Below are 72089 nucleotides of genomic sequence, written 5' to 3' on the forward strand. Positions count from 1 at the left end.
TGGAGAATGAAAATGTCTGGCATGAAATGGACTTGGAGACACACTCAGCGGCGGAAAGATACAGGGTCTTGGAGGAGTTGATATTTCATTTTAGTCTTGGCAGCTGTGGAAGGGCTTTGATTCAGTTTGCATTTGAAATCATTGGCCTGACGCTGGATGGAGGACTTATTACGGGGATAAGCAGGTCATCAGGGTAGTCCCGGCAAGGGGTGACAGCGGCCCAAGGAGGGTAGTAGCCGTGGGGTTTGAGGAAGAAGGCGGACTCATAGTACAGTTTGCAGGTGAAAGTGGCAGGGTGTGCCGATGCTGTGTTTGGGGGAGAGGTGCTGTGGAGCATGGAGAAGGCATCAACAGTTCCTTTCTGATTGATTTAGTCACTTCCTCTCTCCACTGAAAGAGGGCAAGACATCACCTGTGAGTTGTCTTCCGTGATTTGCTTTGAGCAGACACCAGCTGTCCGGCCCCAGTGTGTGTGCCGGTGTGTGCGTCCCGCAGTCACCCGTTCTACATTCTCTCTTCTGCTGCCACTGTCCTTCCCAACTGGACTCTTAGTTGGCGGGGGTGGGGAGGAGAAGACTGTGTGGCTTTCATCTCCTGTGCTCCATAGCACTTAGCCCCGTCCTTTGCTCATAGCAGATCCTGAAAATCCTTTTTTTGAAATGCATTTCTTCTGAGCACTTTTTTCTTCAGTTGGACAAGAAAGATTTTGTTTTCCTTTAGGCTTTACCAAACGCTTCCTTCAGTTTTTAGCCCCTTGGTAACCTATAGTGCATGTGTCATATTGATTAGAGATTCAAGTCAGTTTTTCCTTTGCTCTTTGATTTTTGTCTACAGTAGAGTCGGGTTACAGGACGAGCAGAGAGCCAAGCGCTTCACGCGAGCCTGGGATTCGTGTCTGGGAGGCGAGGAGTACTTCCGAGCACCGTGAAGCATTTGCACATATGTTTTTCTCTTCTGCCTCTGTGGTAAGACATTTTCCTAGCTGAGCTTTGGATTTTTCCCATTCGAGTTCTGAAATTTCCACGTGGGGTTTAGCCATTGAGTGAAGTACTCTTGGATTCCCCACTTAGCATCGGGGGCGGCTTCCGCTGTCAGATTTTGCTATCTGTGTTTTTCTGGCCTGGGTTTTACTTCCCTATTTGCTGCTGGCCGTTTTGGCCTCTATTTCCCCCCCAGTATTTCATGGCTGTAATGTAAGGACTTTTCCTTTCAACAGTTCTGTGTCCTCAGGGAAGCCCTCCATCTTGTCAGTCCGTGGGTTTTGGTTTTGACCCCTTTACCGTCCAGGTGTGACCCCTGCTGCTTGGATCACTGCACCCCACGAGGCATGGGCCATCTCTCTGTAGTTTTGCCTGATGCTGATCGCCCTCTGTCCTGACGTTGTTGCAGACATAGTTTTTAATTCAGCAGAATTTTTCTCATTCTGTTTCTTCATTGCTGATTCCAGTCTGTCTCTAAAATGAAGCCAATTTTGTCAATTTCTTTTCTTTTCTTTTTTTTTTTTTTCCCCCTATCTGGCAAGGTTGAGATTGCCACTGCTCTTGACAGCTGCTATGCAGTATGTCATTACTCAGCTTTGGAAGTAATTTTAGAATGTTGTGTGCTTCTGCCTATGGAACAGTGTGTTACGGATGTCCTGAGGGGTGGTGCATCTGAAGGTGGGGGTGACCTGAAGAAGCATCTGTGACATTTGTACAATGCCTTACAGCTTACAAGGGGACCTTTAGATATGGTGCTCACAATAAGCCGGGAAGGGCATTAGAATTTCCTATGTGGATTTTTGTTGTTGTTGTTGTTGTTTTGACTTATATATATAACTCTCCACTCAGCAAGGAGCCCAGTGTCAGACTCAATCCCAGGACTCTGGGATCATGACCTGAGCTGAAGGCAGATGCTTAACCCACTGAGCCACCCAGGTGTCCTTACAATTTTCTGTTTTAAAGTCAAGGGACTTGAGGATCATAAAATTAAGTCTTTTTCCTACGCTGTCCAGCTAGAAGGTGATGTCCCACCATTGTTCTTTACACTGCAGGGTTTTGTGCCAGTTCAGACTGGCATGAATAGGCTAGACTTCAGGCACCTTTGGATCCAGTAACTTGAACAAGTTCCCAGGGTCTAGTTATTCCTTGGCTCTGCTCTTCACTGAATTGACCTTCCTTTTATTCAGGCTCTTCCCTGGGGGGTGGGGGCAGTATGGCTTCTGGAAGCTCCAGGCTAATGTCCTGGAATCCTAGAAAAGAAGAACATGCCTTTTCTGCAGTACAGAGCTTGCCTCTTACTGTCTCTGACTGGGTTACATGTTTATCTCTGAGCCAATCACTGTGATCAGAAGGTTGTGACTCTGGGGCAGACCTGAGTCCTGAGTCACCGGAGGGCTCCTGGAGTCAGAGGTGCAATCAACCCGCCTTAAATCACATGGTGGGGGTGGGAAGGGGAGTGGTTGCTCAGAAAAAAACTAGAGGTACTCTTACCGGAATAAAAGTGAATGCATGCTAGGCAGGCTAGACATGACATGTCCTCTGTGCTGAATATTTTCCATTTGCCCCTCAGATCACCCACCACCCTGTTCTGTGCCCCAGGAGGTCTGATTTGTATAAACTGCATCGATGAGCAACCTTTCCCTCAAGCTTCCCATTGCATTTGGTCAATGGAAAGCTCTGGCAGGAGATTAGAATTAAGAGGAAGTGTGAGAAAGGGTTATTTATTCCATCAGCTCCTTTCCCTGAGAGTACCATCTATAACTGAATGTCACAGCTCCTGCCAGCCAACCCTCTTTACATAGCTTGCCCTGTCTCCAGACTCTGCTGACTGCTTTCCTTATTCCTTCAACCTAACGTGGGAACGCCCCTGGGGAAGTACAGAGTCCCTGGTAGCCTCCCCACGCTCTGTTCATACTTTTGTACATGCACCCTTTATGAAAGTAACTACTTTCATACTTTCGAATTACTAACTTTGAGTGTGTCATCTCTTTCCTGCTAGGACCCGATTGATTCCTAGGGTCAGGGAAGTGAAAATCAAATCCATGCCATGTGAAAAATGATGTGGAGCATCTGGGATGTTAGGTTAGGAAGTGAAAAAATTTAAGGGGGATATGTCAACAGTGAATGAGAGAGCTGGGAAGGATAACCAAAGGGAAGAGGGGGCAGCATGGTTTTGTGTGGCTTCATTTAAATTCGGGTTGTAGGTTTCTGACAGTGCTGTCTGAAAATGAAAGATAATGAGTTCGCCATCATTGATGGTATTCAACTAGACGTCTCTAATGACATCACATCCATTTTTCAGGGTATTTCCTATTTTTAAAGAATACTTATTTATTTTAGAGAAAGAGAGAGAGAGAGAGAGAGAGAGAGAGAGAGAAAATGCTTGGGAGGGGGTGGGGCAGAGAGGGAGGAAGAGGGACAAACAGATTCTCTCTGCTAAGCAGGGAGCCTGCTGTGGGTCTTGATCCCACCACCCTGAGAATTACCTGAACTGAAATCAAGAGTCTGAGGCTCAACCTACTGAGTAACCCAGGCACCCCCATTGTCGTTATAGTTCTTTTCATGCAGGAATAGTTTCCATTTCCTTTGTCCTTTGGAGACCCATTGCTTTCTCACGGCCTGGCAGACATTTTGGTGTTGAGACCAGAGGCTGTGGGTGCACCTGCTGAAGCCTGGAGTCTTTGCGCTCATTTGCATTGATCTCTTGGGTCTTCCTGGTTCCCGGGCTTCTCCCCACTGGTGTGAGTGTCAGGGATCCAAAGTGGTAAGCTGTGCTTTGCTATCTTTTCAATTGGAGGCGTTAAAAGACCTTACCTGTGTCTTTGCTGTCACAAACTGACAAATGCCTTCAAGAAGGAAACCATGGGGGTGTAATCTAATGATGTCCAATACAGAGGTACCATGTTGTTACATGTTATATGTTGTTACGAGTCAGCCACTTGTCCTAGAGAAGTAAAGTTACATTATTAGAGAATAGGAATTCACTGTACCTTAACCACTGGGCCACTGAAGTGTGTAAACAAGCCGTAGACAAGATGAAAAACAACGGGAGTGGCCATGTCCCAATAAAGCTTAATTCACAAAAACAGTCAGTGGGGAGATTTGGCCCATAGACTATACTTTGCTGAGCCCTAATTCTCAGGGGGTACTTTATTACTATGGTAGCTTGGTGGATTGCAGGCTCAGTATGAGCAAGTAGCTGTGCACTAGCTGAGTCCCTGAGCACATGACCCTGGAAGACATGTCCCACACAGAGAAAAGCGCAAGGGGGGGGCCTGAGCTCATATCTGGGCTCAGCCACTCTGTGATTGAGGGAAAGCTGCTAGACCTTTCTGAGTCTCAGTTTCCTAATCTCTAAAATGGGACTATAATTAGAATGTCAATTATCCTTGCTGTTTATTTAAATGGAAAATAGCACTGAGCTTGACACAACCCTCGCTGAACACCATTTCCTCTCTCTCCTCCTTTCCTAAAATGATGTGGAGAGCATGAATTACTTCATTAGGGCACCATTGAAAGGTCACTGACAATTTCATCCAACTCAGGAAATGTTTGAAAAAAGCCAGTGTCCTGTCTCTGAAGATTCTCAAAAGTGCAGAGGAACAGGGTTGGGGATCAGCAGGCGGGAGAATGAAGGGAAGGCCTGGTCCCCTTGTCCCTCTTTTCTGCCTGGCCTTCTGGAGCTGGATGGATGCCCTTGCAGGTACTGGGTGGTTCTGAGGTTTTAACAAGCACAGTTTCTTGTCCAGGGGACCTTAAATCAGGTCACAGTTCAGGAACATAGGGATAGTCAGCTTGGAAATACGATAGTGTTTTTATATGTCTGAAAGGCTAAGCATGCAGAAGGAAGAGGGGCCTTCTGCTGGTCACCCAGGGGAGAGAGGTAGAACCAGTGTGTCTGGAAGCCATGGGTCATCCAGAAATGACATGGTAAGCCTGGGGAAGAGGTGAGTGTCCTGTTGGTAGCGATATTCAAGCAGAGGATTTTTGGGAGGTGGGAGAGGGAATAAGGTCTGGAGAGGGCTGTAGATCAGACCTTTCCAACTCATGAATCCATCTTGACCCTCCGAAAGTTCAGAGCAGACAGGTCAGGACAGGAGCTGGGGCAGGTTCTTCTCCATGATTTAAGTGTGATTAATAGGCCCCTTTTGGGGAAGGATAACAATAGGTAACATTTACTGAGCTCTTGGAATGTGCCAGGAACTCATACGTACTTCAAATGTTTTATTTCATTTTTTTTCTCATAATGGCTTTAAGTGGGAGGTTCTTATTGTTATGTTCATTTTATAGTTGGGCAAACTGAGGACAAGGGAGGTTAAACATAGAGCCAAAGACCACACAGGGGATAATCGAAGCCAAAATCTGAACATGAGTGTTCTAACTCCAGAGCCTACAATATTTTAATTTTTATTATTTTTTAAAGATTTTATTTATTTATTTGACAGAGATCACAAGTAGGTGGAGAGGCAGGCAGAGAGAGGAAGGGAAGTAGGCTCCCTGCCGAGCAGAGAGCCTGATGCAGAGCTGGATCCTAGGACCCTGAGATCATGACCCAAGCTGAAGGCAGAGGCTTTAACCCACTGAGCCACCCAGGTGCCCTACATTATTATTTTTTTTTAACGATTTTATTTTTTAATTTGAGAGACAGAGAGAGCAAGAGGGAGAGCACAAGCAGGGGGAGGGGCAGAGGGAGAAGCAGACTCAATACCAGGACCTGAGATCATGACCTGAGCAGAAGGCAGACACTTAACCAGCTGAGCCACCCAGGCCCCCCGTGCTACATTCTTAATCCCAATTTTATTTGAAATTAAATAATTATGGGAGAGAAGCCTTTCTGACATGATGCTATGCTGTATTAGGTGCTCCGAAAACACCAACAAAAATCTACACTTAATAAGTAAATTGTGTTACAGAGACTAAAAGTTTGAAAACATAATGAAGACAAAGATCCCTTTTTAGCAAAATTAAATAGCAATGTATTAGGTGCTGCCTTCAGTTGGTGGTAGGCCTGTTGGAGTATGAAGCTTCTGGGTTTCCTGCCGGCGGCTCCTGCTACTTACCTGCATTTAACTTGATGCTGAACTATCCATCCGGGGTCTACTACACACTCTTCCTCTTGGAGGAGGCCCCACAAGGAAGTAACCCATATTGGTAACTGGCATGGGGAGGAAGGAAGGAAGGGAGGGAATACACCAGTCCCAAAACATACATGCAGTTGGGTAAAAAAAAAAAAAGTTATTTAGACAGCTGGCTTTTGGAGAGAATGGTCTTTGTTTGGGAAAATTGCTTCATCAGCCTTTTAAAGATTTTTTTAAAAAAATTTATTTATTTGATAGAGATCACAAGTAGTCAGAGACTCAGGCAGAGAGAGAGGTGGAAGCAGGCTCCCCACCGAGTAGAGAACCCGATATGGGGCTCTATCCCAGGACCCTGGGATCACGACGCAAGCCGAAAGCAGAGGCTTTAACCCACTGAGCCAACCAGGCACCCCTCATCAGCCTTTTAGAATGGAAGGTGAGGGCTGGAAGGAATGATCTAGAAGACAGCTCCTGGATAGGAGTTCAGGCTCTTTGGTCTGACCCTCAGAGGACGAGGTGACCCTAATTGACATGTACGTTGCAGATGCCTACAGTGTCTTCATTTCCCATCCCTATCTCTGGGAACCAGGCAGAGTGTGCCCGCTTCCTGGGCTGATTTCTTACACAAGCTAGGTTGCATCTTTGGGGCTTTTCCACTGAAGGCTGCTCTAGAGATGTTAATTTTAACCTGATTTTCGTGGGATGGGAATGCTGAAAAGCTGAGGAGGGGGTGGCTGACACTGCTTTGCTGCAGGCCTGGAAACATTTTAGATCTGTGATTCAAGAGAAAAAAATAAGACCACAGAGAACTCAGTGGGAGCTTCTGTCATGGAAAGCAGAGTCCCCAGGCCACCCCAGTTGTTGCTGGCCCCAGCTCTGCGATGAGCCTTGGGAAAGGGAGTCGGTCTCTCTGAGTCTTGACTTCCCATCTGCAAAGTTAGGGTGTTTGGACTGAATGATCTATCAGGTCAACTCTTTGTGCTGCAAATTTCGTGCATCTTCAATATTTTTTTCTTGGTTTTGAAGGATTTCTATGTTTTTTATTCTCTTTTATTCTCTTCTATATTTAGAGGAGATCATCAGTCAAGTAGAATAGCAGCGACACGATGAGGGACGTCATCAGTGTAGTTCCTGAATCTTTTCTCATCACGTAAATTCTATATGTTTGTGTGTTTCTTGCTCCCTCTTCTGCCCAAACTCTAGTTTACTCTGCATATTTTCACATTCTGAAGGCCATTGGATTAACTTGGATTTTACTGTTTGCCACTTAATACTATTATTGTCATTGTTGTTATTTTCTTTCTTTCTTTTTTTTTTTAAAAGATTTTATTTATTTATTTATTTATTTATTTGACAGAGAGAGAGAGAGAGAGAGAACACAAGCACGGGGAGTGGGAGAGAGAGAAGCAGGTGCCCCGCTGAATAGACAGCCCGATGCAGGGCTCAATCCCAGACTCGATCCCAGGACTCTGGGATCATGACCTCAGCTGAAGATAGATGCTTAACGACTGAGCCACCCAGGCGCCCCTGTTCTTATTTTCTGTTCCTTTTCATTTACTGAGATGAAACTCAAAATACTGTAAGATTAGCTCTTTTCAAGTGTATAATTCAGTATTTAGTACACTTATCATGTTGTGAAAACACCACCTTTATCTCATTCCAAAACATTTTCATCGCCTCCAAATAAGTCCCCCGCCCCGCCACACCTAACTAGTTATTCCCCAGCCTCTCTCCCCAGCCCCGTATGACTACCAGTCTGCTTTCTATTGCTATGCACTTACCTTTCCCCGATAGTTCATGTAAATGAAATTATGGCAATATGTGACCTTCCGTGTGTGGCCTTTTCTGCTTAGCATAACGTTTCCAAGGTTTGTCCACATTGTGGCCGGCATCGACATTCCATTCCTTTCTACGGTTGAACAAAACTCTTGCATGCGCGTGCAGCCGTTTGTCACTCTGTTCCCCCGTTTGTGGGTGTTCGGTTTGTTTCCACCTTTTGGCTACTGTGAATAGTGCTGCTGTGGTCACATCTGCACAAGTACTTCTTTTAGTACCTGTTTTCATCTCTTTTGGGGTCTATGCCTAGGGGGGGAATGGCTATGGCAATTCTATGTTTAACTTTTCTAGAAACAGCCAGTGGCTGCACCATTTTATATTCCCACCAGCAATAGGGAAGGGTTCAGTAGGGTTCAGTTTCTCCACACCCTCCTTCACACTTGTTATGATTCCCTGCTCCCGTTATTATTATTATTGTTTTAAATTATAGTCGTCCTAGTGGATGTGAAATGGTATCTCATTGTAGTTTCAGCTCTTACTTTTAGGAGGCCACAGAGTATCTTTCCTACCCCCACTCATCCAACCTAGCACAAGAGCTGATAGAAGCCAGGCAAATACGTCCGTAAAAGTCATTCAAAACACCAATCTGGTTTTATTCTCTGGTTTTCTAGACTTGGCCACTTACTTTCACACCTGTGTCTACCCTGTTCCTAGGGTACAGCTCTGCCTTCATGTGAAAATGCTTTTCGTGATCTTTTGCTCATCCTTGGTGGAAAGTAATTGAAAAAAAAAAAAAAATCTTATGCAAAAAGAGGGCATGGAAGGGAAGGATAAAGGAGGGCCGGGTTTTTGGTTTTGGGGTGTCAGGTCCTGGGTTCTTCTCTCTGGGGTGGGTTCTGGGTGAGGTAACTACTCCTGGTTCCACGTGGAGCTGGTTGCACCAACCACATCTTCTTGGAAAGGCGTGTCCTGGAGGGCAACACCAAATGTTTCAACCACCTGCTCTCTCCAAGAGAACCTTGAAGCTGGCTTTTGTATGCCACTCGAAGACTAGTCTTTCTGCAGAATATGCATTCGATTTCTCACTGGAGGTTCCATCTTGAGACAACTGTGCTTAGGTGGTCCGTCTGGCTCAGACAGGAGAGCGTGATTTCCGCTTCTCACCTCCAGACTTCAGTGTGGCATGGTCAGTGAGGTCCAGCAGGCCAGAAGATGGCCAAGGTTAGCAGGGCTTAGCTGTTTCTCTTTGCCATCTCAATGTCTTTTCTTTCTTCACACACCATTCTTTCTGCTAATCAGTCAAGGCCAAGGTCGACCTTTTGTTTGGACAGTCTAGTTTTAAAAACCGTGAGGTGGGGGAGGTTCTCCAGCTTCTGTGATTAATGAGATTTGCTCATGCTCTATTACAAAATTAAGCATCAAGGAGTTAAGAAAAATCATTTAAAACTTGGAAGTAAGAGGTTGGGTAATATGTCCTTTTAATACCCAAGGAGTATTTAGGCAGGAGAATATACTTTGTTCAAACCACTTATTACTATTAAATACACTTTCTAAATTTAGTGAGGTAACATTTTAACATGTAGATTTGGCAAACGATTTCTGTTCAATAGCAATGATAACCTCAAAGGTCTGGCTTGTTGCTCCGTTGGTCGTTAGCCTGTTTTGTATGTAGCACAGTGACCTAGTTCTGACGGAGTCCCCAGTACTTAGGAGAACCTAGATTCTGAAAATGCTCTTTGGAGGAGCTCTACCATCTCACAGTTTCCCTCGTTAATTAACAAACTGAATGACTTCTTTGATATGTGTTCATTTGACACTTGTATGAGAGTCCCTTTTTAACTTTTTAAAATATATACTTTGCAAGGGTTTCAGATGGTTTTACTGGAAACCGAGGGAAGGACGGAATTGAGTCAAAGCTAGCATCCATGAGAGAATTCCGTTCTGTGAGGACCGTGGTTGTAAGCTTCCTTAGACGACATGATTATAGATCCGTCTGCTGGCTCTAGCAGAGCACTGCAGATTTTGGGGGGCATCCAGCTCCTCTAACATTAAGTCTATGACTTTGGGGTATTTTGAAGGCTTGCCTTTCATTGCCAGTGTTAATTCTACCCAACTTCTGCTTCTGGTTTCTCTGCACTCTTCTAACTCTTCAGCATCTTTCTGTTTGCAACCCAAACAGCCAACCGGTGTTGGCTGTTTCACTCCCAACTTTTTATTTTCCTCTCTTGAGTGTGAGATTCCTAGACTTGAAGGTTCCAGGAACTGGATTTCTGAGCCCCTCCTCAGTACCTGTTGACACTCCAGTCTTCTGCTGGAAGTCTGTGAAGTACATGTCTGATCTGGCCAGAGAAGAAACTCTGGGGCAGAGGTTTTTTTTTTTTTTTTTTTTAACAAGAGCAACTTGTGAATTCTAAATTAAAAACTTGGCTTCACAATGAGTTGAGTCTTTTCTCGTCTTTGGAGATGAGTATGCCTGTGTGCTCCATTATATCACTGCCACGCTTGGAAATGTACTCCTGTCATCCGTTCCTCAGGCTGTCTCATTTCTTGGTCACGCATCAGCAACTTGAGCTGTTCTATTTTTCTCTTCTCTGTGCCTTCCTTCCCTTGGTTCAAAACAGAATTTTCTGGGATGTGGGCTCACTTGGATACTCCTTTCTCTTTTCCTAGCCCTCAGAGAGCTTTAATCCTCTTTCTTTTAGTTCGAGTTTGTGTTTCACCTTCTCTGTGCTTCTTGGATGGAATGAGGTCCTGAGCTCCTGTCCTGATTTAGGATGAGGAAGGATTCCTTTCATTTGTAGGACTTCTTCCCTCCTTTCTGTTCTTCTCCATTCTTCTAATGGCTTCTCTGTGGTGTCTCATTTCTCCCAAATTCTGGATTCCTTGGTAGGTCAGGGTCAAACAGCTGAAAAAGGCTCCCCCTCCAGAGCTCCTCTCTGTCTGGAGGTAAGCTCAACTTCTCCCCACCCAGCCATATACCTATGTTGCATCTCCCTAGGAGGATACCAATGTTCTCACCTGTCTGTCTTTGGGTCAAAGCTGTCATAAAGCCTGCTCTGGCCCAGCCTGGTTAGAGGCTGAAGAAGATGTGGCCCCACTTCTATTTTCCAGGCCATCAGAATCTTTGTAATGGGGTTCGTGGGGACAATAGGGCACTGTTTTTTATACTTCTCCAGTAGCGCTTTTCTGCCCTGGGGTTGTAATGTTGTAGGAGCCCGCACAGTGCCTGGAGTAGTTGAAAAGAGATGTTGCTTATGAATAAATGAATGAATCATATTAGTGGTACTTATTTTGACATTTGGGTTCTGCTTTGGTTTGGGACCTGACTGGCTTGCAGATAGCATCTTCCTTGATCTTACTTTGCAATCTTCATCATTTAATATGTTATTATAGGATAAACTGAAGAAATTTCATATAGAATATAGATGCCAGTGTAAATATAGATGCCTATATAATTAAAACTTGGGGTCTTCCCATTTTTAAAATTCTACAAAACAGAATTCCCCTCTATTTTGAGAAAATTCCAGCTAAATTGTGGCAGGTCTGCTAGGGACATGACAGACCAGAACTGGCCTAACAATTCAGTTGAGATTTGTTGTGCCAGGGGAAAGAGGTCTGCTGTGGAGTTTTGGTGTTGTACTCTTCCACTAAAGACTAATTAATGTTGTCAAACATCAATTAATTAATTAATTTTTAAATAATTAATTTATTAGTTTGTTAATGTTGAACATTAACTTGAGTGTTTGGTTCACTCAGTACCAAAAGAGAACAGAATCTTCTTTGCATAGCTTGACTGCACATCGAAAGCCAAAGCTTCCTTTCTGGACTTAGACTGAAGAAAGCTTATTTTAATTTTTAAGTCTTCTTTTTTGCCTTTCTGCTCCTCTCAATTCTATTCTCAAGCTGTTGTTGATGGGATCTAGGTTTTCCCAGATGGGACAACTTGAAACAGAAATTAATTCATTCTCAAATGAAGTATATGAGGAGAGAGAACAGCTCTGGAATGTATTTTGGTGATTAGCCATCAAGCCAGGAGAGAAAGGGCGGTAGTTGGCTGCAAGTCATCAGTATCAAATCTATATTCACTTAGCATCCTTCTTTATGCATATGTCACTTTCCTGTTATAATGGAGAAAAAGCCCAAAGTAAACATTTTTAAGCATAATGTTTTTGGGAAAAGGATTTAGTCTTAAAATAAGATTATGCACAGTCCTTGTATAAGAGAATTTTGAAATTTTTAGACGCTAATGAAATGAGAGAGACTCAAATCCTTTATGGACTAACGGGTCCATATACATAAAAAAAAAATATAATGGAGAGTGGGTTCTCTGATCATCTTTGTGTGTGAACAGCTGGGAGATAAGAAGAAAATACGTTTGGAGGGACTGAATAACATTTTTATGAAAGGTTTATGAAACTCTGCAGCTTTCAATTTGGACAGTGATGTATTTGGAAAAGAAAAGCAAAAAATGTCGCCCCTCCTAAAAAGAAAGGAACGAAATGTGACTCATGGTGTGTTAAAGAGACTTCAGAAATCATTTTGTCTAGTCTCTACTGCAGACAAAGGAAATTGGTGCTTGGAGGAGTTGAATGACCCGCCCAACACCTCCCAGGGACTTCGTGGCACGTCCTGGGGTTGAATCTAGTCTTCTCTTAAATAAACCAATATTCCTGTAGGGGTAGGAGTCCCTAGCATATGTTAACTTAATGTGGGTCAAGTTAAAGTTTTAGGAGAATCCAGAAGGCTCCAATGGAAGACACAGAGAACTGCAGAATAATTTACAGTCCCATGACCTTGCTGTGCAGTTGTGGAATTCACATTCATTTTATGTAAAATATGTCAGCCTCTAATGGATAGTTTTATGGCAGATTTATACATTAGTCCCTCCTTATCCGAGGGTTTTACTTTCCGTGCTTTCAGTTACCATGGGCAACTTTGGTCTGGAAGCAGGTGTGCCCCCTCCTGACATATGGTCTGAAAGTCAATAGTACCCTAACATTACGTGACAACGCCTGCATCCTTCACCTCATTTCATCTCATCCGACAGGCGTTTTATCATCTCACATTATCCAAGAAGGGTGAATACGGTTCAGTGGTATTTTGAGAGAGAGACCACTTCACAAAAATTTCATTACAGTATATTGTTATAATTGTCCTATTTTGTTATTGGTTATTTTTGTTAACCTCTTACTGTGCCTAATTTATAAGTTAAACTTTATCATAGTAAATATCATACCATATATGTATCATTAGTCATATGATCATATATGGTCATATGTAGTCCTATCATATAGTATGATATGTGTGTGTGTGTGTGTGTGTGTGTGTGTGTGTGTATGTGTGTGTATGTATATATGAAAAACATAGTATATATAGGGTTTGGAACTGTCTGACGGTCCAGGTATCAATTGTTGGTCTTCAGATATATCCCTGGCAGACAAGGCAGGGGTGACGGTATTTTTAAATTTTGTGTTAGTCCTTTGGAGTGATTGAAAGCTCCCAAGGACATTCCATATACTCTGGGTACGCTTCTGTTGTAATTAAAATTTTTGGGCTCTATTCTGCATTCAGATCCATGTGAAACAAGGACATTTAACTTTAGTACTCTGCTGGATTAGGGTAGCTGAGAATTTGAACATTTATTTTATTATCTTGGCACATGTCTCTCTGAGCATATATCTAATTGGTAGGCATTCTTGCATTTAATTCTTTCTGAAAGTTTTTTTTTTTAAAGCTTTTTGCTTCTTTAAAAAAAAAAAAAAAGCTTTGTTCATGTCTCCTAAAGATTTGCCAATTTTTGCTGACCATTTATTACTAAACTTTTTTTCTCTTCCTTCTATCCTTTTGGCTAACTGGATAGATTCTCTTCTATCTGTTCCCCTGACTCTTCTCAGACTTTAGTATTTGATTTCAAATGGGTGGAGATTATTTTGCATAACATCTCTTTGAGGCTTAACACTTTTTTTTTTATTGTGGCTAAATACATACAACGTAGAATTTACCATTTTTACTGTTTTTAAGAGTACAGTTTGGTGGCATGAAGTGCATTTACAATTCATACAATGTTATGCAACCATCACCACTAATCATTTCCAGAACTTTCTCATTCCAAACAGAAACTCTGTACCCATTGAATAATAACTGCCTGTTTCTTCCTCCCCTCAGTCTGTGGTAACTTTTATTCTGTTCTCTGTCTCTATGAATCTGATTACTGTAAGTGCCTCATTGTGAGTGGAATCCTACAGTGTTTGTCTTTTTGTGTCTGGCTTATTTCACTTAGCAGGATGTTTTTAAGGTTCATCCATGTTGTAACATGTGTCAGAATTTTAGTACCTTTGTAAGGCTGAATATTACTCGTTTCTATATGTACCACATTTTGTTTATATGTTCATATGTTGAGGGTCATTCCACTTGTTTCTACCTTTTGGCTGTTGTCAATAATGCTGCTAGGAACACTGACTCCAAGTGTCAGTTTGAGTCCCTGGTTTCACTTCTTTGGGGTACATACCCGGAAGTGAAATTGCCAGGTCATATGATATTTCTATTTTAACTCTTTGAGGAATTGTCAGATGGCTTTCCACCCTGGCACCATTTTACATTCCCAATGCCAGTGCACAGGGGCTCCAATTTCTGCACATCCTCGTCGGACTTGCCTTCTAGTGTTTTGTTTTGTTTTTTAAGATTTTATTTATTTATTTGACAGACAGAGATCACAAGCAGGCAGAGAGGCAGGCAGAGAGAGGAGGAAGCAGGCTCCCTGCTAAGCAGAGAGCCCCACTCGGGGCTTGATCCCAGGACTCTGGGATCATGACCTGAGCCAAAGGCAGAGGCTTTAACCCACTGAGCCACCCAGGCGCCCTACTTTCTAGTGTTTTGATATGAGCCATCCGAATGGATGTGAGGTGGTATCTCATTGTGGCTTTAATTGGCATTTCTCTAATGACTAGTGATTTGAGCATCCTTTTATGTGCTTGTTGGCCATTTATATATCTTTTTTTGGGAAAAGGATCCATTCAGATCCTTTGCCCATTTTTTTCTTTTGGATCAGTTTGCTTTTTGTTGTTGTTGTTGAGTTACAGGAACTTTATGCATTTTTTATGTTAATCCTTTCTTTAGATATAAAGATTTGTAAACATTTTCTCTCATTCTGTGGGTTTTTTCATTCTCTTAGTGTTCTGTGCTCTACAAAAGTTTTTACTTTTGATGAAGCCCAGTTATTTTTTCTTTTTCTTTTTCTTTCTCTCTCTCTCTTTTTAAAAATTTTTTATTTTTTTTGAGTGAGAATGTGTAGGGTGGGAGTGGAGGGGCCGAGAGATAGAGAATCTTTTTGTAAAAGGTGGGGAGAGGGAGAGAGAGTCTCCGGCAGACTCCCCACTGAGTACAGAGCCAGATGGAGCGGGGGGGGGGGGGCTCCATCTCACCTCCCTGATACCATGACCCAACTGGAAACCAAGAGATGAAGCTTAGTCAACTGAGCCACCCAGGTGCCCCGAGCCCAGTTATTTTTTCTTTTGTTGCTTGTGTGAGGCTTACTGCATTTTGAACAGCACGGAGGCTGGCAACAGTGTTAGCCTGGGAAGGGTCTCTGCCGTTTATGAGCTGTGTAAACCTCAAGCAAACGACTCACTTTTCTGTGCCTCTGTTTTCTCATAGGTAATATGGGGATAGGATCACTAAAAGCACCCATGAGTTAATACACAGAGAGCGCTTGGATAGTGCCTGGCATATCTATTGTAAGCACTCCACACATGTTCTTATGAGGATTAAATGCATTCAAATATGCAAAGCACTCGAAGGGTAACTGTCGCAGCTGGTTTTGTTCCCAGCTCTTGACCTTCCAACGCAAAGGTCTAAAAACCTTTTAAAGAAAGAGAGTACAGACCAAACAACACCTTTCTCTGGGCAAAATTCTGCCTGAGGACTGCCAGTTTGCAATGCCTGTGCTGACACTGGAGAAGGTCGTCAAGCCTCCTCGCCAGAACTGGCTTCTAAGTGTGCTTCCAGCTTTATTAGAGTCTGGCTTCCTGATCCTCCCCTGGCATCCAGCCTGCATCTCCACCTGAATGCCCGTCCTGCCTCTAATTCAAACTTTGCTTCCAACTCTTTTTTTTTTTTTTAAAGATTTTTTTCATTTATTTGACAGACAGAGATCACAAGTAGGCAGAGAGGCAGGCAGAGAGAGAGAAGGGGAAGCAAGCTCCCCACTGAGCAGAGAGCCCAATGCAGGGCTCCATCCCAGGACCCTGAGATGACGACCTGAGTCGAAGGCAGAGGCTTAACCCACTGAGCCACTCAGGTGCCCCTGCTTCCAGCTCCTTTAAAGTGTGGTCCTTCCACCTTTTTTCCCCTTTACTTTGGCCTGTCATTCTGGACCCTGCTCTGTTTTTCTCCTCCAGATTCCTGGATCCAGTGGACAAAGCTCTGTCCACATTACCCACTGACTCCGTCATACTTCTCAGGCCTGCTCCCAACCAACAGACATTCATTTCCATAGATCCAGCTGATCCAAATGCTGGGATCATTCTTCCAGATGCCTGGTGTTTATCTGTGTGTTTTGAATATAAGTATAGATGCATCTTTTTTTTTTTTTAACTGATTTAATTATTTTTCCTTTTTTTTTTTTTTTAAATTGTGTTATGTTAGTATTGACACATCTTAATAGGCCCAGGGAGAAATGGAGGCCCTGAATGAAAACTCTAGAAAAATCAGGATTCTGGAAATCCACGGCTTCTCCCCGTTAGTTTAACAAAATATTTCATTTCTTTATTGGTGCTGTATCTTGAAGGAATTATCATTATGACTCTTATAAGTTTAATCACTTAATGAAAGGACACACTGTCCTATTTGATCCAGTACAGTTTTTAAAAAGTATGTTTGTGTTATTCATTTATTCTTTCATTCATAACACATTTATTGTGATATTGTGATAGGGACCAAGAGTATAAAGCTGAAGAGGTATGATTCCCACCTCCCAACGAAGAGGACTCTAGTGTCATGTAAATGCTATCTCAGTCTGAGTTCAGGGGAACATCTGGGGATTAATAAGTAAATAGCTCATATTTATTGAGTACTACCAGCAGCAAGTGAGGGACACACAACTCAAACTGGTGGCACTGGATCGAGAGGTTAAAACAGCATCACTGAGTTCATCAGGATCCCGTCTCTTCATGTTTCTCAGCTTGGCTTGCTTTCCCTTGGCTTTATTCTCAGGCACCTGCTTCCCCAGCCATGGTGAGCCAGGCCCCAGCAGTGACTGGCCTATGTGGTCCTTAAAGCTTGTGATTCCTGCGTCTCCCAGTCTCCGTATTTCTCTTCGAATGGAGTACTGATTGGTCCTGTTCTGTGCTTACCTCTTAGACCAATCCCTGGATTGAGAGCAATAACTTGCTAGATCTGGGTCACATGCCCGTTCCCATGACCCCACATGTACGCACACAAATTTTCAAATGTCTGCCTCAATTACTTTCCATTAATGACGAGAAAGATGCATTTGAAAATTTGAGGTAGGGGCGCCTGGATGGCTCAGTGGGTTAAAGCCTCTGCCTTCAGCTCAGGTCGTGATCTCAGGGTCCTGGGATCGATCCCTGCATCGGGCTCTCTGCTCAGCAGGGAGCCTGCTTCCTCCTCTCTCTCTGCCTGCCTCTCTGCCTGCTTGTGATTTCTGTCTGTCAAATAAATAAATAAAATCTTTGAAAAAAAAAATTTGAGATGGGGGCGTCTGGGTGACTCAGTGGGTTAAGCCTCTGCCTTTAGCTCAGGTCATGATCTTAGGGTCCTGGGATGGAGCCCGGCATTGGGCTGTCTGTTCAGTGGGGGGTCTGTTTCCCCCTCCCCATTTGCCTGCCTCGCTGCCTACTTGTGATCTCTCTGTGTCAAATAAATAAATAAAATCTTAAAAAAAATTAAAAATTTGAGATAGAGTGTTTTTCCCAAGTCTGATTATTGATTTAAAAGTAGTTTAGATGACCATAAGTTTATCTGCTAGTCTTCAAGTCTGTTGAACTGTTTTATAGAAAAGTAAATGTGGTCATTAAGCATTGTTTTCGGTGTTAGCCCAAAGTGCCATGAAAGAGAAGGTCTACCACGAACGCTAGTGTCCCAGATTCGAAGTGAGGTTAATCATGTTAACCCCCAGATGGATTTTCTCGTACTGCTGAACTCATTTACTCGTTGGGATCCTGCTGCCCTTCGTGTGCTGGGGGGCACAATCCCACTGGAGAGTAGCAGGTATTTTGGTGAGATCTCATTGTGATTCAAAGTGTGTGACGCTTATTTGTCACAAAGCAAATGTGACTTTGATTTGTTTCATACTTAATGGAGCTTTTTTCATGTATTATATTTCACACGGAATCATGTTTGGGACACTTAAAAAAAAGGAAATGGCTGTAGAGTTTTTATTCTGACCATAAAAATGAGAAATGTTCACTGTAAAGAATTCAAGAAGTATAGAGAAGTATAAAGAAGAAAGAAAAATTGCTCCAAATCTGTCATCCAGAGACACTGTTAACATTTTGAAGAATATTCTTCTAGATATTTCTCTATGCATATATGTTATTATCTGTCTAGAACAGGCAAAAATGAAGGCCAAATTTTCTCAAGTGCTTTTTGGAGTCCTTGGAAATGCTCATAGGACCTACAGAGTGTGTTCTATATTGCCTGATTGAAACAATGAAAAAGTATTCATCTACATTTTTATTTGTCTGTCAATTTTTCCTCCTAGAAGCTACCTCTGGACTTATTTATTAATCTGGTTTTCAAATTCCTTAATCTGCCCCCCCCATAATAAGTCCTTCTTATTTTCTTTAGACTTTATTCCATTTCTGACTTCTTGGTTAAGTTCTCAGGCCTGTATTATGGCAACCTAAATTGAGTCCTATTTTTGGATTCTCCCATTACCACCAGAAGAAACTCAAGAGTTCATACTAAATACACATCTTTCTGTTTCGTTAACTGTTAACTTGAAGTAAAGAGACAATGGGAGAGGCTGGTGACCTTTTCACATAGCCGCTGTAACAGATGGTACTGCCGTTTACTTTTGTTGTGGAAGCTAAAGGCAAACAACCATAGCATCTGGGATGAGATCAGTTCAATTTAAGGATGGAGGAAAAGAATTTGGGTTTTTCTGCTAGATGAAGATGTAACAGTCCACTCTAAATGTCACCACCCATGGAAATGTTACCCATGGCATAAACTTAGCTAGGCAAGCTTAGTATCTGGTATGGATTGAGGCTCAGGAGCCTGATGTTTTTAACAGAGTTGCGTGATTTCTCTCTGACCTATTAAAGCAGGAAGTTTCTGGAAATCATATTTCGCCTGTTGATTTACTTAGTGTGACCACTCTGTTCAGCATTACGTTCCATAGTCTCCAGTATAAAACTTACCCTTCTGGGGTGGGGGTGGGGGGACCAGGAGCTCAAAATAGAGTCAGATAGAACCTGTGCTCAGTCTCTTCTGAGCTGGGGCTCTGGACAAGTCTGCCTTTTTGAGCCTTGGTATCATCTCCCAGAATGAAAGAATAATGTAAGAATTAAGTTGGTTAATGCATGGAATACAGGAGTGATTTTCAAAATATTTAATAGGGGCACTGACCAATTTGAAGAGGCTCAGATTGTAATGCTGGACAGGGGCCTCTGAGGTCTCCTTTTGTGCTTTTAGGTCCTGGGAACAGGGGACGCAGGGGATCCTGGAGGAAGCTCAGATACTCAGGGGAGCAGGGGCTCGCTGAGGGTGCTTGGTGTCATAGCTGGTTTGTAATGTATGTGATAACATTTTCTCAGTATTTTAAGAGCTAGCGTTTCAGCCTGGAGGGAAGCACTTAGCATAGTGTCTGGCACACGGGAAGATTCAGTCAGTGTAGTTACCGTTCCTGTTAGTGTTTAAACATTATAAACCTCACAATGGGGGCGCCTGGGTGGCTCGGTTGTTAAGCATCTGCCTTTGGTTCGGGTCATGATCCTGGGGTCCTGGGATCGAGCCCTGTCGGGTTCCCTGCTCGAAGGGAAGCCTGCTTCTCCCTCTCTCTCTCCCCCTGCTTGTGTTCCCTCTCTCCCTGTGTCTCTTGCTGTCAAATAAATAAATAAAATCTTTAAAAAAATGTTGATACTACAGTTAATTTAAAAAAGAAACCTCATGATGGTGATAATGATGGCTTCACCGATTTCTGCCCATAAGCTTTTGCTCTCGCTGTCTTCCTGCACAGAGAATGATCGGGAGGAATGTCGTAAGGACTGTGACACAGAACAGCTCTGCTCTGTTGGCTGCATTTCCATCCCAGCCTCCTGGTTCCATCATGATCCTCCTTCTCCCCATCTTAGCTCTTGCCTGAGGATCTCTTTCCTCGTTGACAGGTATCAGTCATTCTATGAGCATTAAGTGTCTTTGATGTGCTCAGCACTGTGTCAGTGTGTCGGGTCTGGTCCTTGTCCTCAGGGTGCTGGAATGCCCTTGGGTGGCCTCATTCGATGTTCAGAGCCCTCAAAGGCTCTCCATGAACTCCGGATGCCCCATTAAAATCTCCAACCCTATCTCCCGGCACTTTTTATGCCACAGAACACCTTCATACCAGACAGTGCTAAATGTTAATCGAAGTTTCGCTACATGCCAGACAGCGTTGTAAGTACTTTACATACATTATTTCATTCAGTACTTTCAATAACCTCCCAAAATAGGAGGTGCTGTTATTTGTACTATTGAGACAAAATGAAGCCACGGGAAGGTTAAGTGATTTGCCTGCTGTTAACACATCACATTGGCACCTGGACTTGAACATGCCAAGTGTGTCTCTGAGGTCTGTGCCCCAGCTGGGCTGTACCAGTTGATGGGGTGGGTGTGTCCTTTGCATCTTGTCCCTGAGGACTGCTGTCAGGCACTGGAACCAGGTAGAAGCCTGCTGGTGGGCACCACCTGACCTCCAGCAGACGTTGCTCCAGCAAATCAACCCGCAGGATAGTGCCGGCGGCGGGTCACAGCCGGGTCTGGTTTCCTGTCCCTTTTCTCCTCTCTCTGACAAGCCCTACTCTCACTTCTACATTAGCTCCTCTGAGTTTATCTCTCTTTTCTTAACAATGCCAGTCTCCAGCTCCTCTCTGAAGAGCCAGATAATGGAAGCAAGATAAGAGCAGAAGTTTTTCTGTCAAAATTAAAAATAGACTAAAATGGATTATATATTCTCCTCTGAGTTAGTGAGTCCCCGATGATCTAACCGTGGAAGGGTGTTTTAGCTAGCTTGTGATATGTCACAGAATACCTTAGACAGGGTGGTTTCAATAACACACTTAGTTTTTCCCAGTTCTGAAGACTGGAAAATCTAAGGTCAAGGTCCTATCAGATTTGGTTCTTGGCAAGGGCCCTCTTCCTTGTGGGCAGGTGACCGCCTTCTCTCTGCATCCTTACGCTGGGGAGAGGGCAAGTGAGCTCATATTTTCTTCTTGCTTTAAGGAAAAGAGTCTCATCACAGGGCTGTCACCCTCATGACCTATGTAAACCTAATCACCTCCCAAAGGTTTCACCTCAAAGTACCATAGGTTGGGGTTAGGGCCTCAACCTATGAATTTTGAGTGGAGGATACAAACATTCAGTCCATAAAAAAGATATAGTTAATAATCAGGAATGAGCTCCTGTAATTTAAGTGGTTTTGGAGTTGAACTTGTACAACATTCATAGGATGCACTCTCAAGACCTAGATGACTCTTGAAGCTCAGTAAACTCAGCAATGTGGAAACCAAATAAGGACCATTGAAAGGATTTTCCAGCCCATTTTTTTTGGGGGGGGGGGGTGTGCTATTTCAATTCTCTTTCCTTAAAATCCTCACAGAGAAGGTCTGTGAGGGGCCTTGAAAGTCAAGAGCTGGATAGTCATTGACCAAAAATAAAACCCAGACACTCTGATGTATTGTGCATGCCGAGTAAAGTAATACTGGGTCATACTCTATAAACACCCATTGCACTCATATTGTATTCTGATAGCAATGTGAGGCCTGGTAGGGAGTGGAGACAATGAATGTGACTTTACTGGTTTCAAGGAGTCCTTTTTCTAAGAGCTTCCAGTTTAGAATCAAAGAGGGCCAAGATTAAACGCTTGCTTATCTTTGAAATACATATCTTTGGACATATCTTTGGACATAGCATAATCCAGCAACATAGTACAGAGTGGACAAGTTCGCATTTGTGAGGCTGGCACGGTCTGGGCTCTGCGCTCTCACACACTCCAGTCTGGGTCGGGTTCTATTGCTTACTAATTTCATGAAACTAGGCATGTCTCTCTGAGGCATCTTTCTTGTACAATGGACCTAATACTAGTAGAATCCTTCTGAAGATTAGGTGAGATCATCTATGTAAAGTGCTTATAATAGAGTCTTAGGAAACACTCAATAAATTTAATGTCATTATAGTCAAGAAGGAACAGATGCCACAAGTCCACTGGTAGTTCTTCGGCTTGGAAACTCCTTGATGCACTATTATTCAACTACCCTTTAAGCTCCTCCATTACTGGCTATCAAGGTTGCTAGATTTAGCAAAATACAGGGGTCTCTGTAAAACTATAGGACATGCAATGTCCTGTATTTGAATTTCAGAAAAGCAATGAATACTTTTCCTACAAGTATGTCCCCCATATTGCAGGGGACATAATCATGTGGAACATGATTTATTGTTTATCTGAAATTCAAATGCAGCTGTGCATCTTGTTTTTCATCTGACAACTGTAGGAGCCTAGAAGCTATGTGACCTTAGGCACACTGTGTCTCTGTTTCTTCATCTGTTAAGTGTGGGATTAAATGGGTTATTGCACGTGGAGCACTTAGAACTGTGGCAGGTTCATAGTAAGTGCTCTACAAATTATAATAATCATTACCCTTCAGACAGAGGTTCTATCTGTTTAATGACAGGTTGGTAGTGGTAGGGCCATAATATTGAAGATTCAAGAGATATATTTGAAAAATGACATGTTTGCCACCATTGCATTTAGCATTATATTTGGTATTGTCTTAAAATGTAACCTGAAAATGAAATCAAAAGAGACTGGATCCTTATAATAGCTTCCTTTAGCTTTAATGATTTTTCATTCTCCCGTAAATTCTTCTGATGGGATTGGAACCATCAAGGAAAATTCAACTCTCACTTTCCATTTTACCAGTTTTGCCCTCCAGAGCAGTGCGGAGCTGGAGTTGAAACTGAAATGAAATTGCCCAGCTTCCACTTTTGGCTCAAGTTGCAAAAGGCTTGTCTGAAGAGTTTATTCAGACTTTCGAACTTATTCAGAACTGTTTCTCCAACACAGACCTTTGGCACTGAGAATGAGAAGCTCTGAATCTGGGATGTCATTGTGGTTTTGATGGGGGTGATGTTTATTTATTAATTTAATTCAAATATTGTATTTCAAATTTGTTAGAGGCCATCATTTCTTTTTTTTCATACCAGAGTCTCTTGAAGCTAGAGTCAATGACTGTACAAGTCTTTGGTCTGCGAAACTAGCTCAACTGAAATAATTTCTCTTTCACTTGAAGTATCCTGCCAATTCCCCTTCCCCCAAAACTCCACTGGCCAAAGTTCTCCTTACTTTTCTAGATTCTAATAAGTCCCACTTCCTTGAGACCGTCTCTGAGTCCTGCTAGAATTAATCTTTATGAGAAGATTTGTCACTGTCCATCTTCAGATGCTGGTGTAATCTCCCTGGGAAGGAAGAATGGGGACCACCTATAATTCATCCTTGAATTTTCCATGATGCTTTGCAGATAGTAGTCTGCTCCCTAAATCTTTGTGGTATTGAGCTGAAAACATTGGAATACTTGATAGGACTTCATTGTCACTACAGATGGCTCATATTTTGATAAATACCTTTGTAAACCAGTCTGAAAGAGTTACTTTAACTAGAGTAGGTAAAATTCAAATATGGGAAACAATAGAGATTTTTTTCCTGAAGTCCAGAGCATTACTGTACTTATATCCTCGGGTTCCACAGATGAAATAGATTGGAGCATGAAAAATTCACAGTGGACATAGGAAATATATGATTTGATGGAAATTCTCTGAGTTAGCAGAAATAGGATCTCGTTCCTTTTTCACAGGAGGAGAAGGAAGTTATCTATAGTATGGACAAGGGCTGGATGATTTTAAGGATCTAAACCAAGGTTGAAAGTTTGGCCCTCTCATCTGAGTGGGTTGCTTTCCATTTGTACCCACCACTGCTCTGCCTCCCCCCACCCCACACTCTGTGCCCAGAAGGTGACCCTTTTAGATGACATCTCCCTTGTCCACCTGCTGGCTGCCTTCCAGGTTGGTGTGACCAACAAAAGGCAGCAACGGGACAGAGAAAAGAGGTGGGGGTATTCTTTCTCTGTTTCTTCTCTATTTTTACATTGTATCCCTGGCAGCATCTGGGTTCCCCCACAGCAGCAACTCCTACAGGGTCCTTTCTCTCTAGCCAGTTAAGCTCTTCCAGGTTGGGTGGTGGGAGGTAACAATTTCTCACTATTGCTAGTCTCTGACTGTCTTACCACCCTTGTTTCCTAAACCCTGCCTTTACCTCTATCACAAATTCCTTTTTTTTTTAAAATTAAGATTAAGAGAGAGCACAAGCAGGCAGAGCAGCAGGCAGAGGAAGAAGCAGCCTCCCTGCTGAGCAGAGAGCCCCAGTCGGGGCTTGATCCCAGGACCCTGAGATCACCACCCCAGTGGAAGAGAGACTTCTTACCAACTGAGCCACCCAGGTGGCTCATTCTTTCATTCATCTTCCTCCCTCTATTCCTTCCTTCCTTTCTTCTTCCCTTCCTTCCGACTTTTTTTTAAGATAGAGTAAGAGCAGGAGAGAGCACAATGGCGGGGTGGAAAGGCAGAGGGAGAGGGAGAAGGGAGCCTGACATGGGACTCGATCCCAGGACCCTGAGATCACGACCTGGGCTGAAGGTTGATGCTTTACCGACTGAGCCACCCAGGTGCCCTTCATTCATCTTTCTTTATTTGAAAAATCTGGAAAAAATTGTTGTTGTTGCTGAGACATTGGTAGCCACAACATCTAAAGCAATGTCTTACAAGAAGGTTAAAGCCTTTTAAACAAAGGACTAACAGTCTTCACTCAGTAGGTCTTCCTGAAGTGCCTACTATGTCCAAACCTTTCCTTCGGGGTTGGCAGCAGAGACAGTACCAAGGAGGGGAGAACTTGGTCTCTGCTTTTACATTAATCATAGTGTAGTTCTGTGGTCTCTAAAGAGAACTTTAGGTTCTGGGAAGAAAATATCTATAGAAAATATAAGAAATAAGTTTGATGTATATCTTGGTCAAATCTTAGAACAGAACATTCTGATGGGTGAGTGGGAGCTCCCTCACACGGAGATGTTGAGCTTGGAATCCTCACTTTTGTTTGCTTTGGTATATTGTGCTTAATTAGTTTTTTTGTGCTGCTACATATCTTTAACAAGGTTAATATTTTAAAAACAACACCTTTGAATGTAATGAAATAAAATATAAGATTCAAAACTATTTTTAATGCCTTAGGTATTTTTCTTTCATAAAACAGACAAGTGCTCAAAATTTGTTTTTTTTTCTTCTTTTTTTTTTTGTGAAGACAAGTGGAGATTCAAAAAAATTAAACATGCTTACTCTGTCCCTTCAACTTAATAGTTGTTTTAAAATAATGAGAACATGACTGCTTTGCAAAAGAAACATGCTACAGAGAGAGCATTTTGAAAAGATACTTGAATTTGTATCCATTAAGTTTGTACCCATAATTAAAGGGGTGATTTTTACCTATTAGAAATTTTCACATTTGCACACTTCAAATTGAAAATAACATTTTTCTAACCTGTTTACTAATGTTTTAGATGAAGAACTTCAGAAAGTGTTGAGGTCATTTGTTAAAAATACATATTGTATCATTTCCTAGTTAGTTTGGAGCTGATGGAGAGACTTCAAGAGAATGAAAATTTACTAGGAAAATATAAGAAAAGGTATTTTTCAAGTTTGATGCATGGAATTGAAAACTGAGTGTCCCCATTCAGTAAGTTCCGCTAATGACACAGTTTTTCCAATTTGACTTGATGAATTTTTGTGAGGAACTTTTTCCAACTATGGCAGATATTAAAACCAAATATTAAAAGTAATTGAATCTAGAACCAGAGTGTCTCCCTGCTCCATCACTAAACATTTTACCAAGAGTTCCAATAATGAAGCATACGTAATTTCATTGTACTCACTAAACTTGCTAAATAATAAAAAAATTAAATGTTTTATTGTTTAATTTGATTATGTCATTATCTTAATACCTGCTAATTTAAAAAGAAGTTCCTAATAGCAAAAGAATTTTGCCAGTGTTAAGGGAAATCAAAATTAGTTGTCTATGGCTTCTTTTATCCTAAATATTTCTTTTTTCTGTATATGTTTTGCCATGTGTGTTTTCTGTATGTTATTCCATGCAGTTGGAACTGGAAAAAGCTTGGGAGTTCAGTTAGTCTAGCCCTGTCATTTCAATCATGAAGAAACTGAGGCAGAAGTGGTTAGAATATATGTTTGGAACTAGAACTCAAGTCTCCCGGTTTCCTAGCACTAGTTCTCCTAGTCTTTCTCTCTATACCACACTTCTTCTGAGCTGTGGCATTACAAGAATAGTGAAATACAGACTCCACGTTCTGTGTCTTGTAAGTGGCAGCCTGTTGTTGGTGTGAAGTGATGAGTCTGTTGACTGGGAAAATAAGCATTTCCCGAAGCTTCAGAAAGTGTGGCTTTGTGATGACCGCCCGCTAACTGTTGTCCTTGGAAATACAACAGAGCCCAGGCTGAGACTCCACCCTGGATCTGGAACTCAAGGTTAGTGTCACACAGTCTGCATACTCTCCACTCAATGCCAAGCATTCATTCCTCTCATTCAAACAACAAAAAAGTAAAACCACAGATGGGGAACAGTGTGCAAGAAGTCTTGACTGAGAAGTGAGAAGCCCATGACTATCACACACAAAGTGTTCACTTCCTGAAGAGAACTTCCCTGTGTATTCTTTGGGAGAGGCCCTCCTTCTAAGATGGTTATTTCCAACAAAGAGAATGTCTGTGTGTGGAGAGGGAAAGCCAGAGCTGGGTGCCAGCTAGAGGAACGACCGTAGTTCTGATACCTCTTCTTAAACGAGGTCCTCGGGTTATTGGATCCTGGGTGTTTAAGATCCTTGGGGACAGGGAGCACCTGGGTAGCTCAGTTGGTTAAGCGTCTGCCTGCGGCTCGGGTCATGATCCCAGAGTCCTGGGATCAAGCCCCACATCCAGCTCCCTGCTCAGCAGGGAGCCTGTTTCTCCCTCTCCTCCTTACTTGTGTGCTCTCTCTCACTATCTGTCTCTCTCTCAAATAAGCAAATAAAAATATTAAAAAAAAAATCCTTGGGGACAGTGTCACAGAAGGGAGACAACTCCTAAGCCTTTTTCTGCCACATTTTAGTTGAGTGACTTGGGGCACATGATTGAAGTGGGCTGAGCCAGGATCCTCATGTGTTACTGGGATAACAAGGCTTTCCTTGTAGGGGTGTTGTGAGGACTAAGTAGAATGAGGCATGGAACATTGAGTAATGCTAGATACATAGTAAGTAATCCCCCACACCTCATGGACATAACAACAATCCTATGGATGTCTTTATATTTTTACTGAAAGTGATGGAGAGAATATTGTTTGAATTTTTTTATTTAACACATTCTCTGTATTTTATGCTCTGACTTTATGTTTTGCCTCAAAATTATGTCTGTGAGGTTCATACTTGTTGATTTGCATAGCTCTGATTTGTTTCATTTTATAACTTAATCTCTTGATGATGGATATTTAGGTTGTGTGAAGTTTTTTTCTACTACAATGAGTGCTACAAGCACCATAGTTTCTGTTTCCCCATTTCAATTGTTTGTAAGATAAAACAAGAGCATCTTCTCTGCCTGTATCACACATCTCACATATCCCTTACAATGACATTTTTCTTTTTTTTTTTTTTTTAAAGATTTTATCTAAGGATGGCTGGGTGGTTCAGTCGGTTAAGTATCTGCCTTGGGCTCAGGTCATAATCCTGGGGTCCTGGGATTGAGTCCTCCATCAGGCTCCTTGTTCAGTGGGGATCCTGCTTCTCCCTCTGCCTGCTGCTGTCCCTGCTTGTGCTCTCTAACAAAATAAAAGATTTTGCTTATTCATTTGTTAAAGAGAAAGAGATAACAAGCAGGGGGAAGGGGCAGAGGCAGAGGAAGAAGCAGGTTTCCCTGCTGAGCAGGGAGCCTGACACAGGGCTCCATCCCAGGATCCCAGGATCACGATCTGAGCTGAAGGCAGATGCTTAACCGACTGAGCCACCCACGAGTCCCCTGCAAGGACATTTTTAAAGGGCATTTTGTGCTTTATGCAGTGCCTTTAAGTGTGTTACAATTTCCCACAGATGGAGACCAGACCCACACTGGGGTGTTCTGGGACCCAAACCCAGGCTCATTGTGGAACCTTATGCTGTGGAGAATCCTTAGAACCTCTCAAGACTTTCACCGATCTGCAATAGCACCATCACTGATAAAAGGTACTTTCTGCAGTAGCTCAAACCCCAGTTGTTGTTTCTGCTTATCTTTTGAATAGGGTTTCAGATTCCACAGCTGAAATTTCCCAAACCAAAGTTTTGCAAAACAAATTCAATTTTCAGTTTTTCATCTTGAGGTAAAAAATAATTTCTTGCAAAAACCTTGTACTTGCTGCCCGGTCTTTGTGGCTTTTTAGTGAATATCTCTATAGTCAGGATTTCCGTGCACTTTTTAAAGTTGAGTTTTTCCAACTGTAAAATTAGTATAAGATTTTTGTATAAGGATTTGGAATTTGTAAATGCTCAAAGGAGAAAAACTTGCTGAGACACAAACACCGTTATCATCTTGGCACATTTCTTTTCAGTTTATTCACATGTTTATATAGCTGGGCTGGGCTGTCCCTCCCATTTTGTACCCTGCATTTTCCACTTAACGTTATAATATAAGCTTTCCCTCTATGGACTTTGAGTGGCCAAAATTTACCCAGAAAGGAAGTCTGTGTCTCCAAGGAAGCTCATTCTCAGAAAGGAAAAAATTCTCTTCTTCACAGGGTTATGGGAAAAATGCCTGTTTGGTGGTTTAGGCTGTCCCTGAGTAACTGTTTATTAAATGTGCAAAGAAACTTCTATTTTCTGTGCTAGTTTGGTTTCTATAAAGATAATGACTGGGGTACATAATGTAAAATGTGTGTGCTTCTATATGCATTTCTAAGTCATCTGTATGTATATGATTAGATGTGGTTATTTACATACGCACTTTCACACATACATACCCGTTTAGGGAAGGACTTGCCTTAGGACAGACAAAAGATACCACACTACTATTATTTTATTATTTTGAAGAATCAACTTGACTTTATTTTGACTTTATGGTATGATCTTAATCTAAGGCTTTTTCCAAGAACGGGGTGGGGGTGAAATATTTATTAATGACAGCTTGTAGTCCAGGTTAATTTGTTGTTGGGGGGGAAACTAATTATCCATTCCAGGTGTTCTCCATCAGTGTAACAAGACAACTTATAACAATTGACTGTTTCGTTTTTGATGAAGCTAATTAAAACTAATTAAACAGATTGGAGTTTACAGTACAACTAATTACAAGTAATTAAGGTACACTAGATTTGTAGTATGCATGGAACAATTATCTTGAAACCAGAATCTGGGTTACTCTGATTCAAGGAATATGTTTGTAATATAAGCAGGAATCAAGTGAAGAAATCTGCCAAAGAAAATTAAAGAAAAAAAAATCCATCATCAACTCTTAGAAAAGTTACATCATAGAATGTTGCCTAATATTTTAATCCATAAAGTATGTCAGGAGATGATTTTCCCCAGGCCATATACAGCATACAGAGGAGCCAATTAGCTGCGAAGTTATGGAATAGATTATTTTTTGGAAGTGTTGAAATGCTTTTGAGAGTCAGACTGAATACTAGTGAAAGATATTCTCCAATTTACCTGAATTCACTGTGGCCTTCTTTCCTGAGCCCACAGTATGTGACAGCTTCACCCCAGTTGTCACGGAGGATGTGGAAAACATCTCTTGATTCCAGTCTGGAATTCTGTGTTGTCCAACGGGCTGGCCCAGCAAGGACTCATTCTCCTGGCTTCGGCCCCTGGGTGACCAGCCCAGCCTGTCTCTGAGCGGTTTTACAAGGGTGAGCTGGGAGGCAAAGCGATCATTACTTTGTGACTCAGAGCTCGGCCTGGCCTGTGATTGGGGTGGTTTGATAAATGAGAAAGAACATTGGGAGTTAGTCCATTGAGGTGTCCTTAGAAAAACCCTGGTGGCAGGAGGCTGTGAGAGCTGTGGCTGTGAAATGGAAAAAAGGGGGAAGGAGATGGGAGAGATGTATGCCTGTGAAATAGGATTTGGCACTATTTGGCTGCGGGTTGTATGGAAGATGTCTTGTATAGGGCTCCAAGTCCTGCTGCTCTCACCTGAATCTAGCCAGAGCCTCGGCTACGAGCTCCTCTTGGAGTTTTGAGAAGCTTTATGCATTTTTCAACCCCACAACAATCTTGGGCTAGAACTATGTGCTTCTAGCTTCCTGCTCTGGGGCTTCTGTGCCCTTTCAGGCCCTGGGTGGCACTCAGTATTCCTAACAGGGGGATATTGGGGGATTAATATCCTGTGGAGACTCCCCTGACCAGTGGAACTGGGAGCCAACAGACACATGTTTATTTTCTGTTTTTCTTTTTTAAAAGATTTAATTAATTAATTAATTAATTAGAGAGAGAGAGAGAGAGAGAGAGAGAGAGCGCACAGAAGGAGAGTGAGAGGGAGAAGCAGACTCCTGCTAAGCAGAGAGCCGGACATGGGACTTGATCTCAGCACCCTGGGATCATGACCTGAACTAACTGAGCCACCCAGGTGCCCCATCCTTTCTGTTTTTCTGATGGGGAGATTGGAGATACATTTGATAAGGTGAGTGGAGTGTTGGCCAACTTGATATCACATCCTTGTAATGGTCTCCGTCCTCTCCTGCCCCTCACTTCTGACCCCTGGGATCCCACTACCAAACAAACCACTTGAATGTAAGCCATCATCTCTAGCTCTGCTTTCAGGATAAACTAGGCGAGAGAGGTTAGGCTTGTGGACATGAGAGGATGGAGAGGAATGGGAAACAGAAACCGTGGGTCAGAGTCAGGCTGATGCGTTAATGTTGGGCTGCACTGAGATGGAGGCAGGGAATGGGACTCTGGTCACAGAAAAACCAGTTAGCATTTCAGTGATATTGCTAGGAAGAGATTTCCTGAGTTAGAACCAAGCTTTCTGAGCTCCTAACTTTAGCTTCTAATACCTGCAATGACGACTTTTCAGTTGCTTTTATTTCTCTAGGGGTAGCCGTCTGTGGTAGTTATCTATTGCTCTGGAATAAGTCATGCAAAAACCTGGAAGCTTTGGGCGCCTGGGTGGCTCAGTGGGTTAAGCCGCTGCCTTCGGCTCAGGTCGTGATCTCGGAGTCCTGGGATCGAGTCCCGCATCGGGCTCTCTGCTCAGCAGGGAGCCTGCTTCCCTCTCTCTCTCTCTGCCTGCCTCTCCATCTACTTGTGATTTCTCTCTGTCAATAAATAAATAAAATCTTAAAAAAAAAAAAAAACAAACAAACCTGGAAGCTTTAAACAACAACCAATGATCTCACACAGTTTCTGAGGGTCAGGAATTAGGCATGCCTAATGAAGTCAGAGTCGCTCATTAGGTTGCAGTCAAGCCGTTGGCTGTGTGTAAAAAGCTGACTGGGAGGTCCGCTTCCGGCTAAACTCAGTGGTGCTGTTTGCCAAGACATCATTTCCTCACTGCATGGGCCTCTCCACAGGGCTCTTTACAACATGGCTTCCCACAGAGCCAGTGATCTTGAGAAAAAGATGTATCAGGAAAGAGAGAACACCCAAGACAGAAGCTGTAGTTTCTCATTCAGCTTGGAAATGATGTACCATCACTTTGGTTATATGCTGTCGTTGGTACAATCTGGAAGGAGGAATACACAAGGTATGATTACTAGGAAGCGGGAATTGTTGGGGATCATTTTGGAGCATGCAACCACACAGTATTCATTTCTTTCTTTTATTTTATTTTTTATTTAAAATAAGACTTTATTTATTTATTTGTTTGTTTAATGGGGAGAGAGAGATCACAAGTAGGCAGAGAGGCAGGCAGAAAGAGGGAAGCAGGCTCCCTGCTGAGCAGAGAGCATAATAAAGAACTGGATCCCAGGACCCTGAGATCATGACCTGAGCCGAAGGCAGAGGCTTAACCTACTGAGCTACCTAGGCATTCCATTTCCTTCTTTTAAAGAGATATTTATTATATATGTCAAGTACATACTAATTAAACATAAAAATCAAACACTGCCAAAAAAATTTAAATGAAGAGGAAAACTCCCTACTTCCAGGTCCAGTCCTCATAGATAATCACCATTAACTGTTTGTTTTCTTTTCTCCTAGTGTTTAACAACTGTGTTTAAGAACGATAAATAATATACTTTAAACTTGTCAGAGATTTTGTTCACTTACACAGCTCCCACTTCCATTACCCTTCTACCTCCCAAATGTGTTAATGTAATTATTTTTAATTCCTCTACTGGTTGCCTTAGTAGTATAAAGCATGTACTTGAACATCTGTTTCTGATCCATCATATGTAAACATTATCTCTTGACTCCACTATATAAGGTGAGAAATTTAGTAACACTTCCCCTCACTTCTGACTTCTGTGAGCTATGCCATTCCTTAGAGAATCCTTGGAGGTTAGCAATATTTATATTCTGTTCTGTAAGTATACTTGCTTTTATTGCATTTAGAAAACAGCTGTTCAGATCTCTAGCAGGATGACGTTGCCGAAGCCAGCCCTCTGTATATTTAAGGAAAAGTGGTACAACGTTTAGTTCTGACCTTCCTGGCAGCCCGAATCTTGCCAGAGAAGACCTATTATGTGTTTTACAATGGAAAAATGTTAGCCTAGACTCTCTTCCTTAGAAGGAGCTGGGGATCTGTGTCTTTGAAGATCACATGATTTAACCACCATTTTACTAAGAATAACAACCATTTATTAAGCATTGTTTATATACCAGGGGCATACATTATCTCTTTTTTTCAAACAGCTTTGAAAAGAACTTACGAATACTCCAATATATAGACAAACAGGCTCAGCAAGTAAGATAACTTCTCTAAAGTCACCTAGCCAGTAAATACAAAATTAGGATTTGAACCCGAGACTGCTGGAGGCTCCAAGCCACTGTGTTGGAAGGGCTTCTCTCTGTGGCCTGATGAAAGATGAATAAATATGGAGATATTTCAAGAAAGCTCAATTTTTTCTTAACTGTTTTCTCCATTATGCAAAAGAGTGTATTCAAAAGTAGCATTTGGCATAATTCTCATCTTCCCTCATGTACAATACTATTTTAAGAAGTCAAGGCTTGTTTATTGGGAGAAAGCTGCTATAGAATTTTGAAGGACTCTCTTGCAAATGATGGATCTATAATCTTGTAGAGAAAAAGGGGCAAGTTTTTGTTTTGTTTGTTTTTTTAAAATGAGACTGAAATTTGAGAGTATCCCCAGGGAAACAGAACCATATTTGATGAATTAGAGTAAATTAGTGCATGAATCTTACTTAAAAGTGAGACTCTGACAACTTGGGTAGTGAAAGATCTTTATTCAGATCTGCAAGGATTAACCATTTATTATAACATGTGTAGGATACTGGCCACGGAATTCTTCGAAAATACAGGTTTTGGGAAAAATGAGTAACCTACTTGTCCACTAAAATTCTCATTTTGGGGGCATGAGTGGCTCAGTCAGTTAAGTGTGGGCCTTTAGCTCAGGTCATGATCTCAGGGTCTTGGGATCAAGCCCCGAGTTGGGCTCCCTGCTTTCTGTGAGCCTGCTTCTCTCTCTTCCCTGCTCATGCTCCCTCTCACTATCTTTCAATCCCTCAAATAAATAAAATCAGAAAAGGAAAAAAAATTTCTTATTTTTGGATATAAATCCTAGCATTATGTGTGCTAGCAAAACACACACACACACTCTCTCTCTCACACACACACACACCACCAAACAAAAAATGGTTTGGAGGTGCAAATAAAAGGCTAAATGAATTATGATACACACATCAAATGGAATCTGTTGTGCCCCTCTAGAGAGCAAAATGGAGTCTCTCACGTCAAGCAGGGGCCTGAGTCAAGCAATGCAGCAAGCAGTTAAAGGTACCGCAGCTGGGAGATATCGCCAGGACCCCCGTCAGCTGACACCCCAGAACTGAAAACGAGCAGAACCAGAGCAGGTCTGCAGGGACTCGAGACCGATTCGATCCCTTTACAAAGGGGAGGGTTTTGGCAGCACAATGTCAGAAATTTCAGACCTGACCTCTCCACGTCTGACCACTTTAGAAAGGCAACTGCTGCTGAAGGCTCTGCCCGAGGGATCTCCGACCAGAACCGAGAGCCTTGCCTGCTTGAAGGTAAGCAGCCCTAAGTGCCCAGAGCTGCCCCCGGACCCCCGAAGCCTCGCCTCAACCGCGCGCCCCTACACCGACTGCGCGTGGGGTTCGTCCACGTCCGGCACCCTTCTGTCGTCTTGTTTGCCGTGTGGCCTGTCTTCCGCCCTGCCCTGCGTGTGTGTGAGAAGCCAAGTTAATCACAAGGGGGAATGTCTTGGAGTTTGGAGTCCGGAACCTGCTTCGGGATTGTGATTTAACTCGGCTTTCTGACTGATACAGCTGACCTTGGGAAAGGACGCAGCTTGGCAGCGCGCTCGGGAACGCCTGCGCCCAGCGGCCCTCCCACAGGCCACTGAGGTTTCTCTCAAAGCACCTGGGCCCGTGCGATTACGTGCACGTATGCCCTCCCATAAATGACTTCACTCTGCCTTTGTTAGGGGCTGTGACTGGTAAGCCTAGTCCTCTCGAGTTACTCTCCCGCGAACTCCCATTTCCGAAGCTCTCGGTTGCTAATTTGGCGTGAACGCCCCCTACTGGCAAGATCCCGCCATTCTCCCCAGTTATTGCGGCTCTCCCCATTGCCAAAATCACACCGAGTTTGCTAAATACGGAAAAAATGTTTTCTTTAATTTGTTATGCTGTTCGGATGGCCAGAAGGTGAAAAGGAAGAATATTATTATACCTACAACCTACAGGAAACCCTCCGTGGATGATGACTTCCAGGCTGTGGGTTCATTCCGTAATTGCTCCGACTAACAATGCCCTCGACGGCAGACCAAATTAAAATGCATACCCAGCAGAGCTGTAATTTTTTAGTTCTGATTAACCAATTCTGTCTCCTTGAATGTAAATAACCTCTCTTCCTACTTTGAGATTTTGCTATTTAGGATTTACTCAATACAAATTTTAAACTAGATTAAAAAACATCTTTTCAAATTTATTTCAAAGATAAATGCCTCCTACAAATCTTGTCATTAGATACTACTGGGTAGATCCATGTATGCCTGAGGCATTATCAGTGATGTGTGGGGGCTGGTAGTTTTTTTTTTTTTTTTCTTTCTTCTATTTGGTATTCTCTTCTTCTTTTTCTGTTTGAGTAAATGGTGGTGGGTGGATTTGCAGACAGCAGCTCTTTCCTCCCCCAGGGCTGGATGCAGAGGTGAATTTTCTCTCTACAGAACCCCTCCCCCTTTTAAAAAGATTTTATTTATTTATTTGAAAGAGAGATCACAAGTAGTCAGAGAGGCAGGCAGGGTGGAGGCGGTGTGTGTGTGGGGGTGCTAGGGGAAGCAGGCTCCCTGCTCATCAGAGAGCCCAATGCAGGGCTCCATCCCAGGACCCTGAGATCATGACCTGAGTCGAAGGCAGAGGCTTAACCCACGGAGCCACCCAGGCGCCCCAGAACCCCCTTTTTAAAAAAAGTGCATGGCTCCTTCTTTTCACACAGAGGAAATAAGGAAAAAATAAAACAATAGAACATAGCCAGCATCCTTTATAATTGTTCATTGGTGGATATGTGTGAGATAATAAGAAATACTGAATGCCCCACGTTCCTGACACAAAGTTCCTAAAACCTTTGTAAATTAGGGTGCTATGAGAATCTTTTCTTCTAACACTTAGTCATGGACTCCAGTTGCTGACACAGCTCCCAAATCCCTTGGAATTTCCTAGGTGACAGCAGTTTCTTTTGTTCTAAAGAGGTGGTTCTTGATGGGCCTCCATGGGACTGGTCACCAGAAAGACCAAGGCATGATTAGAAGCTTGGAATTTTCAGTCTCACCTTCCATTCACAAGAGAGGGAGAGGGGCGGGAAATGGAGTTACTAGATGCTCATACTTACCTACTAAACCTCTGTAAAAATCCAAATAGAGTGGGGTTTGAGTATCTTCCAGATGGGTGAACACATCCATGAATGGGGAAGATAGTGTACCCCAGCTGCAAAGGGACAGCGGCTCCTGTGCTTGGGACCCTTTCAGTCCTCCTTCTATGTATCTCTTCATAAGGCTGCTCACCTGCGTCCTTTATTATATAATAAACTGGTAAATGTGTTACCCTGTGTTCTGTGAACCATTTGAGCAAATGATTGACTCCACAGCAGGGAGTCATGGGAAGCTCTGGCTTGAAACAAAGTCAGGCAGAAGCTGGGAGTAACGTGGGGACCTAGCATTTGGGATTGGCATCTGAGTGAGGGGACACTCCTGTGAGACTCAACCCTGAAAGTTGTGGGGTTGGCGCTAACTCTGATTAGAATGGAATGGAATTGACTTGAATTCAGAATTGAATTGGATTATGGGACATCCTGCTGGTGTAGAATTGCTTGATGTCTGGAAAACCCACACAACTGGTGTCAGAAGTGTTGTACCCGAGTTTTCGCGTCTGAGAGACCACCAAGGAGCCAACACCGGTGCAATCACATGAGGGTTTATTTGACAAGCTTAAGCTTGGGCCCAAGTATACCTGACACAGAGGAGTAGGGACTTGGACCCCGAGTTTAGTTAAGGCAGGGGTATTTATGGGTTCCTGTTACTAAAGCAGGGTGGGGCTTCCTGGAACCAAAGCACGGTGGGGGTCCTTAGAACTAAAGTAAAGTAGGGGAAAGTTCAGCCCTTGGGCACAGGGGTCTGAGATGGCTGCCAGAGCTAAGATGGCTGTACTCATGCTAAGGCTAAACCTCAGGTGGGATGGACTTAATTTTTCTCGACCTCCACAGAAGTGTCGAGGGTGGTTGCGGTAAAGGAGAGGAAGGGAGAGACTTTTTAGTGTGGAGTGTGGCTTTTTAGTGCAATAGGTGATTTTCCATTCTACTTGCTGTTTTCTGCAGAACTGGAATATTAAATGAGATGTTTCCTTCGGAAGAAGTGCTTATAAGATGTGTTGATTATCCCCATTTGTCCTTTCTCAAGCAATATAATATCTTACTTGAATTTCTATTTTCTATATAATAAAATGGATAAATAAATCAAGATCATTGGAAACTTTCTTCCACCCCAGAAAAACAGATGACCAAAGTGAATGTAGTTCATTTCACAAAAATGAATGTAGTTTAAAATCTTAGTTAGAAATCTTGCTTTTCTTCTTTCATTCTTTCCAGTAAAATTGAGACTTTAGCTACAACAAAGATAAGCAAATAATTAAGCCCAAATGAGAACTTGCCCAAGAAAGTTTTCATTTATTTACTTTTTTAGGCAGGCTCAAATATAAAAATAAAAATCACCCAACATGCTAACTTTAGTGTTGTCCTGCTCCGGCAGATAAAGTGTACTGATGGCAAATACTTAAAACACAGTGGCCTAAAGAAAACGTTCTTCTTGTAGAAGGAATTTCCCCAGAGGCAGAGACATCATCTAAGTCTGGGATCAAAAAACATTATCATAAAACAGACTCCCCTCTGTTTTCACAGAAATTGATGATTATCAAAAGAATTTTAGAATTACTAAGAAAAGCTTAGGGCCTATAGACTGAGGAGGGAGAAAGGGCAGCTGCCTAACTAAATTCCTTTACATGGGTCATTTGGAGGTTGGGAAGAATTGATTTGTTACGTTTGTCTTTAAACTCTTCCTCTTCCTCCTCACATTGCCTTAAATTTTCTGTCCTTGTTTCTTTAGTGGTTGTTAAGAATGAATGAGCTTAGCTGATAATTAGACTAAATGTCTCTTCCTTGGGAGTCATTAATCAACAACGCCAGGTTTCTTAGAAGAAGGACTCAAAAGGACTTTTTTGAGTTCTCTGAATGGCAGGCTCTCAAGTCTGTTTAAGGTGATTGAAGAAGAAAGCTTAGCCTTTCGGAATACCTCAGTGCTCTCGGTGAAGTAGAGGGGACAGGACTGGTGGGACAAAGTAAAGCCCATGTCTCCTTTTCCTGCTCAGTGAATGTAAAGCACATATTTTATTTTTCTGTTCCGCATCCATGTTTTGGGGGAATTAGCGCTCTTCCATGTCATTCTATATCGACAGCAAGGGCTGTCGATCATGGGATGTCAGGCATGACCATGATCATGGTCTTGTGGGGGAGAAGGATGGTAGGCACCTGACCCAGGCTAAGCCAATCAACATCTTCTCCTGGGATTTGAAACTTTAGGGGAGATACCAGATAGAAGATGGTTTGAAGATGGGCCACTTGATGGCTGGAGCCCAAGCAGCTTTTCCCGGGGCAACCCTGCTTCCTGTCCTGGCTGGTGGCTGTGGTGTTTGGTTCTTCCTTCACAATGCTGAGAATTCAATGCCCAGAATATTTTTTAAAAAAATGCCTCTTTTTAGCTTAATAGAGCAGGATCAATTCCCATTGTTTACCATAAAAAAACCAAACACCGCCCCCCCCCCAACAACCCAACAGATACTTGTGGGTATAACAGCAATTCCTGAATGAGAAGTTAAATTAAATTTAGTGCCTGCATGAGAAACTGTACAGTGCTATGGCTACAAATTGTTAGTAGCTGATCTGCACATCCAGACTGGCATTCTGCTGTTTTTTGCTTCTACATCATGTGGTCTTTGCAGTTCTAGACCTTAGTCAGTAGGACCAGAGGAGCTATTGAGATAGCCAGGGGTAGTGCCGGGCTTTCCAGCATGCTCTAGGGAACATTAGTCAATTATGGTAGAGAAACAACCCACCTCATGTGTGCTTTATGGAATTTTACATTGCTCATACATATCATAGAGGCTCTGCTGAGCTGTGTGGGAAAGAAAACTGTTTAACTTTGTCTAACCCGGCATTTCCCAGATTTGCTTGAGTATAAAATCTTTCTCCCACTGAATGTCTATTAGTATCTCTTGAAACCAGGGTTTTGTGAAACATTTTTGTGGAAACACAGGTATAGACAGAGCAATTAGAAAAACTAGGGTTTAGGGGCATCTGGGTGGATCAGTTGGTTAGCATCTGACTCTTGATTTTGGCTCAGTATATGATCTTGGGGTTGTAAGATTGAGCCCTGAGCCCGGGGTTGGTCTTCCAGCTGGATCCTGCTTAAGATTCTCTCTCTCCCTCTGTACCCCCTCCTCCTCCCCCCACCTCTCTTTCTGGGGGAAAAAGAAAAGCTGGGGTTTAGATATTTAAGCATATATTTGGTAGAATGCTGAGAAATGAATTTTTATTTTTTTGCCATATTTCCTAAATCAGTATTTCATCTTTAATCATTTGAACTTTTGAATGATGATTTAGAGTATTTCACTTATTTGCATGATTGAAATGGGTATTTAATAAAATGGCTATTTTAATATCAGATAACCAAACACTAATGCCTTTTTTCCTAAAGGAGATAGATAAATGCTTTCCAAGATCACAAGCCAAAAGGAAGCAAGTTACAATTTTATTAATCTGTACATGTATTTTACAACTCTGGACTTTCAGTGAGTTTATCATTTCTTTTTTTTTTTTAATATTTTATTTATTTATTTGACAGAGATCACAAGTAGGCAGAGAAGCAGGGAGAGAGAGGAGGAAGCAGGTTCCCCGCTCAGTGAGAGCCTGATGTGGGGCTCGATGCCAGGACCCCGGGATCATGATCTGAGCCGAAGGCAGAGGCTTTAGCCCACTGAGCCACCCAGGTGCCCCTAGTTTATCATTTATAATAGAAATCATTAACATGTATCTGTCAGAATAATGATTCTCAACTTGGGGAAATTTTGTCCCCCAGGAGACACATGGGATGTCTGTGGATGTTTTTGGTTGTCACAAATGGGTTGGGGGTGAGGCTACTGGCATCTAGCTGGTAGAGGGGATGCTTTAAACATTCTACAGTAGAAATGGCAGCCCCCGGCAATAAAGAGTTGTCCAGCCCCAAATATTAATAATGATGCTGAGGTTGAGAAGCCCGAGGAAGCAAAGTCTTTGAGAAGAAACAATTTCACCCCAAACTTAGTTCAAGATCGAAAGCACCCTTTAAGGCATTATCACATTCCCAGACCGGTAGGTTCAATGACATACTCCCTGTAGGCTTTGTGGCATTCTGTTTGACAACTTAAGTCTAGACTTTGTCATTAACTGAAATTTGACCTGTGCCTCAGTTTCTGTTCCTGGAAAACAAATAGTGAGATGATTAAGAGGTTTCTGGTGACATTGTATGATTCATGAAGAACAGTTCTGAATCTTAAACACTTGTAAGAGAGATGATACTGGGCTTGGGCTTCTGTGGACATTTAACTGTGTAGAGAAGATCTGAATCCAAAGATGTTGTCTCCCTGTGCCTGGACATATCTGGTACAGCCATGTAGTGCTCAGGAGCAGGGCAAAGAATGGCTCATTGTGTCTCCTAGAGAGTCTCATTGATGCCTATTGTTCCACTCATCCCTTATATGAAAGCTCTGATCTCAGCCCACTCCTCAACAACACCCATCTTTTGGCCATCTCCTCCTCCCCCCCCCCCTTTTTTTAGATTTTATTTATTTATTTGCAAGAGAGAGTGAGAGCACGAGAGGGATGAGGGGCAGAGGGAGAAGCAGGCTCCCTGCCAAGCAGAGAGCCCAATGCAGGGCTCTCTGAGATTATGACCTGAGTTGAAGCCAGACAACCCATTGAGCCATGCAGGTGCCCCTCCTCCTCTTTTATTTCACTCACTCAGTTTTCAGGTCTATGTTACCATAAATCTCCCTCTCAAATCCTCATCTGTCTCATGAGCACTGATTTCCAGCAGTCTTTCAGGCATCTCCACAGGGATCACAAGCATAATGATGATGGTAGTAGTAATAATAATGAAGCTAGCTAACACTATTGACCTCCTGCTATGCTCAGGCATTAGGGCAGAGCTCTTTTTTTTTTTTTTTTTTTTTAAAGATTTTATTTATTTATTTGACACAGAGAGAGGGACAGCAAGACTGGAAACATAAGCAGGGGGAATGGGAGAGGGAGAAGCAGGCTTCCCGCGGAGCAGGGAGCCCGATGTAGGGCTCGATCCCAGGACCCTGGTTACTCAGAGGTTAGCAACTTGTTCAAGATCAAACAATTAGCATATAGTACATCTGGGACAAAAAACTGTTAATATTCAAAATTTTGTGGGTCCTCAATGGATGGATTAGCTTTTTTCTTACATAGCTTATCTTGCTGGGTTCCCTGAAATGATAGACACCATCCATTAGGCTAGAGCTCTTAAATCCTTCTCTTGTCTCCTTATATTTACAACTGATCAGTGTCCAAGAATTTACAGTCAAATCCATCTTTTCTTTGCCCACCACTCCTTCCGTCATTGCTTCTACTGCAGGTCTTCATCACTTCCTCACTCCCCAACTGACAGTCACTCCTGAACAGAATGGCTTGCTTTGAAACTTTTCCTCTCTGGTCTTCGTTCAGCTGCCTTATTTCTTCCTATTCAAGCATCCTTTCTCTGGTATTCAGCGCCCTCTGTGATGGAGGCCCGACTGTAACATCCCACCTGTGACACCCAGAAAGTGGTTTTCACTATTTATCATATCATATACATCTTAAGTTTCTTGAGATCATTCTTTTTTTTTTGGTTTGTTTTTAAAGATTTTATTTATGTATTTATTTGAGAGAGAGAGAATATAAGTGGGGCAGGGTCGACGGGGGCAACAGAGGGAGAGGGAGAAGCAGGCTCCTTGCTGAGCAGAGAGCTTGACATGGAGCTCAATCTCAGGACCCTGGGATCATGACCAGAGCCAAAGACAGGCACTTAACCAATTGAGCCACCCAAGTGCCCCTATTTTCTCATTCTTTATGGTAACTCTAGACCATACTTATCTTTGTTGAGAAAAGCTAGCTTACCTCTTCCTTGCACTTATCAAAGCAACACACAGACTCTTTATTTAGAGGACATAGACAAGCTTCTTGTGGTACTCAGAATGGATCTGCTTTCCTTTCTTTATTCATGTTTTCTTTACCCTAGAATGTCCATTATCTGTCCCCACCATTGCTCTGACTACCAGAAGCTTTTAAAGCGCAGAACTTTCTCTGATAAACCTTCCTCAAGTCAGAAGCATTTATTCTTTCGGTGATCCTAAAGAATATTTTATTCATATATATTGTAAGGTTCTCAGGCAGGGACACTGTGACATTAATTTTTGCATTTTCTGAGCTATCATCCATTTTGGGTTGATATGTATATAACTGCTTACATATGGAAAGGGCTCAGTAAATGTTTGATGATAGAATTGTATCTCTTTATAATTGGTTAATGTGGAATGTACATGGAGTACAAGGAAGTAAATTTGAACAGTACTGAAGTTTTCATTTCAGTAACAATTCATGGATATATGTCCAGGGTTATTAATTATGATGTTATTTCTAATAATAAAATATTGGGAAAAAAAGAATTTTATCTTTTGAAGTTTCTTTTAGTTGTCTGATTCTAAAATTATCAGTCGTCATTTATTTCTTTAAATAAAAAAGAATTGCTTTGGGATAAATATTTCTCCCTGAGGGTAGAAATATGTTAAGGATATTCTACAAACTAAAAGTACATAAGGAGTTTAATCACAGTATAATTAAGAGCTAGGGTTTTAAGGAAATGCCAGTGAATTTTGCCACAAAAGAATAATGAGCTTCTTTCTTTTGAAAACAATATGATCTGTGGGACATTTCTTTTAAAGGAAGTGGAATTGTGCATAAAAATGGTCAGCTTCATGAACATTGCAATTAAAAATTGATTTTGTCTTTATTTTCTGTTATGAAAGCAACCCAGACAAGATACTGATTAAGCATGAAGTTAGGACTCAAGATAGCCCATGCATTTATTTTAGTTTGTTTATATTAGTAACTTCAGTACTTAGGGATGGAAAAGTTAGTAGTGCATGGGGCGCCTGGGTGGCTCAGTGGGTTAAGCCGCTGCCTTCAGCTCAGGTCATGATCTCAGAGTCCTGGGATCGAGTCCCGCATTGGGCTCTCTGCTCAGCGGAGAGCCTGCTTCCCCCTCTCTCTCTCTCTGGCTGCTTCTCCGTCTACTTGTGATTTCTCTCTGTCAAATTAATAAATAAAATCTTAAAAAAAAAAAAAAGAAAAAAGAAAAGAAAAGTTAGTAGTGCAAACCAATATCCAGGTCTCCCTTCTTGGGAATATAGGACTGCTTGGCCTGCTTGGACCTAAGCAGAGCCATGTGATGGTTCTGGCCAACAAAATCTGAATGGGAGTGACGTATGACAGTGGAAAAGCCAACATGTTTCTTCCATTTTCTTCCCATCTTAGCAGTCATAGAGGAGACTGTTGCCTGAAATGACAGAAATGCAAGGTTAAAACAGCCTTAATTATATATTCATTTGTTTGTGTTTTGACAAGTAATTTATGTATTTTACCATCAACTTAAAGCAAGAATGAATGAAAGGAGTACTTGGAGGATGAGGCTGATTGAAAAACATTGCAACAGGGGTGCTTGGGTGGCTCAGTCATTAAGTGTCTGCCTTTGGCTCAGGTCATGATCCTATGGGAATTGAGCCCCACATAGGGGCCCCTGCTCAGTGGGAAGTCTCCTTCTCCCACTCACACTCCCCTTGCCTGGGTTACCTCTCTTGCTGTGTCTCTCTGTCCAATAAAAACAAACAAACAAACAAACAAACAAACAAAACCCCCCCAAAAAACCATCGCAACATATCCAGAGTCTAGTTAGAATACTATGGTACCATATAATATGAATAACCATTCAGTGAAATTTCCATTTATTTTAGTAATAAAATTTTTTATTTCTTATATGTGAGTATACCCATATTTTGCTTTAAAATTAATAATCACAGGTGAATAAGCAGTAGTTTATTTTTCTAATCAAATGACTGACCTGCTGAATATTAAAGGTTCAACAAATGTTGCATCTTACTATTTTCACCAAACAAGAGCTTCTATTTTGATTATTCCTGGTAAATAGTAATTTTTTTTCTCCACTGGTTTCCATCTGCCAAGTAGTTTAGCAGATGGACAGTTTATCATGGTTGTTTTTGCTCTAAGCATTTCTGTCAGATGAATCCTTATTTCCAGAGCAGTAGCTGTTGGCAATCTTTTCTCTAAAGTCCATCCATCAAGACTTCTTTATCATGGTTGGACAAAGAGTCCTTTGGCCGCCATGTCTTTGTTCTGCTGCACATGATATTCCTGAACTCTCTTGGATATTCTTTGCATCATTAAAATATACATATATGTTTTTAAAGATTTATTTATTTATTTTAGAGAGGGTTCGGGGGGGAGGCAGAAGGAGAGGGACAGAGAGAGAATCTCAAGCAGACTCTGCACTGAGCACAGAGCCTGACACAGGGCTCCATCTCATGACCCTGAGATCATGACCTGAGCCAAAACCAAGAGCCAGATGCTCAACCAACTGAGCCATCCAGGCGCCCCTCATTTAAAAATATTTTTAGCGTTCTGAACAGGTGGTATCATCAGGTTTTACTTCTTTTGTTGTGTGGTCTGTAACATAGTCCAAAAAGGAGGTTTCTGTAAATTTTTTTGGGCGCCAAGAATTTCCTTATATTGTTTTATCTGATCAGATCCTGGTATTTGTGCAGCCATATTCTTTTGGTAGCTACCCTTTCTGATGATGCATGAGTTTCTATTCTGCTCTGGAAAAGTGACCATTCATTCTTTGCTTGAATGTCTCGGAGGCCTGATGTCTTAAGCATGGGCTTTCCCATCCAACACCAATGTGAGGCTGGGAAGCTGTACTACCAGTTGAGTCTGGGGGTAGAAGTTCCGGGTCAAGGCAGGCACCAGGCTGCTGGACGGTAGAGACACTAAAGCAGCCTCAATTTTTGAGTCTCCACACAGGGGCATTGCCCTGGAGAATTGCCAGGACCTAATGTGGTCTTTGCTTGTGTGTGAAATAACTTTCATCTGTTTCAACCAGTGAGATTTTGGATTAACATGTCGCTGAAGAATCATTTGGCCTAATCTGATTTATACAGGTGGCACTGGTAATTACAGTCAGTAGAGATAAAAGAAGAAAACTAATAATAGCAGTAGCTAACCATTACTGGACACTCACTTTCTGGGCTTTATCCCAGGTGCAGGCATGAATGATCTTATTCAACCCCTATAATAACCCACTTAACAGATGAGGAGACCAAGACATAGAGACATTTTTTAAAAGATTTATATTTATTTATCTGAGAGAGAGAGAGAGAGAGAGAGAGCACAAGCAGAGGGAGGGGCAGAGGAAGTGGGAGAAGCAAATGTGGGGCTGGACTCCAGGATTCTGGAATCACGACTTGAGCAGAAGGCAGATGGTTAAGTGACTGAGCCACACAGGTGTCCCACCATAGAGCAATCTAATAACTCACCTAGGATCACAGAATTCATAAGGTTTGGAGCTGGGATTCAGGCTCACATTTGATCTGATACCGAGGTTCATTTACTTCCTGTGTATGCTCTAGAGTCATTTGGTTTATTCACATATTTGTAAATTCTAAGTAAAAGCAAAAGTAGAACTGGGTTTTATGGTGTGAAGTGTAGTATTTTTTAAAGGAGCATGGTAGAGTTTGTCTTCTGGGAAACTTCTTGGGATTTATAGAAACTTTATTCCCGGGTGCCTGGGTGGCTCAGTGGATTAAGCCGCTACCTTCGGCTAGGGTCATGATCTCAGGGTCGTGGGATTGAGCCCCACATCAAGCTCTCTGCTCAGCAGGGAGCCTGCTTACCTCTCTCTCTCTGCCTACTTGTGATCTCTGTCTCTCTGTCAAATAAATAAATAAAATCTTAAAAGAAAAAAGAAACTATTCCCTTTGGGGGCAAAAGGGGAAATTTCTGGTCCAGGTGACCTACTTTGCTTTTAAAGTATGCATAAGTTGGGCACAGCGTATGATTAGGACGAAGTCCTTGAAGGATTCAGGAACGATGATGTGATTAATGTCTTGATTTAACAGTGATGACAGCATACAATAATTAGCAACTTAATAAGTTAAATTTCATTAATATGTCTTTTGGGAAGGATTCTTTGTCAGATTAAGTAAGACTCTGTGCTTTGATTGCCTATGACGTTTTGAACTGAGCTAAACTCTTCACTCTGAGGATCAAATCCCAAAGTCCTGGCTTTACTCATCTGTCATTTCTTTGACTCCTTAGGGAATACTGACTTTAATGAAGACAAATCTTATTACTTTAAACATTTATTCTTGGCAATAAAAATCTAACCAGGACTCTAATGAACTAGAAAATGATTATGTCCTATTAAAGGTATTGGTTGGTATTAGTTGCTTTTGGGACCTTTTATTATACTTTTCTTGGGTGGTAGAAATATAAGAAGTATTGATTCTTTGGGGCTCCCTGAAAAATCTGAGAGTCTGCAGGCAGGGCACAATACAAGGTGATCTCAGACATTTTGTTGGGCCAAAAAGTAATGGGTGTGTATTACAGGAAATTCAAGTCAGCTTGAAGGGACCCTTCTTATCAAAATTGGGGAACTGTTTGAATATTAAAAAAGAATATTGACTGTGACTCACAGTGGAAAGAAGAGACCTTGATAGTCACTTCAAGGGAACAATTAATTGTAGAAGTAGTGTATACAGGTTAAGGACATGATTCAGGTTTGAATCATGACTCCATTATCTTTATTATTATTTTTTAAAAATCTATTTATTTATTTATTTATTTTCAGCATAACATATTCATTGTTTTTGCACCACACCCAGTGCTCCATGCAATCTGTGCCCTCTTTAATACCCACCACCTGGTTCTCCGAACCTCTCACCCCTTTATTTTTTTAAGATTTATCTTCTTATTTGAGAGAGAGAGAGAAAGAGAGAGAGAGAGAGAGAGAGAGAGAGAGAGAGGAACCCAAGCTGACTCCATGCTGAGTGTGGAGTCTTTTTTTTTAAAGATTTTATTTATTTATTTGGCAGACAGAGATCACAAGTATGCAGAGAGGCAGGCAGAGAGAGAGGGAAGCAGGCTCCCTGCTGAGCAAGAGAGCCCGATGTGGGGCTCGATCCCACTGAGCTGAAGGCAGAGGCTTTAACCCACGGAGCCACCCAGGTGCCCCCCTGAGTGTGGAGTCTTATGCCAGACTTGATCTCAGCATCCTGAGATCATGACTGAGCCAAAACCAAGAGTCAGATGCTTAACCAACTGTGCCACCCAAGCACCCTTCCATTATCTTTTGCTGTTAAGGTCTTAAACCTTTCCATGCCTCAGTTTCCATGTTTCTAAAATGGTAATAATAATAATAATAATAATAATAATAATAATAATAAAAACAATACCTCCCTCAGAGTAGTGATAAGAGAATCCTCCTAACTAAGATAACATATGTAAGCAAAATGTTTAAAATAGTCCCTGGTACATAGCATGTACTAAGTATGTCCTATTTGTTATTATTACTTTTATTATTATTGTCTGTAATGCTATACAAGCCTTGGGATTTTGTTGTTTTTATGGCCAATTGTTTTCCCCTTTTCCCTATCTTTATTGAGTATAATTGATCTGTAACATTGTGTACATTTATGGTGTACAACATATTGACTTGATACACATATATTGTGAAATGATTACTACAGTTGTGCTAGCTAACACCTCTGTCACCTCACTTAATTACCAGTTCCTTTTTATGGTGAGAATGTTTAAGATCTACTCTCTTTTACCCTTTGACCAACATCTCCTCATTTCCCCCAACCCTCTAGGCACTGACAGCTCCTACCATTTCTACTCTCTTTCCTTTTAGTGTCTTTTTTTTTTTTTTTTAAAGATTTTATTTATTTATTTGAGAGAGACCAAGAGTGAGAGTGATCACAGAGAGAGAGAGGTAGAAACAGACTCCTTGCTGAGGTAGAGCCTGATGTGGGGCTCTATCCCAGGACCATGAGATCATGACCTGAGCCAAAGACAGATGCTTAACCGACTGAACCACCAAGATGTTCCTCCTTGTAGTGTCCTTAACTAGCTTTGGTATCAGGGTAATTCTGGTCTGATAAAATGTGTTTGGGATTGTTCTCTCCTCTTCTTCTTCTTCTTTTTCTTCTTTTTTTTTGAAGAGTTTGAGAAGGATTGGTATTAACTTGTCTTTGGTAATTGGTAATTGGTAGAATTTACCAGGGAAACCATCTGGTCCTGGGTTTTTCATTGTTGGGAGATTTCTGATTACTGATTCAATCTCCTTGTTATTGGATTTTCTATTTCTTCATAATTTAGCCTTTGTAGGTTGTGCATTTCTAGGAATTTATCCATTTCCTCTAGGTTATCCAATCTGTTGACATAATTGTTCATAGTACTCTTTGATGATCCTTTGTATATTTGTGATATCAGATGTAATGTCTCCTTTTTCTCTTCTGATTTAATTTATTTGAGTCTTCTCTCTTTTTTCTTACTTCATCTATCTAAAGCTTTGTCAGTTTTCTTTGTCTTTTCAAAAAACCAACCCTTGGTTTCATTGATTCTTTTCTATTGCTTTTCTGGTCTTTATTTCATTATTTCTGCTCTGATCTTTGTTATTTCCTTCCTTCTGCTAACTTTGCAGCCCTGGGCTTTCTTACTCTGGACTTAAAAAAAAAAACAAACAAAAAAAACCCAAACCAGCAGTGCACTTCTCATTGGATTTTTATTATAGCTGAGTTGCTGTCAAATACAATAAGTCATTTCAGAGGTCCATGTGATACCAGGAAGACGGTGAAATAAAAAGTTGTCAGATAGAAAATCCATGGAAATATCTCTGTTATGTTAAGAGCAGTTCTGTGATTCACTGGTGTGTTAGACTTCAGACCCAAGCAGAGGGATTGGGTGGGAGCTGCGGGGTGAGGGGTGGGCATCCCGATGCAGAGGGCACAGCTGGCCTTGGCAGTGTTTCCTAATTGAGAATCAGTACTGAAAATGGGATAGTGCTCCCAATGAAGAGATGATTGAAGGATGAGAGTAGACACCCCAGAGGCCCAGGGGATTAAGGAGTAGCCTGGACAGGGACTCTTAGGGAGAAGGGACCATGTAATCAGCGAACCCTTAGTGTTGAGTTGGGCCAGTTGAAGTTTGCTTGGCTGTTGATTTCCCTGCGTGACCCCCAGGAAGTGCCTCATCAAGAAGCCTGTGAGGAGGGGTGCCTGGGTGGCTCAGTGGGTTAAGCCGCTGCCTTCGGCTCAGGTCATGATCTCAGAGTCCTGGGATCGAGTCCCACATTGGGCTCTCTGCTCAGCAGGGAGCCTGCTTCCCTCTCTCTCTCTGCCAGCCTCTCTACCTACCTGTGATCTCTCTCTGTCAAATAAATAAATAAAATCTTTAAAAAAAAAAAAAAAAAAAGAAGAAGCCTGCGAGGAATCACATCCTTCCCTGCCCTTCTTCCTTTATGGAGCCTTTTAAGACATTTGTCTTAATCCAACTCCAGTTCATGTTCGTTGAAATTGTATCTGAAGTAGTATTAATTCACCATAAAACTTCTTAGCCTTCCTTTAACTCCTTTGGAAAACCCACATAAAGGAGTGGAGAAAGAGCATTTCTGTGTCCAGGTCAATCTCACATTTCATTGTTAAAACAATCTATGTTTCTAGAAATCGTGTTTAGTACCAAATGCAGCTTCAGTTTCCTTAAGGTATGATAATCACATAGTAGGATTTGTGGTTCAGATTGTCACCAAATGCAAAACTTGCCTGGGAGAGAGCAAATGCCTATATCAAGGGAGTGGGTCTTATTTTAAGCTTTCCACTAGCATAGCTGGCCTTATGACACAGTCTGAAGGTCGAATACATTGTGTGCGCACTTGGGTACATTATTTCATTTTTCTGAAACTCAGTTTCTCCGTACATCAGAGGTTGCACATGGCGGCTGTGAGCATAGTCCAGTCCCTGTTTAGTTCTCCCCTGCCCCCCCCCCTTTTTTTTTTTTTTAGGAAATTGTTTTAGAGCGAGTTTATGTTCCCCGCAAAGTGAGGGGAGGGTACAGTGATTTCCCATATTTCGCCTGCCTCCACACCTACATAACCTTCCCCATTATCAACATCCCCCAGCCAGTTGGCACATTTGAAACAGTTGATGTTCCTACATTGACATAACATAATCACCCAAGGTCTGTAGTTTAGGTTATGATTCACTCATGGCGTTACACATTCTCTGGCTTTGGACAAACGTATGCTAACAGCTAACTTGGATCCATCATTATGGTGTGATTCAGTGTATTTTCACCACTCTAAAATTCCCGTGCTGCAACGATTCACAACCCCTACCTCATCCCTCAGCTCCCACTGATTTTTTTTTTTACTGCTCCATAGTTTTGCCTTTTCTAGAATGTCGTATAGTTGGAATCATACAGATGTAATCTTTTTGGATTGGCTTCTTTCGCTTTGTACTATATATTTAAGGTTCCTCCACATTTTATCATGGCTTAATAACTCATTTCTTTTTCATGCTGAGTAACATTCTGTTTTCTGAATCTACCACATTACTCTACTGAAGTCATCGTGGTTGCTTCCAAGTTAGCAGTTATGAATAACTCTCCTGTAAATATCTGTGCAGGTTATTACACGGGCATAAGTTTTCAGCTCTTTTGCCTTAATACCAAAGAATGTAATTGTTGGATTGTACGGTGAGAGTATGTTTAGTTTTGTAAGAAACTGCCAAACTGACAAATGAAGAGAATTCCTCTCCAGTATTTGGTACTTTCAATGTTGTGGATTATGGCCATTCTAATACATGTATGGTGGTATCTTATGGTTGTTTTAATTTGCATTTCCCTGATGACATATGACATGGAGCATCTTTACATATGCTTATTCAGCATCTGTATATCTTCTATGATAAGTTGTCTGTTAAAGTCCTTGGCCCACTTTTGAATTGGGTTTTATTTCTTATTGCTGAGTTTTTTTTTTTTTTTAAGATTTTATTTATTTATTTGACTGACAGAGATCACAAGTAGGCAGAGAGGCAGGCAGAGAGAGAGAAGGAAGCAGGCTTCCCACTGAGCAGAAAGCCCGATGTGGGGCTCGATCCCAAGACCCTGGAATCATGACCTGAGCCTAAGGCAGAGGGCTTAACCCACTGAGCCACCCAGCTGCCTCTTACTGTTGAGTTTTAAGAGTTCTTTGTATATTTTGGGTAACAGTCCTTGATCAGTTGTGTCTTTTGCAAATATGTTCTCCCAATCTGTGGCCTGACTTCTCATTCTCTTGACAGGGTCGTTCACAGAGCAGAAGTTTTTAATTTTAATGAAATCAAGTTTATCAATTATTTCTCTCATGGATTGTGCCTTTGGTGTTGTATCTAAAGTGTTGTTGCCATATCTCAAGTCATCTGAATTTTCTCCCGTGTTCTCTTCTAGGGGTTTTATAGTTTTGTGTTTTACCTTTAGGTCTGGGATCCATTTTGAGTTAATTTTTGTGAAGGATGTAAAGTCTTTGTCTAAATTCATTTTTTTTTCGCATATATAGTTGTCCAACACCATTCATTGAAAAGACTTCCTTTGCTTTTTTGTATTTTCTTTGATCCTTGGTCAAAGATCAATTGACTTTGTTTATGTAGGTTTATGTCTGGCTCTGTATTTGGTTCCTTTTTTTTCTCCAATAAATTCCTCTTCTCTTTTCTGTAGAAAAGAAAAGCTCAGTGGAAAGGATTGGCTTTATTTATGCTACCGAGTGTGCTGTCTGGCTCCTATCTCAGTATTTCAACTTATATCATTTATGTCATGAAGGATCATCATTTGGGACTTAACAAATTTCCACTAGAACTCAAGATTCTTGATAGAATACACAAGTGGCACGATCACTCTTCCTAAGAAACCAACATTCTAACGGGAAAAAAAAAAAAAATCCTTGAGAGCATCTTGCTTCTAACCCCCATCCCCAAGTTTAGCTACATTATATATGGCAGACACAGATTTTTTCAGGAATGCTTGAGGAGACGAATCGTTTTCTTTCCGTATTTTGTCTCCATTTGCTTCAATCCCTGTCTCCCATTTACAGTAATATTCCCCTTATGAAGTATTTGTAAGTGTGGATTTATTTCTGTAAATTTGTCCTGAAACTATAAGCATTTCAGTTCACATTATATATAAGCTGTAGTCAGCACTCGTATGAACTTCCAGTCATGCTCCATGGAGATAATTTTCAAAAGATGCACCTGTGGGCTGGGAAAAGACAAAGGAGGGCAAAGCGGGTGCAGGAGTTTTTACTGTGCAGACTTAGGGAAGAGCTGGGAAGTGGAGCCAGGTAAACCTGAGCCAGAGGGCAGCACTCCTGCTTGTGATTGGGAGGAGGGCTCTGGCAGATATGACAGAAACTGCTGGAGCAGGACTTGGGGTGCTGGGACCTTCTGGTATGTTTCCAGCCGGGAAGTATCATGAAGGCACTAAGGCTGTACAACCCAAGCATGGAAGGGAAATCTGAGAAATACCAACTCAGTTGTAGGGAAAGCTAAAAATTTTATAGAAAGTTTACTCAAAAGAGCTTTCATCTCAAGGTTCAGATAATTATGGGACTGCTGGTGGACTACTCATGACTAGTCTCCTTTTATCCTTTCTAAATAGAACATTCATTCTCTCTCTCTCTTTTTTAAGATTTAAATTCAAGTTAGTTAACATATAGTATATTATTAGTTTCAGGGGTAGAGGTTAGTGATTCATCAGTTGCATATGACCCCCAGTGCTCATTATATCACATGCTCTTCTTAATGTTCATCACCCAATTACCCCATACTCCAACCCACTCCCCTCTAGCAACCTTTGGTTTGTTTCCTAGAGTTAAGAGTTTCTTATGGTTTGTCTCTCTCTCTCTGTTTTTATCTTATTTTATTTTTCCTTCCCTTCCCCTCTGTTCATCTGTTTTGTTTCTTAAATTCCACATATGAGTAAAACTGTATAATTGTCTTTCTCTGATTGAGTTATTTCACTTAGCATAATACCCTCTACTTCCATCCATGTTGTTGCAAATGACAAGATTTCATTCTTTTTGATGACTGAGTTATATTCCACTGTGTGTGTGTGTGTGTGTGTGTGTGTGTGTGTGTGTGTACATATCACATCTTCTTTATCCATTCATCTGTCAATGGACATCTGTCAATTACCATATTTTGGCAATTGCGGACATTGCTGCTATAAACATTGGGGTACATGTGCCCCTTTGAATCACTCTTTTTGTATCCTTTGGGTAAATGCCTAATCATGCAATTTCTGGGTCATAGGGTAGCTTTATGTCCAACTTTCTGAGAAACCTCCACACTGTTTTCCAGAGTGGCTGCACCAGCTTGCATTCCCATCCGCAGTGTTAGACGGTTCCCCTTTCTCCACATCCTTGCCAACATCTGTTGTTTCCTGAATTGTTAATTTTAGGTATTCTGAGTGGTGTAAGGTGGTATCCCATTGTGGTTTTGATGTGTGTTTCCTTGATGATGAGTGATGTTGGGCATATTTTGATGTGTCTATTAGTTATTTGTGTGTCTTCTTTGGAGAAATGTCTGTTCATGTCATCTGTCCATTTTTTGACTGGAATTTTTGTGTTTTGGGTGCTGAGTTTGATAAGTTCATTATAGATTTTGGATACTAGCCCTTCATCTTATATGTCACTTGCAAATATCTTCTCCCATTCTATAGGTTGCCTTTTAGTTTTGTTGATTGTTTCCTTTGCTGTGCAAAAGCTTTTTATGCTGAGGAAGTCCCAATAGTTCATTTTTGTTTTTGTTTCCCTTGCCTCTGAGGATGTGTCTAGGAAGAAGTTGTTGTGGCTGAGGTCAAAGAGGTTGCTGCCTGTGTTCTCCTCTGGGATTTTGATGGATTCCTGTCTCACATTGAGGTCTTTCATCCATTTTGAGTGTATTTTTGTGTGTGGTGTAAGGAAATGATCCAGTTTCATTTTTTTTGCATGTGGCTGTCCAATTTTCCCAACACCATTTATTTTTTTTTATTATTTTTTTAAATGATTTTTTAAAAAGATTTTATTTATTTATTTGACAGAGAGAGATCACAGGTAGGCAGAGAGGCAGGCATAGAGAGAGAGGATGAAGCAGGCTCCCTGCTGAGCAGAGAGCCCGATGCGGGACTCGATCCCAGGACCCTGAGATCATGACCTGAGCCGAAGGCAGCGGCTTAACCCACTGAGCCACCCAGGCGCCCCCCCAACACCATTTATTGAAGGGACTTTTTTCCATTGGACATTCTTTCCTGCTTTGTTGAAGATTAGTTGCCCATAGAGGTGAAGGTCCATTTATGGGCTCTCTATTCTGGTCCAGTGATCTATATATATTTTTGTGCCAGTACCATACTGTCTTGATGATTACAGCTTTGTAATACAGTTTGAAGTCCAGAATTGTGATACCTCAGCTTTGGTTTTCTTTCAAGATTGCTTTGGCTATTTGGGTTTTTTTCTGTTTCCCTACAACTTTCAGAATTATTTGTTCTAACTCTGTGAAAAATTCTGGTCTTATTTTGATAGGGATTGCATAGAATGTGTAGGTTGCTTTGGGTGGTATAGACATTTTAACAGTATTTGTTCTTCCAATCCATGAACATGGAATGTTTTTCCATTTCTTTGTGTTTTCCTCAATTTCTTTCATTAAACAGAACCTTCTCCTTGATCAAGGTAGCAATGCAACAGCTAAAAACTGCATTATCTAGCCTCCTTTCCAGTTAGGGGTGGATATGGGAGTAATGCTGGATATAGGTGAAAGTTGCTGAATGGCAGCTTCATGGAAAGTACCCCCTGAAGAGGGCTAACTCAGTTTGCAATCTCCTTTTGCCTTCTCGCTTCCTATCTGAAATAGAGTTGTGGCTGCTGGAGCTTTTGCGGCCACTTGGTAAATGTGAAGGTACATTGAGGTTAGAAGATATGTGCTAGAGATGGGGAAGAAAAAGTAGGATGCCAGGACAGTGATGATATCATGGAGCCACCATACCAGCTGGGGGATGGTTTCTTTTTCCCCTTTCCCTCCCCCCCCTTTTTTTTTGATACAAGAATAGTTGTGAGGTCTCTCTCACAGATGAATATAATTTTTAATGAAAAGAGATTTTCACCTTTTTGGCCATCTTGAGTATACGAAGGAGAAACCTCCAACACTGAATCATATAATCATAAAGGCATTTAACCTTGAATAGTGGCCTCGATGCTGAAAAAGTTAATTTTTTTCTTTCAGATTAGAACTCTCCATTTTTCCTTCAGATTATAAAAATTAACAAATACTTGACATAAGAAGAAACTCAAACAAAAATAAAATGTACAAAATGAAAAGTAAGAATACCTTCCAATTCTACCTTCCAGCATAACCACTGTTAACTAGGGTTTCTATTTTTCAAAAAATTCCTTCCTTTGCATATACACATATAAAAATATAAAATAATTTAAAATGTTATTCTTGACAAGCATGTTTTCTACAGGGAAAATAAGTTGATAAACATTTTGGGGGAGATCCTGACATCTAAAGAAGATTGTGACAATAAATAAATTAATGGTACTTTAACAATTATTAATATTTTAAGATATGTAAAAAATGTCATTGATAACCTCATTTCCATGAGGGACTATTTCAAACCCAAGTTATTCAATCAGATGGCCCGACCTGTTCATCTACAGTTATTATTCTGCTCAATGCATGAGAATATTCAACACTCTGTTGTCTAAGGATATGAACAAAAAAAATCTTTTTCCTGACCTTATGTCTACTACTAGCCTCTGCTCTCTGTCCTCAGCACAGCATCACATTTGAGAGTATGGTCTGCATTTGCAATCTCTTCTTCTCACTTGCATGGAGTCTAGCTTTGATCTCCAGCATTCCAATGGTCTCCTAAGGGATCCATTTAGCAGATATGGTCTTGGTTTTATTTCATTGGCACCTGGTTTTGGTGGCTACTCCCTCCTTAAATCATTCTCATTCTATACCCACAACACCACATACTTTTGTCTTCCACTCCTTCATCCATCTCTTTGGGTCATTCTCAGGTTCTTTTTTTTTTTTTTTTTTTAAATCTTTATTTCTTTTCAGCCCCACAATGTCTATAATGGGAGTGGCTTCTTGACCTAGGAGGAGGATAGTGACTGCATGGCGTGACTGCATGGGTAGGCAGGTGGAAGCTGGGTTTGCATGGCGTTTTATAACATGCTTGAGAAAATATCAGTTGCCATATCAAAGACTGGGGTTAAGTCTAACTGAGAGTAAAGAGGCCAAAGATTCTCACCCTTAGCATCATTATTGGACACCTGCCTTATTTCTATAGTTTAGCAACTGTAAGCTGATGACAGCAAAGTATTTTGAGATAGTAAACATCAGCCCAGCAATAGAAAAGTAAATATATGCCTAGTACTGACTGAGTAAATATGAGTCCTGCTAATAAACAGACTGATAATAGACATATATATAGAGCTAACTGAAAAGTCAACATCAAACATTACTGCTATCAAGGCCACATTGCAGCAAAAAATGCTCTAACAGTCCTTTCTTTTGAGTGATTACTGCTTTCTTACCAATGACACCCAAGACCCATTTTTGGTCCTTCTGCCTTCTGAACAAACATTGCTACTACTACTGTCCTCACTTCATCACAGGTTCCAATTCCAGAACAGATCCGCATTTCTCCTACTTCTGCCTCAAAACTCATTAAGAGTAAGTCCTAACCCTACAAGAAACCCCTACCATTCTCTCTTTGAGGCCCCAGTGTTTCCCATGGTGTACATTTTCTCTTATTGCAGCAAGCTGAATAAACCTAATTTTGTTGGATTCCTTTTGTGTTCCCTGTGATTTTTATTGGATTGGCTTAATTGCTATGGTTCCCATGCAGGTTTCATTCCTGATTTATACTCCAAATGTTTACTGAACATTTCCCCTTGCATGTTTTGCCAGTGACTTGAATAAAATGTGTCTAAAGTTGAACTCTTTTTTTTTTTTTCTTTGAAAAGGTTTATTCCATCTTTCCCTTCTCTCAACTAATGAGTCCATTACCTAGTTTTTTTAACCTAAAACTTGGGAATAATTCTAGATTTTTTTCTCATTTTCTTCTCACTCATCCCCAAGTTCTGTTATATATCTGTTATGTATTCCTTATATATGCCTCTTATATATGTGTCTTATATATGTGTCTTTCCTCTTCATCCCCATCATCATAAGATTAGGTCTTCATCATTTCACACCTAAAGCACTCTCCCCATTTCCAGTATTATCTTCTCTAAGAACTAGGGTCCTGTTATCATATGTGAGTAGTTTTTGTTAAATACATAAAATAGTCCTTAAGGTCTTTAGCCATGTGTTTTAAAATATTCTACTTTAGGTTGAAGGCTTGTGTTTTATTGATGTCAGTCACCCGAGGAAGAAATGTTGATCTCAAATTAGAAACAAACCAACAAAGATGGACTGTCTTAATGAGCAGCATCAGGGAAATCTGGCTTGCTTGCTTTTGTCCATGAAGGTATTAAAAGCCTAGTAGCAATTTTTAAAAAAACGCCGAAACTGAAGCTGGAGGTAATTAGGACAATTTTTGGGTCTCCAATGCAGGTATCTCAGATGGTGTCTGTGGTGAAACAGTATCTATGAAACTCAGGTGTAAGCCTCCTGGGGAAGCATCTGAAGCCTTTAAGTGACAAACCTAACTGGCCATGAGTCTATTCTTTTCATTGTTTGTGTTGAGTTCCCAATTCTACCTTAGAATAAAATTAATTCTCTTCACAGACTCTCATCTTAAATTCTTTGTTTAGAGTGTAAGTAAAAGTGTTTGTATATATTTCTGAGCTAGGCTGTGAAGGGCATTTCAGTACCTGGGGAGAAGGGAGAAAGGGACATGAAGAGCCACTTGGTTAACCTTAGGAGATTTACTTCCAGAGCTAAGTCTTAGAGAGTTTGGGTTTGTTAGATTAAAAGATTTGTGATTCTTTGATTAAAGTCTTTCAGTGAACCCCTTCATTTTTCATCAGGATAAAGCAAGTCCTTAGCTTAGCTTATAAGGATTTTAATATCCTACTCCTAGACTATTTTAACTGTTTTATTCTTCTAAACACACACACACACACACACACACACACTCCAGCCATCTAAAAAATACTGAGGAGTCATAAGAACATGCTTCCTTCTCAGTCTCTTGGTCCAATTTTTTTTAGTTTCACTACTGTTACTTTTATTACCGCTCACAAACTTTCTTGCATGTTGTGGAAAACCTATCTACTGATAGTTCAAGAATATTACACTTTATAATTTCTATTCTCAGAAAGGAACCAACTTTCTTTTCTTTTTCTTTCTTTCTTTTTTTTTTTTTTTTAAAGATTTTATTTATTTATTTATTTTTCAGAAAGGGAAAGACAGAGAGAGTACAAGCTGGGGAAGAGGCAGGCAGAGGGAGAAGCAGGCTCCCTGCTGAGCAGAGGAACCCCTTTCTCCCCCATGGGGGATTCCATCCCAGGACCCTGGGATCATGACCTGAGCTGAAGGCAGCTGCTTAACCAATTAAGCCACTCAGGTGTCCCTGGAACTGACTATCTTACTTTCAGTTAGAGAAGTCAGAGGCGACATCTTTGGTTGATTTGAGCTGGGTCCTGTGCTCACTGTGGACCAATCGACTCTACCAAGGGCGTACGAGATCAAATGGAAAATTACAGAGCTCACTTAACACATTGTAGAGTAAGGAGCAGAGCATTATTCAAATGTTGGCGGGAGGTTATTGTTCCAGAAGGGCAGGCTTCTTGATGGGCCATAATTTGGGTTCTGCATTTTCTTCTGCTCTGTGAAATGAGACTATTTTCTTTGACTTATACCTCCCAAACCTGCCTAGGGCCTGGTATGTGATATGTCTACTGCATGCTTTTGTCAATCAGCATTCTCTTTCAGAAAGGGAGGCATGCTCTGGCGAGGACCAGAGAAGAGCAGAGAAGTTCAGGTGAAGGTTCCAATGACTGTTCTGACTCAGGAGTAACCATTGTCCATTTGAGGGGGGTGTGAGAAGATAAGACTCATTCAGGGTTTATTCCCTCTGAAGTTTCTTTTGTGAGTGAGAAACAATATTTATGTAGAAGGCTCTTTGCAGGATGGATGATCTCTTTAACCTCAGTTTTCAGTTTCTAATTATATTCAGGCCATCTCATAGTTGATTATTGGTTTATTTTTATATTCCATGGAACATCTGTACTTCTACTTTCCGTCCCCTTCTTAAGGATGCATTCTTAATTCTTACTTAGCATTTTACTTCATGATTGCTCAGTAAATGCTATGCAGGAATATCTTGGAGATATTGCAAGTTCAGTTTTAGACCACCACAGTAAAGAAAATATCACCATAAAGCAAAATACCACAATACAGTGAGTCAAATGAATTTTTTGGTTTCCTAGTACATATTAAAATTAGGTTTACACTATACTGTAGTTTATTAAGTGTGTGACAGGATCATGCCTAAAAAATGTACCCACCTTAATTTAAAAATATTTTATTGCTAAAAATGCTAACCATCACCTATGTTTTCAGTGAGCAAAAATCACTGATCCAGTCACCATAACAAATATAATAATGAAAAAGTTAGAAATATTGCAAGAATTCCCAAAATGTGATACAGAGACATGAGGTAAGCAAATGCTATTGGAAAATGGCACCCATAGACTTTCTCAACGCAGGGTTGCCACGAACCTTCAATTTGTAAAAGTTGCAATAGCTGCAAAGCATAATTAACCAAGATTTGCTGGTACAAGAGCAAAGTACCATCCATATTTCTACGGCATACTTTGATTTTAAAAACATCTCATGTAGTTAAGTTTTTAAAGTGTACCATATAAGTGTGTTCTTATCTTGCAAGATTTAGGAGGTTAATTTCAAGTTGGGTAGATTTTTTCAGTTTTTCATTAATGAGTTCAATTCCTTTTTAAACTGGTGAACTTTTTATGTTTCTTGGTTTCTGTGGGTTCATGCTGAGTTAAAAGAAATTTCATGCCACCGCTCATTCAACCCTTTTACTTTTGCATTTTTATTTAATGTAGCAGAAAAAGCACAGAATTTTTCAATCATGGAAACCTGAAACATCAAAGGATATTTGATATTCATAGTTTGAATTTCATGATTTTAGGGGAAATTCTTCCCTAATGAAAATGGTCCAGAATGGCTCCTTGAAAATGTTAGTAATGGAACTACCTCTGCATGTATTCAAGCAGTGGTTATGTTCTGTTTGTGAATTTATATTCAACATTTAAATTTAGAATTTAAAGAATGGTTTAGGGGTATCCTCATCTACCCATGTTCATCTTTGCTGAAAAGAAAGCTGATAAAAAGAAATAGATAATGCCAGCAATTTCCGATAGGAAATGGCTCCTGGAGGCAGGCTCTGGAGGCAAAGAAAAGCCAAAGTTGCTGTTGAAAGTGTTCCCCATCATAAACGCTCTTAAATAGGACACAAGAAGAGCATGGCTCTTTGTGTTGGATTGTCATCAACTTAGAATCAGGTCCAGACGACCTTGTATGATCTCTTTTTCAGGGCAGATGAGCTGGGTTTCCCAGAATCCTCTTCCCTCTTCTAAGCCTGAAGATGGGTTAGAGTCGGCCAATGAAGGGAGACTGAAAAGTGGAAGAAGAAACGCCATTATTCTCTCAGGAGGCACTGATGGGAGAGGAAGATGTGAAATTTGAAGAAATCTCTCTTAGAGGTTCTTGAAGGTCTTTAAGTCTGTGCCATCGGCTCAGGCTCCAGCTCTTCCAGCCACCTCTGGTTCCTTGTATGTAATCCTCCATTCCTTGGAACGCATGGAGTGGCTACCGTTTTCCAGACTTGATCTTGACTGCTACACACTTCATGCTAGGTACCTCAATTCTATGTGAATATTGGGCTTCTCCACTTCCCCAGCATTTCTCCACAAGGATGTTATTAGAGTTCTCCAGGATGGTGGCAGAATTCAGAGGAGATTCAAGAGCCGAGATCTACGAGTTCTCATTAAAGTGGGAGAATGAACTGGAAATTGAGGGATGGCAGGTTGAGGAGGACCAGAGGGTGGCATGGGGCCATAGAAAAAATATTTTTGTGTTTCTATATGGTTAGGGCTTTCTGAGCAAAGAAACCTGGGATCTGGGAGAAAGGACAAGTCTTAGGGATTAAAGGGTGAGTGAATAGTAGGAGACCATCCCAAGAGGTTTGTCTCCCCTGAGGTAAATATTTCATTTCAGAAGAGGAATGAAATCCAGAACCAAAGGCCTTCCAGGGATTGTGAATTTATAGAGGGAGGCATTTATTTATACTGTACAAGAACAGAACTTAGGATCGTTCCCTTCTGTTTCCAAGGAGAATTTGTTTAGGGAGAGAAGTTTGTCAGGAGGAGAGAGGGCACAGATGCACTTATCCTAGATAAGCTCCCAGATTAATTTGTTTTGGGTTTCTTGCCTATAGACACCTGGGTCTCATTGCATAGCCCTAGGAGGGTAGAATTGAAACAGGGAACTGATGTGGTTATTGCTGTAAGTAATAATAACTATGCACCAGAAAACTCATGTCTTCTTTTAGGATAATGTGAATAAATACGGATACTGAAAACTTAGCAGATGCTAGGATCAGACGGTTTGAGCTTCAAGGGTAGCAGTGGGAGGTTTTGAAGTTCAAATGAGATGGCCCCGGGGAAAGCCCCAAGGAGGTTGCCGAGGCTGACCCGAGGATTGTGGAGCATGATGGGGATGAGTAGCCAGCCTCCCGTTGAGGGCTGAGAGAATTTTGTGCAATCACTTTCAGCTCCAATGAAAGGCCTATTCAGTGAGGGACTGCCCCAAATGGAATTCATCCTCATATTTATGGGCAGGCAGTGTACCTAGTGGTAATGATTATGCGATTTGCATCAGAAATGCAGCTCCATTCATCATTCTTTTAAGGAGTTTATTGAACATTTGTTATGTGGTAGGCTGTTCTGCTGATGGTGAGGAGAGGGATGATCTCTGCCCTCATGCACTTTACAGTCTAACACACAAGAATATAAACCAACAAAGGAGTTTAGTATGTACTTACAAACCATGATAAATGTGATGAACATAAGAATAGGGTGTTGTGAGAGAAAGCAGAGATGATGGACTTTAGATTGGGTGGTCAGGGAAGGCTTCTCTGAGAGGCGACAGCTGAGCTGAGATCTGAGGATGGGCAGGAGCTGGTTGCTCGACAGGAGGGGGCATGAACTTCCCAGGTGGGGCCGCCCCACTGACTAGCCAAATATAGAATGCAACCCCTCAGAGGTGTGTTTGGGTGAGGCATTTAATAACCGGGGGCATTCCTTCACTGGTTTGTTGTTGGCTCTGTTTCTTTACCCCTAGAAGGGGATAATGACATCTACCTCCCAGGTCACTCTGCTGTCCTAGTGAGTTTTTTTTTTTTTAAAGATTTTATTTATTTGATGGAAAGAGATCACAAGTAGGCAGAGAGGCAGGCAGAGAGAGGAGGGAAGCAGGCTCCCTGCTGCACAGGAAGCCCAATGTGGGGCTCGATCCCAGGACCCTGAGATCATGACCTGAGCCAAAGGCAGAGGCTTAACCTACTGAGCCACCCAGGCATGCCCCCCCCCCCACCCAAGTGAGTCTTTTTGCCGCCCAAGATCTTGGTTTCTGATGATACCTTCTTCCTTTAGAAGAAAATTTTGAGGGTAGAATTTTCAGCCTCAGTACAAAAGCCAGTGAGAGAGTTTCTGGAGGCTGGAAGCTCTGGATTCCTCCCAAGGCAGATGATCATCAATTCCACTAATGCCTGAGACTGCTTTGACTTGGGCTTCTGGGGTGATCTCCTATAATGCATCTGACTTTCAGGCAAGCAGGCAGGCCAGCATCATCTGGGGAGGCCTGGAATGGGACAAGGGGAATGAGGGATGCTAGCAGAGGGATGGAGTTACAGGACCCTCTTCATTTCTGTATTTATTTCTAGAACTCTTTCACTCGGGAATTGCTGCAAATGCTTTTCTTTTCCTCACAAGGAGGCAGATGGGTTCGGCAGCAATTAATTTTAAGAATATAGGCAAGGTTGCAGTCAGAGGGAATTCCTGCTAGGACGTATACATTGACGAATCAGGAAGTGACTTGGCATTGGTCACGGCCTTTCATCTATAGTACTGCTATAGGCTGTGTCGTGTTGGGAGTCCCATGTCTCTGGGAAGCGCGTTCGTTTCCTGTTGTGCTTAGGTAACTATTGTCCCTGGCGATCATGACAGGATCCATAAATCTAACTTTGAAAAGATTAGGCAATGACTAATGCTGATGGTTATTTTGAAGAAGAAAAAAAATGCTCTGCGGAGGAAATGGGAAGCGATAATAACTCTGTTGGCCAGAATCAGTCAGTTACTGAACGCTCTGGAAAGGAGAGACAGATTGACTAGACACCCCGCACCTTCTCTTTGGTAGTTTCCCCCTGGGTTTCTTCCCCTTATTTTGACTGCAGTTCTTGAAAATATAGATAGATCACCTCTAAAATTGTAATTCGCTTCCCAGAATTGAAGGCTTTAAAACTTTCCACCTCTTCAGAGAAGGAAATAGATGTGTCCCCCTTTTCTGCTCGTTCTATCTTGGTATCTGCCATTGTCAAACAGATACCGGAGAAGACTGGATTGGCCATCACTGTCTGTGTGAATTAGCCTCCCCCCAGGCACAGCTCAATTTTTAAATCTTTAAGTCTCTTGGTGAATACAGACTCCCATTTCCCTCGCAGGCATAATAACGTCTCCCTTCCTCTTTGCCTCCAACAAATCTGGCGCATCATTCATTCAGTACACATTTACTAAGTGCTAATGACATGCCGCTGACGCGAGAGTCATCCGCTATACCATGCTGAACAGGAAGGACACGGTCTCTCCCCTTCTCTGTCGTCTTCCTCCCCTCAGCCTCCCTTGCTTTGCCGTCCCTTCCCTGTCATTCTCTCACAGTCCCTTTTCTTCCCTTCCCCCCTCTTCTCTCTCTCTCTCTCTCTCAGACAAACAAAACAATTATAAAAGACGGTATGTTCCATAATAATAAAAAAAGTATAGTTATAGCTGTTGTAGCCCATAACAAAAATAAATAACCTAGTTTGAGGAGTCATCCAAGGAAGTGATGTTTATACTGAAACCAAGGAATTAAGGAGGTGGTGGTGTGTGGGGGTCAGGCACATAGAATGGCTTGGGAGAAAGAAACAGTTAGCAGCAGACTTGTAAATGAAGTGAGTGCATCCATAGTTTAGCGACCCCACACGTTAAATCTGGGCCAGAGCACACCCTAGTGTAGGAGAGGACATGAGAAAAAGGGGTGTAGGTCTCACATCTCTCCCTGCTTTGCCTGTGACTTATCATTACTTATCTCCTCAAAAGTTTTACTTGTCTTTTTTTTTTTTTTTTAAAGACTTTATTTATTTATTTGACAGACAGAGATCACAAGTAGGCAGAGAGGCAGGCAGAGAGAGAAGGGGAAGCAGATTCCTTTCTGAGCAGAGAGCCTGATGTGGGGCTTGATCCCAGGACCCTGAGATCATGACCTGAGCTGAAGGCAGAGGCTTTAATCCACTGAGCCACCCAGGTACCCCAAAAGTTTTACTTGTCTTGTTGCCTTAGTACAGCAGTAACTACTCAACAAATGTTTGCTGAGGATATTTTATTTTTTTTTCTCTCTATAAAAACATCTTTAACATTCTTTATCTTTTTATGTCTGTATGTTAGCCTAAATTCAATTGCTCTTCTCATACGGAACTGTCAGCCTAAGCTGTCAGGAATTTTAGTAAATTATCTGTGATCACCGTTCTTTGCAAATCTGATTAAGTTTCCTATAGGAGCTACACTGTTTTGGTAGCAGCTCTGAGAGGAAAAAAGTCAGCTGTAACTTTCCATCTTAAATGCCAGCTTTAGTTTTGCTCTGTCAGGTTTTTCCAGAAGGCATTTATTTGTATATTTAGTCATTCTCTTCATTCTTTTCAGTTTTAATGACAAAATGGGATGCTAAAATGGCAAGGAGAAGAATTTGGTAAGAAAATTTGTTAAAATGGCATTTATCCTACTAACAGCCTCCTTGGAATACTTACATAAGCACGCTGATGGGCTTTTTGGTATCTTGTATCACATCTAATCTATCTTTTTCTGTCTACCTATCCCTCTAGAAAAATGTGGGAGCTCCTTTTTAAACATTTACATTCATTTCAAAGTCTGGAAGATCTTATTGTGAGTAGCCAGTGGAAAATTTTCTCGTTCAAAATAGGAGTGCACCTAAAACTCGGGACCCATTGGTTAAGGATACTCATACCACACTCACCCTTTCCTCCTTTATTTTGACCTTGATTATGTTTCCCTAAAATTCCTTTTTCCCACATCATGAACAGCTTCTTGTTGTTGGAAAGTAAGTCCAGAGTAGCTTTCACAACCTGTTCTGTATTTGTTGGTGAGATTGATGTCCACTCATCTGCTTCCCACGCTTGTCCCATTTCCAGAGGGATTGGGTTGTCATTAGGACATGTTGAGTATTTATTGGATTCTCTGTTCTTACCAGATTTTTACTCCAGGCAGAACATAGGCTGGTGGCTCTCTTGTTTCTCTTCCTGTGGCATCATGTGCTTTAATTTTGTTTCCCTGGCTTGACCTTTAGGCATGTATGGAATAGGACTACAGCCTCCTCCTAAAAGCAATGCTGAGTCAGACAGAGATTCTTATTTCTCTTTGTACTTAGAATTGTTTCCATTGAACTTAGGAATTAGCAATATTATAGACTCATTAGGCGTTACGAATAGAAATGATCTGAGAGCTCATTTTAGTCAATTTCTCATTTATAGATGAAAAAACTGAGATTCAGGAATGTCCTACAATTTTATAAGCATAGTGTTTTCTGGATAGGACTAACTGCTGACAAATCCACTCTTAAATCTTAGTGGTTTATAAGAAACAATAAAGGTTTATTATTTCCTCACATCATGGTCTTTATGGGTCCTTGAGAATGGGGTTGGTGGGCTCCATGCATTCATTTAGAGACTCCGTGGTTCTGCTGTCTCTGCTGGGGTCTCAGAGACAAGACCCTCCGCATCTAGCCAGCAGACAGGGAAAGACAGGGACAGGATGGAGAAGGCACACTGCTGCTCCCTAGAGCAGCAATGGTCAACGTGTCACCCAGCTGCCCCAGCACCACCTGAAAACTCGTCAGAAATTCACATCCTCAGGTCCCACACCAGCCTACAGAATCAGAAACTCTGGGTGATGCTTGTGATTCAGATGCATGCTAATGAGAACCACTGATATATCCTGATTGACCCAATTCCGTGGTTCTCAACTCCAGCTACATGATAGAGTCAACTAGAGAAACCTAAAACAAAATAAAGTAAAATAAAATGCCTGGACCCCCCACCCTAGTCAATTAAATCAGAATTTCTAGGGGGGGAACTCGGGCATTGTTATTTTAGGATAAAAGTTCCTGGTTGTTCTAAGTGTGGCTGGGGTCAGGAACTACTATTCTGCATGATAAAAAAATACAGCTTTTATTTATTTATTTATTTATTTATTTATTTATTTATTTATTTATTTAATGGGGAGAGAGAGATCACAAGTAGGCAGAGAGGCAGGCAGAGAAAGAGGGAAGCAGGCTCCCTGCTGAGCAGAGAGCCTGATGCAGGGCTGGATCCCAGAACCCTGGGATCATGACCTGAGCCGAAGGCAGAGGTTTTAACCCACTGAGCCTCCCAGACACCTCAGCTTATATTTATTTTATTGTAGAGTGCTGCATGCTGCTTGTAACCTGTGTAACATTGGGGAAGTCAGTTAACTTCTCTGAACTTCTGTTTTCCTCATTGGTAAAATGAGGCATAATTCTAGAATCGACTCTACTGAGCTATGAAGATTATAAGAAGTTTATTTGTTGCCATTTGCAAAACGTAAAAGCAATTTATTGCTTCAATAGCTGGTACATAGTCAGGGCTCACACATAAAAAATAAAATTTTTTATCCCATTTTGATTGCACTGCTGAGAAAACCAGAGAGAAAAAAATAGAGTTGCTAAGTCAGAAGTCAGGACAGTATTGGTTATATCTCCCCTTCCAGTATTAGGTCTCTCTTTCTCTTTCCTTCATCTTCCCCCTACACTGAAAACGTGAGATTTGGATTTGGAATTATTCACTCTTTGCGACTGTCTGTATCTTTTCTTTCAGTGGCTACAGTCCCATTGCTTCCAATTAGACCTATTTCAGCACTGAATTGGGGCTGAACATTGATCTAGTGTCGTCCGTGGAAACAAGGGCATGTTCCCTTGCTTGAACAGCTGCCTGGTGACCACGGGGTGCTTAGTTGGCAGTTGGGCATGAGGGAAGCTTGGCCATCACCTGTGAGTGACACTTTTACTTGCAAAGGTAGAGAGATGCTTGTCTCTCTGTACTTGGTGTACCACTGGAAAAGAGAAAAAGATGACATGTCATGGGGTCGCTTGGGTTTTCTACTACATGCAGTTTGCTGGTAATGGTGAAATTTTAGTAGAGTCTGAATTGCCTAAAAAAGTACTCAGGAAGTTCCTCCATCTAACTGTGGACCTCTAGGAGGATGGTGCGATCCTGTAGAATTTTTGAGCAAAATTGCTGATCGTCAGGGCAGAAGAACTACTTCGTTTGTCCTTAGCTTAATTAAGATTATGGTGTTTCTGGTCTATATCTATAAGATTAGCTAAAATATTAGATGCAAACTTATATTGGTTAGTGAGACTTTCTTCAACTTGTGTTTGAAGTAATTGTGCTTTTAAAAAAAATGCTTCGGGTGACAGTTATGATGGATGAAACCTGGAAACAAGACAGAAATTGGTACGACATTTGTTAGAGAGTAGATGAATCATGTTAAGGTTAATATTCTGACAGCAAAACACTTGCATTTAAACTTCTGAATGGATATGGATGGCTCAGTCTATTCAGACATCCTAGAAAGACTGAATTTAGGATCCTGGTAGGTTGCTGGTTTGTGAGAAGCATAATTTTACAAGGAAGTAATCACAAAGCTGGGTGCTGACAGCTTTGAGTTCAAGTTTCAGACTCTCTCTATGATATCACATAAATCACTCAATTTCCCTCGGTTCATTTTTACTACCTGTAAAATATGATTCACTGTGTTTCTCTCACACATATTTCACTGTGGTTCTCATGCAAATACCTCATAGTCCAAGGATTAGGAAACGATTAAAAATACTTTTTGCCAAATTATAGTCGTTCAGAGGGCACATAATTTTTTCCTCTAGAAAATCCTTGACTCCCTGTGCCTGTTAGAAAAGTGAGGAAGTCTTGGAACAATTAGGTCCTGGAAATGGTGTGGAATGTGAGTTCAGGGGAAGCCTGAACCAAGTTCCCTTATGGCAGTCAGACGTTAGTGTTGTTGTTCGCTTGACTTTGATCATTTCTGTGAGCAAGGGGAAAATCTGACTTTTTCAGAAAGCCGTTTTACTTGGTGGGTTCATTATTTTGGCTGACAAATGGAGAGGTAAATTGACAGTGACTTCCCAGCTAAGAATGCTGTGTATGTTTACCACTGTAGGGAACCAGAATTTTGTCAGTTAGCGTGATGTCTTTTTAGCTTTCCTTACTAAGGTTTCCATCTGAAAAAGGAAAAAAACAAAACAAAACAAAACAAAAAAACTCCAGCAAAATTCTCTTTCTTTCAATGAAAAAAGTCTTTTTAAAGCTCGGGAGGTTCCTTGTTGGCACTGGCTGTTCCTGCGAGGAACTTGCTGAGACTGTGTTAAACGGTCTTCAAGGCTGGCTTTAGGCAAAACAGGCGAATTCTTCTGCCATCAGCAAACAGGGTCTAGATGAAGGTCATGAAGCCAGGTGGGAGGGATGCTAAATAGTGGAGGATCCTAGGGAGACACTATAGCACTTCTGGGAAGGGGCTGTGCTTTGAAAGTCAGCGAGGTCAGGAGAAGGGGGGGTGGTCCTAGTTCAGCACCCAGTATATGTGCAACTTCAGGTAATGTATGTAACTTCTTAAGTCTCAGTGAGCTCCTCTGTAACACGGGAGCATTATCGTCTGCCTCGTAGGTATGTTGTAAGGATTACTTTGGGTAATGTGTTCCAAATAGTCAGTGACATCGAGGTCTGGCATGGAGCATGGGCTTACCCTTTTTGGGCAGCCCTCCTCTTGGTGTTTCCTTTCTGGTCCCATTTGTAAATGACAAATAAAAAGGTCTGGTAATCACTGTCCTAGGGAAGGATATTTTTTCCTTTTTTAAAATATTTTATTTATTTATTTGAGAGAGAGAGAGAGAGAGAGCAAGAGAAGGTGGGGGAGGGGGCGGAGGGAGAAGCAGAGACCCTGCTGAGCAAGGAGACTAATGTAGGGCTCCATCCCAGAGCCGTGAGATCATGACTTGAGCCAAAGGCATAGGCTAAATAGACCGAGCCACCCAGACACCCCTAGGGAAGGATTTTAAATTGTCATTTACATTTTAGTGTAATTTCAAGTTACTGAACTTCCTCTATGTCTGTATGTAGGAGTCCTAACTTGGGTTTAGCTAAAGCATAGTGTCACAATTCAGTCATTTCTAGAAGATGAAGCAGGGGCCTGTGGGAGTCAACTGCTGGAGATTCTCAGTTAGAATTCATCCCCCAAATGTTAGAAATGAGGAGATCAGGTTGGGTTCAGGGCAATGCCTAGGAGCAGAGGGGACAGCTGATTCTCCCTGTAGCTCTTTGTTAGTCCCTTAGGCCCAATGCTGTGCTATGTAGCACCCCTGGATCCTAGCCCACAGCCCTTGGACAAACCAGAGCCCAGATGTGGCTGTCACTGGGGCTAGAAATAAAATCCCCAAGGCAATTGCATTAAAATCTTGTTTGGACAATGAGGATACAAGACATGGGGTAACATCAATTTCAGTGGCATGGACAGTAAGGTGAAATGGTGCTATGACTTTCTAGTGATTCTCCAGGGACGGGTGATAGACCTGCGGGGGTCAGCAGGAGTTGGGGGGATTCCTGGTGTCTGCACAGACATTAGTGGTGCCAGAACATGGTATCGTGTGCCTTGGGCTAAATGGTGTTGCCCTTCTGTGACCGTGGTGGCACTTTTTTCATGTGTTGGTTTTGGTGACTGCAAGAAATTAGAGGTGACCTCAGGTTTTTTGCCACCCATCCCACCCAGAGTGGGATTTCTTTCCCTTTTCTCTGAATCTGCATGGTCTGTATTTGGTTTTGTGACTTGCCTTGATCCATGTAATACAGCAGAAATGATGCTGTGTGACTTTAGAAGATCCGTAACAGCTAATTTTGCTGCTTGAACACTCCTTCTAAGAATCTGGTCCCCATGCTGTGCAGAAGCCCAGGCATCCTTATGGAGAGGAAGTGCAAGGCTCCCTGTGGACAGTCATCTCCAGTTTCCAAACAAGAGTGAGGTCAATTTCACCAGGCCATGCCAACATCCCAGATGATGCCATGGGAAGCAGAAGAACCAACCGGTCAACCTGTGGAATCCATAGAAGTTATACATTCGTGGTACTTTAAGCCATGAAAATCTGGGATGTTTGCATAAAAAAAGAATAGCACACAGTACCTATTTGCAGTTCAAAAGATAGTGCCCAAGAGCTGGAACAGAAAAGGAGGAGTACAGAAGACCCCATAAAATAATTAGCAGGACTAGTTAAGAGAGCATAATTAGGATGTCTTCAAGGGATTCCCAGAACTACAAGGAAGAAACTTTTTCTAAAAAAATTCATTTATTGGGTGCCTGGGTGGCTCAGTGGGTTAAGCCGCTGCCTTCTGCTCAGGTCATGATCTCAGGGTCCTGGGATCGAGTCCCGCATCGGGCTCTCTGCTCAGCAGGGAGCCTGCTTCCTCCTCTCTCTCTCCACCTGCCTCTCTGCCTCCTTGTGATCTCTCTCTGTCAAATAAATAAATAAAATCTTAAAAAAATATTCATTTATTTATTTGAGAGAGAGAATGGAAAAGAGAGAGAGAGAGAGCACAAGTGTTGGGGAGAGTGGGACAAGCAGACTCCCTGCTGAGCATGGACCCTGATGTGGGGCTCGATCCCAGGAACCCCAGGATCATGATCTGAGCCAAAGGCACACACTTAACCAACTGAACCACCCAGAGAGAAAATTGGGGGGGAGAGGAGATGGGTTCTTCATTTATAAGAAAGAGATAGTAGTACGAACCTTTTAGTGTTGCAGTGCAGGTTAAGCATGATAATGTACATGAAATAATTAATGCTCTTTTGGGCATAAATATGCTTCATAAGTGGTAGCCATATTGTTACCCTCATCTTATCTGGGCCTCTCGCGCTAACTTCATAGTAAAAAAAAAAAATAACCCAGCCCCTTTAATTGTATATATCTTATTTCCCCAGCTAGATCAAGACTCTCTTAAAGGCAGGAATTGTAATTTATATTTCTTTATGTGATATAGGCCATTTGTATTTGACATTTGACTGGCTAGAAATAGGACAGATGGTATCAACATTTTTTCAGGGCTCTAGTTTCATTCACATTAGACCCATGTGTCAGTTTGTAATCTCTACATTTCTCAAGCTGAAAGATAAACACTGATTGGACCCCAAATGACACGCGAACCCTTGCTGGAAGGATACATAGGTGTCTCATGCATGTCCTTCATGTGGTGCTATAAAGCCAAGTGCTCTGTGGTCAAGGAGGTTTGTCTATTTGATTGTCCTTATCAGAATCAGCTATACATCTGTTACGAGCTCCAGATGGCCTATCTCTGGAGGCATGGACAGCCTTTTTTTTTTTTTTTTTTAAAGATTTTATTTATTTATTTGACAGACAGTAGGCACAAGTAGGCAGAGAGGCAGGCAGAGAGAGAGAAGGGGAAGCAGGCTCCTCGCTGAGCAGAGAGCCCGATGCAGGGCTAATCCCAGGACCCTGAGATCACGACCTGAGCTGAAGGCAGAGGCTTTAACCCACTGAGCCACCCAGGTGCCCCAGCATGGACAGCTTTGTTCAGCCAAGGCCAGTTACTGGCAGAATAGCCTCACCAGGACTTGTAGAGCTGAATCCTTAGAAATTGCCCAGAAACTATGCTAACTTGTGGTTGAATCTTTCAAGCACTGCCCTTTTCATCACTAGGGTCTCGCCAGCCAGTCAGCTGAGTGG

At 41.7% G+C, this 72089-nt stretch overlaps 1 long non-coding RNA gene across 1 annotated transcript; it reads left to right on the top strand.

The window, feature by feature from the left end:
• Nucleotides 1–840: 840 nt before the first annotated feature.
• LOC132015210 (uncharacterized) lies at nucleotides 841–35128 on the top strand. Its single transcript, XR_009403590.1, has 3 exons — nucleotides 841–965; nucleotides 28219–28350; nucleotides 34234–35128. It is a non-coding gene; the product is annotated as an uncharacterized LOC132015210 (long non-coding RNA).
• Nucleotides 35129–72089: the final 36961 nt, after the last annotated feature.

Source organism: Mustela nigripes, chromosome 4 (assembly GCF_022355385.1).
Source record: "Mustela nigripes isolate SB6536 chromosome 4, MUSNIG.SB6536, whole genome shotgun sequence".
Lineage (NCBI taxonomy): Eukaryota > Metazoa > Chordata > Mammalia > Carnivora > Mustelidae > Mustela > Mustela nigripes.